At 48.4% G+C, this 72089-nt stretch overlaps 1 long non-coding RNA gene across 1 annotated transcript; it reads right to left on the bottom strand.

The window, feature by feature from the left end:
- Positions 1–24811: 24811 nt before the first annotated feature.
- Positions 24812–37895, bottom strand: LOC116970144. The gene is made up of 3 exons (XR_004411030.1): positions 37762–37895; positions 30936–30946; positions 24812–24822 (listed from the first exon to the last, which is right to left on the bottom strand). It is a non-coding gene; the product is annotated as an uncharacterized LOC116970144 (long non-coding RNA).
- Between the last annotated feature and the right edge of the window lie 34194 nt (positions 37896–72089).

The raw sequence follows: 72089 nt of genomic DNA, 5'->3' as shown, positions 1-72089 counted from the left end.
CTCCTGCACCTATTTTCTATGTTTCTATTTTTCTATGCAGTAAAATTTGGAATACATTTCGCGGAATAATTGACCAGTCCTAGAAAAAAACTAATCTCGGTTGCATTCTGAGGTTCACGTGCATCTTCAACAGCTTTCACTTTAGTTTGGGCTGTGTTCGGCCCTTCATCTGTGAGTCTGTGTCACATGAAATCCATCTCAGAGACGCCGAACATGCACTTGTCTTCGTTCACAGTGAGACCTGCTTCTTGGAGTTTAGTCAACACGAGCTTCAACCTCCTGTCATGCTCTTCACGAATTGATGCATGGACGATGATGTCATCTGATATGTTTGCTGCTCCTGGTAAACCTTGAATCACTCTGTGGATTTCATACTGATAGATCTCGGGAGCAGCATTGATTCCAAACATCAGTGAGTGAATGTCACCTCTCGTGATTCTGGATGTAATTCCAACTGATGATATGTCCACTTGAGATCAATTTTGGAAAACACTTTACTGGATGATACTTCTTGTAGCACCTCGGCAACCGTAGGCATTGGGTGTATTTCTCTGATTATTGCCAGCATTCTCTGTACCGATGTGTGGACACCCCAACGGATGAATTGGTTATTTACTCCCAGACCGACCTTGCCGTCTGACCTGTGGGTTGGAATTCACATATACCTGCTGACTCGTCTGAAGTAGTTCACTACAAAACAAAGTGCAGATTGACCAGAGCCACGGCCAGTGTTCACCGGCTGGAACTAATATTCCCCACTGGACAAAGGGCACAGCACAGTTACTCAAATCCCCTTTCTGTGATCTTAGGCTGCATTTTAATTCTCAGCATCATGTGTTATTTTTTCAATTGTATGCCGAGAGAGGCAATTAGTATTTCTAACCTCTGTTAATTAAGATGAAAATAACACATGAGCGATTCTTCAGCTGCCTTATTTACCAGCATGGACAGAGCAGCAAGATGCAGTTAGTGCTCATTACAGACGAGATTCGTTCTAGATCCTGAACCTGCGCTAACACTTTATAGTTGAACAGTTGAAATAAAGAGAATGGAATATTTATGTTACATCATGTCAAATGCAAAACATAGAGGGCAGATTTAATGAGATCATGTCACTGCATATCCACACGCATCACTGACCACACTGATAATGCCACTGCTTATCCAGACCCATCAACAACTGGCGTCTCACACAGGCAATTTCTTTGAATCGTCCATTCCCAGGACATGTCACATAACAACCAGTTACCCAGTTCCGTCGCACAATGCTCAGATATATTTACACCAGTGACAACATTGACAACATTTGCCTTGTGCTGAGCCACAGTAGAGGATTGGTCACGTTTTCATGTTGCCTGTCCAAGGGTGAAGATTGGACAGAACTGCTGTAATAATAATTTTCAAAAGTGGGATTAAGCGGTTTTGTCTCAAAATGAATCTGTTCTACGATCCCAGGATAGAGAGCCATGGCCAAGTGAGGAATATCTTTCTGCATTCTGTATGTAAACACCCTCCACCTATAGAGCCACAGAGCCAAAGTCTCACAGCGCCTTCGGCCCAGCCTGCCCTCACCGGCCAACATGTCTCATCCCCATATTCCTATAAATGGCCTGTCCATGCACCTATCTAAATGTTCCTTACAGTTTGCGATAGTACTTTTATGTTCGTATCGTTATATAGTTACAAGGAGAGACTGTGTGCGGACGAGGCGTCGAAGGAAGAGAAGCCGAAGCAAAGAAGTGGAAGCCAAAAACCGAACGGAAACGAAGCCGGAAAGCGAAATAAACGTAAGCGTACGAGACCGAAAATCTAACTAACCGGAAGGGCGGGACGCCTAAAAGCCAACTAACCGAAACGCCGCTCTGCCGAAAAGTCAAATAACGGACATGAAGTCGCCGGGGGGGAAGGGACGTCAGCGATTGGTCCAGACCCCCGCGTCCATCACATCACTGGCAAGTGGAGACGGGAGGATGGGGGTCATTTTCTCACATAAGCCATTGCTGACTGGGCACTCTGAATCCGAGCACCAAGTTATAAGCGGCCGAAGGAGCGCATCCCTCGGGACAGTGCACATTCAGCCAGAGCCACGGCCGCTCTCTGCCTCGTTTACCCCGTGCGGCCGCACTATGGCGGGCTGTGTCGGCAACGCACACACACACACACGGGGCCTGGTGAGGGGGTTGGGGTCCGATGGCGGTGCATCGCGGTTAGTGACTGGGTGGGCGGAGGGACCAGCCTGTCCCACACCTCTTCTCCACCCGGCCCGGTGTGTGTGTGCGCTGCCGACTCAAGGCCCGTCACAGTGGGGCCGCACGGGGGAGACGAGGCGGAGGGCGGCCATGGCCGTGGGAGAGTGGGGGCTCTCCTGATGGATGAGCTCCTTCAGTCGCTTTCAACTTGGTGCTTGGGTTAAGAGTGCCCAATCAACTATACTTGTGGGATGAATGACCCCCACCCTCTCGTCTCCATCGGCTAGTGATGTGATGGACACGGGGATGTGGACCATTCGCTGACAAGTTCCGCCTCCCCCCCCCCCCCCCCCCCACCCGGCGACGCCATGTCGGGTATTTGACTTTTCGGCAGATCGGCCTTTCGGTGAGTTGCCCTATAGGCGACACAGCCTTTCGGTGAGTTGGCGTTTTGGCATGGCGGTCATTCGGTGAGTTTGCTTTTAGCCGTCTCACGCTTTCGGTTAGTTGGATTTAGGCGTCCCGCCCTTTCGGTTAGCTGGCTGTTCGGCTTCGTACGCTTTCGGTTATTTGGCTATTCGGTTACGTTTCCGTTCGGTTATTTGGCATCCACTTCTTTGCTTCGCCTTCTCATCCTTCGACGCCACGTCCGGGTACCCTTGTCCTCAATTCTCCAACGCTGGGCAAGAGACTCTGTGCATCTACCCGATCTATTCTTCTCATGATTTTGTACACCTCTTTATGATCATTCCCCATCCTCTTGCGCTCCATGGAACAGAGATCCAGCCTACTCATCCTCTCCCGATAGCTCACACCCTCTAGTTCTGGCAACATCCTCGTAAATCGTTATGAACCCTTTCAAACTGCCAATATCATTCATACAACATTGTGCCCAGAACGGAACACAATATTCTAAATATGCTCACCAACGCCTTCTACAACTGTAACATGGCCTCCCAACTTCTGTACTATGTACTCTGACTGATGAAAACCAATGTGCCAATAGCCTTTTTGACCACCTTATCTACCTGCGACTCGACCTTCAAGGAACCATGAACATGCACTCCCAAATCTCTCAGGTCTCCCACACTCCCCAGAGGACTACAATTCACTGTGTAGGTTCTGCCCTTGTTCGACATCCCAATATGCAACACCTCACTCTTCTCTGTATTAAATTCCATCACCCATTCCGCCACCCACCTGGCAAATCGGTCCGGATCCTGTTGCAATGTTTCACAACCATCGTCGCTATCTGTAAAACCTCTCCCTGTGGCTCCACACGGAGATGACCGCTTTGCGTCCTGAGAGGTCCCACCCGCTCTGGTTACCCTTACCCCCTTGATGTTTTTATAAACTATTTTGGGATTGTCCTTAATGCTGCCCGCCAGAGATATCTCCTAGACTCCGCTTGGAGTGCATACTGTCGTTGTGTCCTTGGGCAAGACACTTCACCCACCTTTGCCTGTGTGTGAATGTGTGTGAGTGATTGGTGGTGGTCGGAGGGGCCGTAGGCGCAGAATGGCAGCCACGCTTCCGTCAGTCTGCCCCAGGGCAGCTGTGGATACAGAAGTAGCTTACCACCACCGAGTGTGACTGAGGAGTGAATGAATAATGCGATGTAAAGCGCCTTGAGTATTAGAAAGGCGCTATATAAATCCCATCCATTATTATTATTATTAGACAAAGAGAAGGAATGGGCGATATAGAGAGAGGGGGGAGAGGGCAGAGAAAGAGAGAGAGAGAGGGGGGGTGAAGAGCGAGAGAGAGAGAGGTGGGGGGGGGGAGGGGGCAGTGGGGATAGGGGAGAGAGAGAGAGAGGGGAAAGAGGGTGGATAGAGAGGAGGCAACAGAGGGCGGGAGAGAGAGTGGGTAGAGGGGGAGAGAGAGGGCGGTAGAGAGAGAGGGCAGATGGAAACAGCGGGTGAGAGAGAGAACGGGATAGGGAGAGAGGGGGTGAGGAGGGGGAAAGAGGGGGAGAGAAAGAGGGCGGAGAAAGAAGGGGAGAGAGTGTGCTGGAGAGGGGCGTAGGGAAAGAGAGGTGGAGAGAGATGAGAGAGAGAGAGGGGGGGAGAGATAGGGGAGGTGCGCGTGAGGGGGAGAGGGAGAGGGGAGAGAGAGAGAGGGGGGGAGATGGGAGTGGAGAGTGAGGGAGGGAGAGATAGAAGGCAGAGAGAGAGGTAGAAGGCAGAGAGGTAGAAGGTGGGGAGGGGTACAGAGAGAGTGGGAGAGATTGTGAAAGTGTAGAGAGGGAGAGAGAGGGGGTAGAGAGATGGGGCTAGAGACAGAGGAGGATGATAGAGGGGGGGAGGGAGGGAGGAGGAGAGCGAGGGGGAAGAGAGGGGAGAGAGGGGGTGGAGATAGACAGAGGAGGGAGAGAGAGTGGGGGGGAGAGAGTGGGGGAGAGAGGTGTGCGAGAGAGAAAGGTACAGAGAGGGGGGAGAGGGCGGGGAGAGAGATGGAGGTGAGAGCGATGAGGAGAGAGAGGGCAGAGAGAGGGAGGGAAGGAAGGGGAGGATGAGAGGTGGTAAGAAATATTAGCTTAATATATTGTGACTTTAATATAATAAAGTGGAGAGCCCAGCCTGCCCTCACCGGCCAACATGTCGCATCCCCATATTCCTATAAATGGCCTGCCCATGCACCTGTCTAAATGTTCCTTAAAGTTTTCGATAGTACTTTTATGTTCGTGTCTTTATACAGTTACACTGAGAGATCGTATGCCGACGAGGCGTCGAAGGACGAGAAGCCGAAGCAAAGAAGTGGAAGCCAAAAACCGAACAGAAACGAAGCCGCTAAGCCAAATAACCGATAGCGTACGAGACCGAAAAGCCAACTAACCGAAAGGGCGGGACGCCTAAAAGCCAACTAACTGAAGGCTGGGACGCCTAAAACCAAACTCTTCGAAAGGCCGCTATGCCGAAACGCCAACTCACCGATAGACTGCTTCGCCTAAAATCCAAGTCACCGAAAGGCCGCTCGACCGAGAAGTCAAATAACGGACATGACGTCGCCGGGGGGAAGGGACTTATCAGCGATCGGTCCAGACCCCTGCGTCCATCACATCATTGGCAAGTGGGGACGGGAGGTTGGGGGTAATTTTCTCATCTAAACCATTGCTGACTGGGCACTCTGAACCCGAGCACCAAGTTGTAAGCGGCCGAAGGAGCGCATCCCTCGGGACAGTGCACACTCTGCCAGAGCCACGGCCGCACTCCGCCTCGTTTACCCCGCTGCCGCACTATGGCGGGCTGTGAGTCGGCGACGCACACACACACACGGGGCCTGGTGTGAGGGTTGGGGTCCGATGGCGGTGCATCGCGGTAGTGACTCTGGGTGGGCGGAGGGACCAGCCTGTCCCACACCTCTTCTCCACCCGGTCCCGTGTGTGTGTGTGCGCTGCCGACTCAAGGCCCGTCACAGTGAGGGCGCACGCTGGAGACCAGGCGGAGGGCGGCCATGGCCGTGGGAGAGTGGGGGCTGTCCCGAGGGATGAGCTCCTTCGGTCGCTTTCAGCGTGGTGCTTGGGTTCAGAGTGCCCAGTCAACAATGTCTTGTGTGTGAAATGATCCCCACCCTCTCGTCTCCACCGGCCAGTGATGTGATGGACAAGGGGATGTGGACCAATCGCTGACAAGTACCCCCCCCCCCCCTCCCCCGGCGACGCCATGTCGGGTATTTGACTTTTCGGCAGATCGGCCTTTCGGTGAGTTGGCCTATAGGCGACACAGCCTTTCGGTGAGTTGGCGTTTTGGCATAGCGGTCTTTCGGTGAGTTTGCCTTTAGGCGTCTCACCCTTTCGGTTAGTTGGATTTTAGGCGTCCCGCCCTTTCGGTTAGTTTGCTTTTCGGCTTCGAACGCTTTCGTTTATTTGGCTATTCGGCTATGTTTCCGTTCGGTTATTTGACTCCCACTTCTTTGCTTCGGCTTCTCATCCTTCGACGCCACGTCCTGGTAACCTGGTTCTCAATTCTCCAACTAGAATTCTCCAATTCCCCAAGACTGTGCATCTACCCGATCTATTCTTCTCATAATTTTTTTACACATCTTTAAGACCACCCCCATCCTCCTGCGCTCCATGGAACAGAAATCCAGCCTACTCCACATCTCCCGATAGCTCACACCCTCTAGTTCTGGCAACATCCTGATATATCTTTCTCAACCCTTTCAAACTTGCCAATATCTTTCATACAACATTGTACCAATAACGGAACACAATATTCTAAATATGGTCTCACCAACGTCTTCTGCAACTGCAACATGGACTCCCAACTTCTATACTATGTACTCTGACTGATGAAAACTACCTTATCTACCTGCGACTCGACCTTCAAGGAACCATGGACCTGCACTCCCAGATCCCTCAGGTCTACCACACTCCTCCGAGGCCTACCATTCACTGTGTATGTTCTGCCCTTGTTCGTCATCCCAATATGCAACACCTCACTCTTCTCTGTATTAAATTCCATCAACAATTCCACCACCCACTTGGCAAATCGGTCCGGATCCTGTTGCAATGTTTCACAACCATCGTCACTATCTGTAAAACCCCTCACTGTGGCTCCACACGGAGATGACCGCTTTGCGTCCTGAGAAGCCCCTCCCGCTCTAGTTACCCTTTTCCCCTGTTGTATGTATAACCTATTTTGGGATTGTCCTTAATGCTGCCCGCCAGAGATATCTCCTCGAGAAAAGAAGAAATGGGGGATATAGAGAGAGCGGGGAGAGAGGGGGCAGAGAGAGAGATAGAGGGGCGAAGAGAGAGAGGGGGGGGAGGGGGGAAGGGGGGGAGGGGGAGAGGGGAGAGAGAGAGAGAGAGAGAGAGAGAGAGAGAGAGAGAGAGAGAGAGAGAGAGAGAGAGAGAGAGAGAGAGAGAGAGAGAGAGAGAGAGAGAGACGAGAGAGGTGAGAGAGAGAGAGAGGAGAGAGAGAGAGGAGGAGAGGGAGAGAGAGGAGAGAGAGAGAGGAAGAGAGAGAGAGAGGGAGAAAGAGAGAAGGGGAGAGAGAGAGAGAGAGCGAGAGAGAGGGGAAAGAGGGTGGATAGAGAGGGGGCAACAGAGGGCTGGAGAGAGAGAGTGGGTAGAACGGAGAGAGAGGGGGAGAGAGAGGGCGGTAGAGAGAGAGGGCAGATGGAGACAGCGGGTGAGAGAGAGAAAGGGAGAGAGGGGAGAGTGAGGAGGGGGAAAGAGGGGTAGACAAAGAAGGCGGAGAAAGAAGGGGAGAGAGTGTGCTGGAGAGGGGCGGATGGAGAGAGAGGGGGAGAAAGATGGGAGAGAGGGGGGAATATGGGGGGTGCGCGTGAGAGGGGGAGAGGGAGAGGGAGGGGGAGATGGAAGTGGAGAGTGAGGGAGGGAGAGATAGAAGGCAGAGAGAGAGTTAGAAGGCAGAGAGGTGGGTGGAGAGGGGTACAGAGAGAGTGGGGGGGATTGTGAAATGGAAGAGAGGGAGTGAGAAGGGAGAGAGGGGGTAGAGAGATGGGGCTAGAGAGAGAGGAGGAAGAGAGAATGGGAAGGGATGGAGGGGGAGAGAGAGAGGGGAGAGAGGGGAGAGAGGGGGTAGAGATAGAAAGAGGAGGGAGAGAGAGTGGGTGAGAGAGTAGGGGAGAGGGTGGGGGAGAGAGTGTGCGAGTGAGAAAGGGAGAGAGAGGGGGAGAGGGTGGGGAGAGATTGGGTAGAGTGAGGGGGTGGAGGGAGAGGTTGTAGAGAGGGAGAAGCGAGAGAGAGAGGGGGAGAAAGTGAGGCGGATGAGAGATGGGGAGAGAGAGATGGAGGTGAGAGCGATGAGGAGAGAGAGGGCAGAGAGAGAGAGCGGGAAGGAAGGGGAGGATGACAGGTGGAAGATGAGAGGGGGTAAGAAACATTAGTTTAATATATTGTGACTTTATTATTATAATGTGGAGAGGTGGGAGAGAAAGAGAGGAGAGAGTTTCGATTTTGGTTTAACTTCTGTTTTTTGTTAAATGCAAGGAGTGAGAGATATGGTGATGGGAAAGGAGAGAGACAGGAGAGAACGTATCAAATATTTGTTTACTTTCCGTGGTGTATCTCCAAACTAAACTGGTGTGTGAACGGGCGATCGATGGTCGACACTGGCATGGTGGGCCGATGGGTCTGTTTCAGCGCTACATCTCTGAAGCAAAGGGGTAAAAATGTAAGTAGGGAGCGGAGGGAGGGTTTGGGGCCTGTTTCAAGATTGCCAATATTTTGACCTGTTCGCAGCGGAGGATGAGAAAATGTTCGTTTCCCCATCATATCCTCGAAAAATCATCCTTATCCAGAGAGCCCATGATGGTCAATATCTACACTGGATTAGAGGTGGTGTTTCAGGTCAGAGAGGGGGGGGGGGGTGAAGAGAGAGAGTGAGGAGAGGGATGGGCGGTGTGAGAAATAGGAAGAATGAGAGAGGGGGAGAGGGAGCGGGGAAGAGAGGCTGGTTAAAGGGGAAAGAGAGAACGGTTAGAGAGGGAGGGAGATAAAGAAGGCGGAGTGGGGGAGAGAAGAGGATAGAGAGAGAGGGGGGTGAAAGAAGGCAGAAATGGGAAGAGAGGTGGCAGAAACAGAGGGGAGGGGGGAGAGGGGGGAGAGAAAGAGGGGAAGAGAGTGGTCGAGAGAGAGAGCAGAGAGAGAGGGGAGAGGGGGAAAGAGAGAGGCGGTGAAAGAGTGTGGGAGAAAGATGGGGAGAGAGGGTGAAAGAGAGAGTTGGGTGCACAGGGTGGGGAGGGAAAGAGAGAGAAGGGGAGAGAGGGAGGGGAGAGAGAGGGAGATAGGGGGGGAGAGAGAGGGGAAGAGGGGAGAGGGGAAGAGAGTTAGTGGGGGAAGCGTGACTGCGGGTGAGAGAGAGTGGCGAGAGAGAGAGAGCGGGGAGATGGGGAGAGAGATAGGAGGAGAGAGAGGGGGAGAGGGAAGAGGGGGATATGGAGAGTGGGAGGGGGAGAGTGGGAGGAGAGATAGTGAAGAGAGAGAGAGGTGGGAGATAGAGATAGAGGGGGAGAGAGAGTGGTGAGAGGGAAGAGAGTAGGACAGAGAGTGGGAGAGAGAGAGGTGGGAGAGGGGTGTCTCCTCAGAGTGTTTATCGATGTGCATCAACAAAGCATTTACTAAACCGCCTTGTAAGATAGACAAGCCACTGAACTCCCAGCTGTTTTATGTTGAATCTGTGCCTCTCTGAGTAAAGTCAAATATAGGATACAAGTGCAGCACAAATTAGCACAGAACCTCCTCATACACACACGGTGGTGGGTGTATGGAACGAACTGCCAGATGCATGTACTATTGCAACGTGTAATAATCATTTAGACGTGTACATGGATATGACAGGTTGAGAGGGATATGGGGCAAACGCGGACAGATGGAACAGAGATAGAAGGGGCTCGTTGCATTGGAGTGGACGAGTTGGGCCAAAGATGATTCCGTGCGGCATGACTCTCTGACTCCTTGAATTCCAACCTCTTTGAAGAGGTTCCATAGTTGGCTCATATTAGATTTCATTTCGATCGCGTTCTTACCGATTCCATTAATTTCTTCTGTTTCTCAATTAATCTGATAACCTGTTTCCATAATTTGTTTCTCACCTTCTCGGTTTCTTTCAAATAGGTAGCATGTGTATTATCTGTTTCTTCTCGATACATAAGATCTCTGTAACTTTCAATTGACTCGTTAACTTGTTCGCATATCGAGTTTTCCTCATGCATGGCTCTTTCTTCATCTTCCGGCTCCATGATTTTAAGAGGTCTTGTCAGATCACCAAGTCTTTGAATTGAACGAACAAAGTCTTCTCTGAATTCTGCTCCAACTTTGTGTAAACATCGAGGGGCTATTTTGGAAGCAATTTTCTCGAAACAATAACAAACTGAAATTGTAGACAACATCTCTCAAACATCATTAGAGCACATGGTATTGGGGGTGGGGTGTTCACGTAGATAGAAAATTGGTTGTCAGACAGGAAGCAAAGGGTAGGAGTGAACGGGTCCTTTTCAGAATGGCAGGGAGTGGCGAGCGGAATGAGGCAAGACTCGGTGTTGGGGCCGCAACTGTTAACCATATATATTAGTGATTTGGAAGAAGGCATTAGGAGCAACACTAGCAAGTTTGCAGATGACACAAAGCTGGGTGGCAGTGTGAGCTGTGAAGAGGATGTTAGGAGGTTGCAGGGTGACCTGGACAGGTTGAGTGGGTGGGCAGATACGTGGCAGATGCAGTATAATATATATAAATGTGAGGTTATCCACTTTGGTGGTAAAAACAAGGGGGCAGATTATTATCTCAATGTGGTTAGGTTAGGTAAGGGGGAGGTACAACGAGATCTGGGTGTCCTTGTACACCAGTCACTGAAAGTTGGCGTGCAGGTACAACAGGAAGTGAAGAAAGCGAATGGAATGTTGGCCTTCATAACACGAGGATTTCAGTATAGGAATAAAGAGGTTCTTCTGCAGTTGTATAGGGCTCTGGTAAGACCACATCTGGAGTATTGTGTACAGTTTTGGTCTCCTAATTTGAGGAAGGACATCCTTGTGATTGAGTCAGTGTAGCGTAGGTTCACGAGATTGATCCCTGGGATGGCGGAACTGTCATGTGAGGAAAGATTGAAAGGACTAGGCTTGTATTCACTGGAGTTTAGAAGGATGAGGGGGTTTCTTATAGAAACATATAAAATTATAAAAGGACTGGACAAGCTAGATGCAGGAAAAATGTTCCCAATGTTGGGTGAGTGCAGAACCACGGGCCACAGTCTTAGAATAAATGGGAGGCCATTTAAGACTGAGGTGAGAAAAAACGTTTTCACCAAGAGAGATGTGAATTTGTGGAATTCCCTGCCACAGATGGCAATGGAGGCTAAATCACTGGATGGATTGAAGAGAGAGTTAGATAGATCTCTAGGGGCTTGTGGAATCAAGGGTTATGGGGAGAAGGCAGGCACGGGTTATTGATTGGGGACGATCAGCCATGATCACAATTAATGGCGGTGCTGGCTTGAAGGTCCGAATGGCCCCCTCCTACACCTCTTTTCTATGTTTCTATGTTTCTATCAATGGGCTGAAAGTTGACAATAGTTCGAAAGGATTGCGTGTTATCAAGATTTCGAAACAATCCAAGGTCAAACTGGCTGTTATCTCCAGTGTGGAAAAACACTTTCTGGCTCTTCTTACAGAACCCTTTTAAAATTAAGGTTTTTCAGCTTCAAAATTCAAAACAATAATAGTTGTTTACTCACATTTCTGTGTTGATGTCTTTAGATTAGTCTCGTCGCTGTCGATAGACCCCGAGGCCTTCTCTGGCTGAGATCTATTGTCTTCAGTTCCTCGGCAGAAACCGGTATTGTCTTCAGTTCCTCGGCTGGAACCCGTTTTCTGGCCAAAACGTCTTCCGAGACCTTAGCCAATCCTTCTGTCCCACTCTCTGGGGCTGGTATTCATCCCCTGGTCGGAGATATACTTTGACTTAATATAGCGGTAGATAATTATATCATACAAGAGATTACTCCCTGTAGCCGCTACACTAATCTTCATCGAATTCCAGCTTATTGCATTTAACGTAAGAAAACTCCTCGTGTCTCCGTTACACTTCGCGAGATCAAATGAAATGCCTTCCTCATGCTGGTCCCAAACTAAACTAAAAAACTAAGCTTCTGCGCAAGAAACCTAGCTCCAAACGCGCCCTAAAATACGCCATAAATCCCACCCACAATATAACGGGCATTCTAACATTTAAAGTCACATGCCATCATTAATGACACACAAAACAAGCCAAATGGCAACTACAGATTTTTAGTCGAAGTAAATTGAATGGCTCTGCGGTCGAGGAAGAAAGGGAAGGCTCTAAGGCCTTCCTGGTGGGGGGTGGAGGTTTAGAGTGACTGAACATCCATAGGAAAGATGAATGAGTGGGGGCTCGGCGGTGGGTGTCGGGGAATGTCGGTGGAGTGTCCGGTCTGGAGGCGGGCAAGCTTGTGATCCTTGGTAGAGTCAAAGTAGGCGAGGAAGCGTTTGTTGAGGGTATGGATCTGGCGTTGAATGAATTACAGGTGGTGACCATCGCAGGTGTGGGTGAGTGAGGCCCGGCGCTGCAGGTGAGTGAGAGTGAGAGCGAGAGCCTGCTGGTGGCGCAGCATCACACCCAGTGTAGAACGCAGGGCACGGATTGAGAACTTCGACTGTCGGTACCTATAATCCGGGTTGGGTCCGAACATGGATGGCGGGAAACGAAGCTGGAATCCACAAGGTAGAAGATGGAGGCGCAGGCCAGCACCGAGAAGACACAAGTGGCGACCTGCTGTAAGTCCAAGCTACTTCACATGCCCTTCGTCTCTTTAATGAATTCCTAATTCCGAGCACTCACTTCCTCATCTTTACTATGGACGTTCAGTCATGTTGCACCTCCATCTCCCACCAGGAATGCCTTAAAGCCCACCGTTTGTTCCTCGACCGCAGAACCATCCAAATTCCCTCCTCTAACACTCTACTACGCGTAGCGGAGCCTGTCCTCACCCTCAACAAACTTTTTTTTGGCTCCTCCCACTCCCGCCACGTCCAACGCGTAGCCATGTGCACCCGTATGTGTCTGTCAGCTATGTACGTTGACCGTACCCGGTTCCAGGCATGCACTGGACCTATCCCCGTATTCTATCTCCGTTATATTGATGACTGCATCGGTGATACTTCTTGCACCCATGCAGAACGCATGGACTTCATCAACTTTACCAGTTACGCCCAATTTGAGGTGTTCCATACTAGAACATCCGAGGTCCTCATTCTTGAGGGAACGGGGTGTTCCCCTCTCCCATCATAGACGAGGCCCTCACTTGTGTTAACTCGGTACACCGCAAATCCGTCCTTGCTCCCGCACCATCTCGTCGCCACAGAGACAGAGTCCTCCTAGTCCTTACCTTCCACCCCATCAACCGTCGCACAAAACTGATAATCCTCAGAAATTTCCGCCAACTCTAACGGGATCCCACCAGTAGCCACGTTTTCCCATCAACCCTTTCACAGAAACATAGAAAATAGGTGCAGGAGTAGGCCATTCGGCCCTCCGAGCCTGCACCGCCATTCAATATGATCATGGCGGATCATCCAACTCAGCATCCTGTACCTGCATTCTCTCCATACTCCCTGATCCCTTTAGCCATAAGGGCCACATCTAACTCCCTCTTAAATATAGCCAATGAACTGGCCTCAACTACCTTATGTGGCAGAGACTTCCACAGATTCACCAATCTCTGGGTGAAAAATGTTTTTCTCATCTCGGTCCTAAAATATTTCCCCCTTATCCTTAAACTGTGACCCTTGTTCTGGACTTCCACAACATCGGGAACAATCTTCCTGCATCTAGACTGTCCAACCCCTTAAGAATGTTGTAAGTTTCTATAAGATCCCCCCTCACTCTTCTAAATTCTAGCGAGTACAAGCCGAGTCTATCCAGTCTTTCTTCATATGAAAGTCCTGACATCCTAGGAATCAGTCTGGTGAACCTTCTCTGGACTCCCTCTATGGCAAGAATGTCTTTCCTCAGATTAGGAGACTAGATGCTGGGACATTTCACTACGCAACTCCCTGGTTAACTCATCCCTTCACACCCAAACCAACCCCCGCCCGCCCCCCCGCCCCCCCCCTCCCAGGTACCTTCCCCTGTAACCGCAGAAGATGCTACACCTGTCGCTATAACTCCGCCTTCGACTCTGTCCAGGTATCCCGACAGTCCTTTTAGGTTAGACAGAGGTTCACTTGTACCTTCTCCAACCTCATCTAATGTATCCGTTGTTCAACATGTGGACGCTTATACATTGGCGAGACCAAACGCAGACTGGGCGATCGATTGGCGGAACACCTTCGCTCAGCCCGCGTGAACCAACCTGGTCTCCAGCTTGCTGCATGCTTTAATTTTCCATCCCAATCCTACCCAGACCTTTCGGTTTCCTCTATTTTTAGAGTGAGGCTAATAATCACAAATTGGTTCCACGGGTGACCTGGATTCATGTGAACCTGCCGATTAGTGAATTGTCCATTAGCTTTTCCCCCACTGTACAGATAAGCGGGAGAATCTGGGACGGTTGATTTGAAAGCGGGAATAGAAAAGCGAGTTGATGTCGGATGTGTGGACATGACCATTGACAGTCGGAGCGGATCCAGGCTGAGATATTATTCCTGACCTAAATCCCTGGACTGCACTCCTGCAGCCTACCCCTGTCCCACGGTGCGAGTTCATTCCAAGAGCTCTCCCTAGTTTAAAAAAAATCAAACTCGTGGTAAGCACGGAGAATGAACGTAGCGGGTGCGTCGGAGCTAGGGGAAGACTAGCCAACGGAAGGGTAGCACGGGAAGACTCGTGAAGTTTTTCAACATGATGAAAAATGTCCACGAGAGCTCCGAGTAACGACGAGTGGCCATTACCGTAAATCTCCGAGTTCGAATCAGGGCAAACTCGGGAGAATTTTTGGAATGAACTCGTACCGTGGGACAGGGCTTGTTAACTCACATGCGGCATTCAACATTGAAGTAATTGCTTCCAGCTTCACCGTAATGTCTAGTTCCTGGCTATGACCAGCGTGGCTGAACAACGGGCGCTCCTAAGAGGAATGTGAGTGCAAGAAGCTGAACGCCAACTGAAGCTTGATAATTACCCTTCTTTTTGTGCAGAGGTTCTTCTGTGGAGATTTGAAGACGGAACACACCTTATTATGTACAAGTTGAGAGGAAAGATATTTTGCTTTCTAAAACAAATGTCCCGACAAACAAGGTTTTAAATTAAGTTGTGTGCATGCGTGATTACGATTTAACCCGTGACCATCAGCTCGCTCAGTATCCAACCCAGCCTAAATCTGCCGACTTGTTCACTAAAGCAAAATGTAGAAATCTTCAGGATATTTTGTATGTTGCACTGAGATAGGTCAGATATACACGAGAATATTGCTGGCATAGATGAAATGGGAGAGACAATGCTGCTGTGATTTATTTATTATAGTTTCTACATCAGATTCCTCCCTTAACACATTTAGACATAATTCTCCGCAGATATGTTATCCCGCTCTTCAGTTCCTCTCTAAATTTAGACTGAGTTACCGCGTAAATACACGTGTTTGTGCAGCAACCCAAAAGCAGGAGCATGTAGCTGGTTTCGTCCGCGACAAACACCGGGTCACTGAAACCGGTATAATAATACCGCTTTGTTATCTGTGACCAGAGGAAATATATAAAATACGTCATCCACAGCATAATGAAGTTGCCGGAAATTGCAAAGAGCAAGATGATTGACTTCCTTCTGCTTTCCAGCTCGGCATCATTCTGATTCGCACCATTCTTGCTGCCTCTCAGATTCCTGCGGACTTGACTGGCCCTTAAAATGTGCCCGACTGTTAGAGCGTTGAGCAGTAATATCAGGAACATTGGGAGCAGAGGGCTGAAACAACGGTGAATCCAGGTGAATAATATCCATGTGGGTTCAATGTAGCATTCTTGTTTTACATTACAGCCCCAGCCTACATTGTGTACTGATATATAAGGTTCGAATGCAAAGTACCAGGGGATGTTTTTGCAGCAGAACAGCGGACACACAGTTGCTATAACCCTGGCTGCAGTTTTCTCGGTGCAAAATCTGGATCTCAGCTTGTGGCAACAAATCATCAAATATCGATCAAATGTGAACGAGAGGGTTAACCACACGGAGATGTCTGTGACTGCGTGGTTAAGGGCCCGGTGGATGGAGCACACTTGAGTAATGAAGAGAAAAGTTGTGGGGAAATATAGATCATTGATACGATAAAGTAAAACGTCAATGACAGCAACCAACAGATCCGCCACAGCCATGGCCACAAGATAGCGTGATACACATTTGGAGAGACCGCACTTTCCCCGGGACAGGATGACAATGGATATCACATTAGCTGTGTTAGGAAAGAATCAAACATCGACAAAGTGCATGATCAGTGTAGGTTACAGTGTGCCCCCATATCACACGCGATTTCACATTAAGATTAGAATTGAGCATAGGCATTCATGACAGGGCGAGCGGCCCACCGCACAAAATGTTTAAAGGTTCAAGCTCAAGTGAGTTTATTGTCATGTGTCCCTGATAGGACAATGAAATTATTGCCTTGCTTCAGCACAACAGAACATAGTAGGCATTTACTACAAAACAGATCAGTGTGTCCATATACCATTATATAAATATATACACACATGGATAAATAAACTGATAAAGTGCAAATTACAGATAATGGGTTATTAATAATCAGAATTTTGTCCGAGCCAGGTTTAATAGCCTGATGGCTGTGGGGAAGTAGCTATTCCTGAACCTGGTCGTTGCAGTCTTCAGGCTCCTGTACCTTCTACCTGAAGATAGCAGGGAGATGAGTGCGTGGCCAGGACGGTGTGGGTCTTTGATAAACTGCCAGCCTTTTTGAGGCAGCGACTTGAGGTTGGGCGACGAGAAAGAAAAGCATTTCCACTGTTAGGACTGTCGCCAATGTTGACGGGCGAATGGAATCGCAATAGATGCGTGAATGAAAATAATGATAATTTTACAATGAATTCACACGGAATAATAGTTTATCAGGTCGGATACACATGATGTTCGCGGCAGGGGCTGTATTAGAGAACAAATGTGTGATCTGAAAATGAAGCGAGACGCCACGGGGTTTTATTTGTGGAGATAGTGAAATCAAATACCATCGGACAACATATAATGGATGTCTGAAAATTTAGCCGTGATTTTCTACGTCTTTAACTCATTTACGCTTTGTTTCATTAACATGACATGCTTACAGTAAACGATACAGTCATTTGCATCGAATTACATCGATACAGTTAATTGCAGTTATGTTAAGCATTTTCTATTTGACTGAAACGTCCCGCAGTCAATCAATAAAATCAATTATTTTCACTTCATCATTTCAATTCATCAGTCAGTCACCGCTCTTGTCCGATCACTCTCGGTAACATCTCGCCAGTTGTAAATTGTAGAAATGTCACATTTTCCCTATTGCTGTTTCCACACACATTGTCAGGATACCGGAACCGCCACACACGTACCTGAGATTCTGACCAGAGTCGCACAGAGACGGGACCTTCCTTCAGCCGTTTACCCGGTGCAATGGATTCCCTGCGGCAGCGATGTTGCTGCTGTCACAGATGCTACAGAAGGCAACTGCTTCTCACGCGCAATGACAGAACAATGCGTAGAGAATGAAACATTGAACTTCCCCGTTGAGTAGACTATGTTTGTTCCTGCTAAGAGTGGATATCCACCCATGGCAGGCATTGTAATGTTGATGAATAATACCTTAATCTGAGGAAAGACATTCTTGTCATAGAGGGAGTACAGAGAAGGTTCACCAGACTGATTCCTGGGATGTCAGGACTTTCATATGAAGAAAGACTGGATAGACTCGGCTTGTTCTCGCTAGCATTTAGAAGATTGAGGGTGAATCTTATAGAAACTTACAAAATTCTTAAGGGATTGGACAGGCTAGATGCAGGAAGATTGTTCCCGATGTTGGGGAAGTCCAGAACAAGGGGTCACCGTTTAAGGATATGGGGAAAATCTTTTAGGACCGAGACGAGGAAAACATTTTTCACACAGAGAGTGGTGAATCTCTGGAATTCTCTGCCACAGAAGGTAGTTGAGGCCAGTTCATTGGCTATATTTAAGAGGGAGTTGGATGTGGCCCTTTTGGCTAAAGAGATCAGGGGGTATGGAGAGAAGGCAGGTACAGAATATTGAGTTGGATGATCTGCCATGATCATATTGAATGGCGGTGCAGGTTCGAAGGGCCGAATGGCCTACTCCTGCACCTATTTTCTATGTTTCTATGTTTCTATCCTTCACCTGGGTCTGAAGCAGTGGAGATATTCTGGCCAACGGCACCGCAGCCGGGGTCGTGTTTGCTCAAAAACCAGAGTGTATCTATGGAACCGAACGGCTCACGACATATGTGTGCACAGAGGCGATGAGGAAGCGAGGTTTGTTACACCCGTAAATGACGAGACGTTACCTGGTGTCACCGGATAGGAGCGGTGTCTAGCTGATGAATGGAAACTATAATGTAAACACAAAATATTTCATTGGCTGCAGTAAGTTTCAGTCAAACAGACAATTAATGAAAGACATTAAATCATTTCAAACAACTGCAGCAGTTGCTGTTGAAAATGTACATTTCAGGTGACCGAAACGAGGTATTACTGAGTTCAGCCCTTCAGAAACACGGCTGTAGTCGTCTTTCAATGGATTGGGGACATCTAAACGCCACATAACTGCCAAGAATGGAGTAGGAAAAAATGATTTTATTGACGATTCATAACATAGATCCAATTACTTACCAAGAATTCCAAGCACTGCTATAATCGGGTAATAAATCATTTCTGCCTGGACTATGGGAGGCAGCAGAAAAAACGGATAATCGGTGAATATAATTCTCATCCTGGAGAGACGTGAGAGAGAAGCTCAAAGTTCGATGCTGGAATGCAACTGACAGCGCGTTGCAGAGAAAGGCTTCATATCTACTCGAGATCGTCTTCCCCTGGGATGACGAAGACACAAACAAGAACATTAACATCACTTCATGGTATCTGAACTTCGTATCAACAATATTCAGCTATGATTTCACCACACGATCTATAACCACTAATGATGTTTTTATCTAAGTGGAAGTATCTGAACTTAAGATTATATATTTACGTAATTTCCCTTTAACTCTGATTTCAATTGCGAAATTTGAATGCTATACAGTAACACGTTCAACAAGTGCGGCCTCGCTTCTCTTATTCTGTAAAACGGTGCTTCTCTGCCGAAGCTCAAACGAAATTCAACAAGCTGTAACAAATTTTCAAAGTTTCGCTACCCTCGCAGTGATACAACTAGATTCGAATCAATAAGAGTTTCGACTCGCTAGAGGTTACTAGAACAATAACGATACATGTAAAGCCGGGAGAGTATTGCGAGTTCAGTAAATTACAATATTGGGAGTGGATGGCAGCAAATGTAGTCGTATAGTCATAGAATCATACGTTTTGAAAACAGGGCCTTCGGCCCAACTCTCCCACACCTACCAACATGTCTTACATACATGTCTTTTACATGTATTTTGCAAAGACATGCGAGTCCTCAAGTTGCTAGGACACTGCGAGTGTCATGCATGTCCCGGTGCGGATGACGACGCTGGGATAGGTGACGAGGGGACACGGGTTTGCTCTTGAGTACGAGCACTCTATAGGTATGCAAGGTATATATAGCAGACAGTTATGAGTCGATGGACGTGTCCATATGCCAGGACTTTGCGGCTGACCTATATGAATAAGCCTCAGTTGTCACAGACCTCGTCAGCAAGTGTATTGGGGATGGTGCATCACAAACCGCGATAGTTGGTTCCATAACAGAATATACGGATAAAGCGCGAGCTCGACTCCCACGTGATGTTCATGTCTGCAACGTTCAGGCCAAGTGATCCTGAGCGGTACAAGATGTCTACTTACGTTCTTCGCAGAGTTATTAAGAATAACCCGAGGCTATTGCGGACAAGGATGAAGTCCCGAGACAACTGCACGGATGTCGGTGTTTTGCGGTAAGGCTTGCACGGGATGGGATCAATGCATTAAATGCATCTTTACTCTCCACTCGATTATGAGTATAACCTACTTGAAGAAGACGGCCTTCGCCCTAATGCAAGGGAAAGCAAAGGTAGCGTGCCTTCATTGCTATCCTCCTATTACTCTGACATCCAGCACCGGCAAGTACTTCCAGATCTTGGTGATGGCGCCCAGTCTCTCCAGCCTCCCAGACAACTTGACCCGTTGCATTTACCGACAGTCGCAACAGGTCGACAGAGAACGCCGCCACTTCCTTGACCACTAAACCTCTTTCGAACACTTAGATAACAAGGATTCCTGCTTATTGATCGGATATTGCTCCGCCTTCAATGCCATTCTCACATCCAATCTTATCGCCAATATCCTGAACCTAGAAATATAGAAAATAGGTGCAGGAGTAGGCCATTCGGCCCTTCGAGCCTGCACCGCCATTCAATATGATCATGGCTGATCATTCAACTCAGTATCCTGTACCTGCCTTCTCTCCATACCCCTTGATCCCTTTAGCCACAAGGGCCACATCTAACTCCCTCTTAAATATAGCCAATGAACTGGCCTCAACTACATTCTGTGGCAGAGAATTCCACAGATCCACCACTCTGTGGTGTAAAAAAGCTTGAAAACGCACTCAATTAGACCCGAGCACAGCTTCTTCCCCTGCATTGTTAGGCGTCTTTATGGCCTTTTCATGAGTTCAGAATTCATGTTCATAAGTTATAGAACCAGCATTCGGCCCATTGTCTATACCGCCATTCAATTATGGCTGATATATCCGTCTCAACCCCATGTTTCATTTTAACCTTTCTATTATCTCCATTGACGAGATGTGTGTGTGACGGAGACTATCCATGATGGAATATGTGGCCGGTGATGGCGAAGATCGTCAGGATATCTACGAGATGTGGAGAGTCACCTTGAAGAGATTTGTGGGATCCAGTGGGGCATACAATGTATATTTTATTGTTTGATTTCTACGCAGCTGCACACATATTTTTGGAAGGTTTTGAGTATTTTTTGGAAATGCTGTGCAAGATGAGTGATAATGGTGGATCCTCACCCGGACAGGTTTTCTGCAGTTGTAGATTCCAGACGTTCCAGCGGTGTCCCTGACTACATTAATCTTGTTTGTGTAGGAGCCATACTCGGCATGTATTTTGGGTGCCGGCCGACCTGTTCCCGAATTATACTGTTTTATATGCCCCATCTCCAGTGTCAAGTGAGGGCGAGGCGTTTGACACTGACCATAGATGGATATACCTTATGATCATCAGTTATCGTTCCGTATCACAGCGTCTCCGTACCTATATACAAAGGATACAAAGGACATTTATTATCACATACACCAAATGGTGTAGTGAAATTTGACTTGCCATTGCAGCACACAAATAAAGATAAGACACAACATCAAATAATTTAACAGTAAACATAAACCCCCCCCCCCCCCCCCCCCCACACACACAATGTTTCCCACTGTGGGGGAAGGCAGCAAAAGTTCAGTCCCGTCCACTGTTCACCCATAGTCGGGCCTATTGAGGTATCTGCAGTCGCCGATACAAAAGCCCGATGCTTCAGGCCGTCTCGCCGGATGATGGAGGATGGAGTTCTGGCGTCTGGGGACCACTCTCAGCGGCTCGAAGTGCTTCCTCCCCGGAGACCGCGGGTCCCAAAGTCCACGGGCCGCGCTGGTCGGAGCTCCGACCCTGACGACCTCGTCGTGGGATCCCAGGCTCCGCGGGTTTTAAAGCTCAGCGCCGCCCGCAGCTCGAAGCTCCACAGACCGCAGCTCCGCGATGTTGGAGTCGGCGGTCACAGCACTCCGGAGCTTACTGCACGGCGACCCGGGTTAGGCATTGCCCGCTCCACGATTGTGTCTCAGCGCTGAGCCGCCGCCGAGGCTGAAGTCCCGGCCGGTCCCGGAATGAAAACGCCGCTCCAGTCTGCCCGGAGGCCGCGAGGAAGGGGCGGAAACACGGCTCGGAGAAAAGCCGATTCTCCGACCAGGTAGGGTCTGAGAAAATAGTTTTCCCCCCTTTCCCCCCACCCCCCACATAAAAAGACTAAAAGAACTCCAACAGAAACACTTTTAACTAACTAAAAAAAAGGGGGGTGCTGAAAAGACTAACAGCTGCTGGCAGGGCAGCCATACTCGACTCCGCCCCCTACAGTGGAGGGGGCGCCGTTATGCTTCATTATTCCCTCATGTTAGATACATTCATTCCCTACCAGAAGTCAGTGAAGGTTATTCTTAAGAGTCGTGTCAAGAGTCAAATTGACATATGTAACAGATAGAACAATGAAATCCTTACTTGCAGCAGCACAACAGAATATGTAAACATAGTCTCCTGTAAACAATGAAATAAACAAGCAAAAAAAGTGTGTGTGTGTGTGTGTATATATACACATAATCACACATACCCCCCCCCCCCAAACACACACACATACACATACCTCCCCCCAACCACAACCCCCCCCCCCCCACATACACACATGCACACAAACGTAATCATAAAAAACAAACAACAATGATAATGCAACAATAATATTAATAGTCAATACATTTCAGAGGTTAATGGAGGTTGTGGAGTTTAATACACTACTGGCGGGTATTAGATAGGCTGTTCCTGACGTGAGAGTTTTCAAGCTCATATATCTTTTTCCCGGTGGCAGCGGTGAAATGAATGTGTGGCACCGACTCTTCTAAATCCATTCGATGGTGGGGAGGCAAGGAACTAGTGATGCACTGGACAGTGTTCACAACTTTTTGCAGTCTTCTTCGCCTCTGTCTTTAAGAGCTCTGTCTACCTCTATCTTGAAAGCATCCAGAGAAGCAGAAGGCAGAGAATTCCACAGACTCACCACTCTCTGTGTTGAAAAGTTTTGCATCATCTCATTTCTAATGCTTTACTCCTTATTCTTAAAATGTGACCCCTGGTTTGGGACTCGCCCAACATGGGGAACATGTTTCCTGCCTCTAGCAGATCCAAAGCATTTATAATCGTATATGTTTCAATAAGATCACCTCTCATCTTTCTAAATTCTAGCCCAGCCGCTCCATTTTATCAACAAATGGCATTCTCGTCATCCCGGGTATTATCCTGTTGAATCTACGCGGCACTCCCTCAATAGCAAGAATGTCGTTCCTCAAATTGGGAGACCAAAACTGCACACAATATTCCAGGTGTGGTCTCACTAGGGTCATGTACAACTGCAGAAGGACCTCTTTGCTCCTATACTCAACACCCTCTTGTTATGAAGGCCAACATGCCATTTCCTTTCTTCGTCGCCTGCTGTACCTGCATGCTTATGCCCTTGTCCCACTTAGCAAACCTGAACGGAAACCTCTGGATACTTTGCGCCCCACCGAAGGTTTCCGTGCGGTTCCCGGATGTTCCCGGAGGTTTTTGTCAGTCTCCCCACCTGCTTCAACTACCTGCAACCACCGGGAACCGCATGGAAACCATGGGTGGGGCGCAAAGTCTCCAGAGGTTTCCGTTCAGGTTTCCTAAGTGGGACAGAGGCATAACATTCATTTTAAGTGCCGAAAAGATCTTCAAACATATGCACGCCAAGGAATTTGATGCTTTTGACTCTCTCCACCATTGTCCTGTCGATATAGACAGATTTGTGGGACCTCATCCTTCCTCATCCACAATCAGTTCATTGGTCTTACTGACATTGAGAACCAGGTTGTTGTGCTGGCACTGCTTGGCCAGTCGATCGATCTCACCTCAACACTCTGACTGATCATCATCTGTAATTCGTCCAACAAGGGTAGTATCGTCGGCGAACTTGAAGATGGATTTAGCACTGTGTCAACCTTCACAGTCATGAATTTAGAGTGGATAGACATGGGGGCTGCGCACACAGTCTCGAGGTGCCTCCGTACTGATGGTTATTACGGAAGACGTGTTTCGCCAATTCAAACAGATTGTGGTCTGTTGATGAGAATGTCGACTACAAATCATCGGTATTCTGATGAAGTGATTTCCAGTAGGTGCATGCTGAAAATGGAATCTCGTGTAGATAGGGTGGTAAAGAAAGTTTTTTGGTGTGCTGGCCTTTATGCTGGCAGACAGAACCATGCGTGTAAGCCTTGCTGGCTTTGAATCCTCCTCCACTCCCTTGGCATATGGGGTTCCACAGGGCTCAATTTTAGGGCCCCTTCTCTTCTCTCTATACCTACTTCCTCTGGGCTCAATTTTAAGAAGGCATGGCATCTCGTTTCACTTTTACGCAGATGATAGCCAGTTATATATGCCACTCAGGAAAGAAGACGACTATTCTCTAAAATCACTTCTGTCTTGTCTTGAGGACATTAAGTCCTGGATGGCTTTAAACTTTCTGGGACTTAATGAAAAAAAGACAGAGGTGATTTTGTTTGGCCCCAATGGCTGCCGTGAACCTCCCTTTGTTGACTCGGGTCCACTGGCATTGTCCGTAAAGCCAACAGTTTTAAACCTGGGTTTTAGGATGGACGGTGATTTTAAACTAGATAAACAAATAGGCGCGGTGGTTAAGTCCAGCTTCTTTCACCTAAGGAAGCTGGCAAAGGTGAAGCCCATCCTCGAGCGGCAGCATTTTGAAACAGTAATCCATGCCTTTATTACATCTAGGCTGGATTACTGTAACGCACTCTACTCTGGAGTCGCACGAGCTTCATTGGCTCGTCTCCAGCTGGTTCAAAATGCTGCCGCTCGCCTTATGACCGGAACTCGAAAGAGGGAGCACATTACGCAGATTTTGGCCTCCCTTCACTGGCTCCCAGTGCACTTTCGAGTTCATTTTAAAATTCTTTTATTTGTTTTCAAATCATTGAATGGGCTCGCCCCGCCTTACCTCTCTGAGCTGCTCCATCTATATGCTCCTGCCCGGTGCCTCAGGTCAGCTGATCAGCTGCTCCTTGAGGCACCACGGTCTAAGCGGAAGCTCAGAGGGGATAGAGCCTTTTCTGTTGCTGCTCCGGCACTCTGGAACACTTTGCCGTTGCATATCAGACTGGCCCCCTCACTGTCCATCTTCAAATCCTCCCTAAAAACTAATTTTTATTCTCTGGCTTTCGACACTGGCTGAGACATTGCTCCTGTTCTTAGTGCTTTTAATGTCTTTTAATTTTGTACTGTTTTTAGTTCTTCGTTTTACGGTTTTTAATGATTTGTAATAACTTTTTGCCCATGAGTTCTCATGTACAGCACTTTGTGGCAACTGCGGTTATTTAAAGCGCTTTATAAATAAAGTTTATTATTATTATTATTATTATTATTATTATACATCAGAGCATAGAAAGATAGAGCCATAGACAATAGGTGCAGGAGTAGGCCATTCGGCCCTTCGAGCCTGCATCGCCATTCAATATGATCATGGCTGATCATCCAACTCAGTATCCTGTACATGCCTTCTCTCCATATCCCCTGATCCCATTAGCCACAAGGGCCACATCTAACACCCTCTTAAATATAGCCAATGAACTGGCCTCAACTACATTCTGTGGCAGAGAATTCATGAGATTCACCACTCTCTATGTAAAAAATGTTTTTCTCATCTCAGTCCTAAAAGATTTCCCCTTTATCCTTAAACTGTGACCCCTTGTTCTGGACTTCCCCAACATCGGGAACAATCTTCCTGCATCTAGCCTGTACAACCCCTTAAGAATGTTGTAAGTTTCTATAAGATCCCCCTTCAATCTTCTAAATTCTAGCGAGTACAAGCCGAGGGGTAGCATTGAGTATAGAAGTTGGGATGTAATGTTAAAATTGTACAGGGCATTGGTGAGGCCAATTCTGGAACATGGTGTACAATTTTGGTCGCCAAATTTTAGGAAAGATGTCAACAAAATAGTGAGAGTTCTAGTGAGAGTACTAGAGGAGATTTACTAGAATGTTGCCTGGGTTTCAGAACCTAAGTTACAGAGAAAGGTTGAACAAGATAAGTCCTTATTCATTGGAGCGCAGAAGGTTAAGGGGGACTTGATATAGGTCTTTAAAATTATGAGAGGGATAGACAGAGTTGACGTGGCTAAGCTTTTTCCATTGAGAGTAGGGAAGATGCAAACAAGAGTACATGATTTGAGAATTAAGGGACAGAAGTTTAGGGGTAACATGAGGGGGAACTTCTTTACTCAGAGAGTGGTAGCTGTGTGAAATGAGCTCCCAGTGGAAGTGGTGGAGGCAGGTTCGTTTTATAATTTAAAAAAAATTGGATAGGTATATGGACGGGAAAGGAATGGGGGGTATGGTCTGAGTGAAGGTAAATGGGATTAGGTGAGAATAAGTGTTCGGCACGGACTAGAAGGGCCGAAATGGCCTGTTTCCGTGCTGTAATTGTCATATGGTTATATGGTTATAGGATACACGTTGTCCACAGCAAGGGGAACTCTAGAGGTGCAATAACAATATATATATATATATGCGATGCTGCTGTTTGGGGTGAAAAGATGCAAATGATCAGCGGTGATTTATTAATAGAAGTTTGCTCCATCAAATTAGGAAATTGCGATCGTAATTTTTACCAAAGACCATGTTTGATAAAACAACAAGCAGAAATATATATATGTGTAGCAGAGAGATATGAAGTTTCAAAAAAATGAAAGAGATGTTGCATCATCCAACTTTGTTAGTGCCGGCAAAACGCCGCGCCTTTCATGGATCATATGTTTACTCTCTTCACACGCTCATCACCTCGTTGGTGGAAATTCGGTCGGAAGAGGGTGATGTCGGGAAATGCAGAGCAGATTATATTTTCCCGTCTTTACTGAGAGGAACTTCACGTTTTTGATACTGTGTACTTTGGGATCCTTCTCATCCATCTGAGCTGACAGATGGCGTGCCATCTGATCCAGAATACCAGACTGATTCCTGGGATGTCAGGACTTTCATATGAAGAGAGACTGGATAGACTCGGCTTGTACTCGCTAGAATTTAGAAGATTGAGGGGGGATCTTATAGAAACTTACAAAATTCTTAAGGGGTTGGACAGGCTGGATGGAGGAAGATTGTTCCCAATGCTGGGGACGTCCAGAACAAGGGGTCACAGTTTAAGGATAAGGAGGAAGTCTTTTAGGACTGAGATGAGAAAAACATTTTTCACACAGAGAGTGGTGAATCTATGGAATTCTCCGCCACAGAAGGTAGTTGAGGCCACAATTCATTGACCATATTTATGAGGGGGTTAGATGTGGCCCTTGTGGCTAGCGGGATCAGGGGGTACGGAGAGAAGGCAGGTACAGGATACTGAGTTAGATGATCATATTGAATAGTGGTGCAGGCTCGAATGGCCGAATGGCCTACTCGTGCACCTATTTTCTATGTTTCTATCTACCAATCAGCAGGTATTTGAGATGTTTGACGGAACAGGAACATCTGGGAGAAACGCATCTTCTCACAAAGATAAATTGCAAACTCCACAAGGGCAGCAGCCGAAGTCAATACTGAACCGGGTCGGGTGTGAGGCTGTGGTAGACAGCAGAGGTCAGTTTGCAGCCGGCACTGATGGTTGCGGCTTTGAGTGTAAACAAACTCTCTGGCCCATCAGTGGCAGTGGACACCTCTGTACAGTACCGAGAGAGAAATGCGGGCAGATAGAAACACAGAAAATAGGTGCAGGAGTAGGCCATTCGGCCCTTCGAACCTGCACCGCCATTCAATATGATCATGGCTGATCATCCAACTCAGCCACACACACACACACAGGGAGACACATATACAAAGGAAGACACACAACCCACAGGGACACACACACACACACACACACACACACACACACACACACACACACACACACACACACACACACACACACACACACACACACACACACACACACACACACACACACAGGGAGATACATTGGGAGTCTGTGTCCCCTCCCCAAATATCGTTCACAAACACATTCAACCTCGTCCATACTTTGACAGCTAGGCACCTGTCAAAGTAAAGCCACTGTCGGTCGGAATGTCTGTTTTTATTCCATTGTAAATTTTAGGCCTACTTTTTGTTTTTAGACATGTTAATTTTTATTTGTTTTTAAAGCCCTTTGTGTTGATCCTTTTTATATTAACTACACTGAATGGAAACTGATCGAATAACGTTTTTTTCGTTTCACATGTGTATGCAAGTACTCAGTGAAAATGATATTAAATACATACTGAATACTGACATACACAAAGAGACAGACATACACACACACACACACACACACACACACACACACACACACACACACACACACACACACACACACACACACACACACACACACACACACACAGAGACAGACACACACACACACACACACGGGGAAACACACACACACACACAGGGAGACACACACGGGGAAACACACATGCACACAGGCAAACACACACACACAGGGAGACAGACACACACACACAGGGAGGCAAACAGACACACACACACACACAGGGAGAAACACACAATGAAACACACACACACACACACAGGAGACACACACAATGAAACACACACACACACGCACAGGGAGACACACACACAAGGAGACACACACAGGGAGGCGCACACACACACACACACACACAAAGGAGACACACACAGGGAGACAGACACGCACACATACATTTCCTTCCTCCTCCCTCCTTCCCTCTTTCCTCCCCTCCCCTCCCTCTTTCCTCCCCATTCCTCCATCTTTCCTCCCCCTCCCTCTCTCTCCCCGGTCGCCCAATGGGGAGACTAGCGGGCACGGTGTAGCGTGGATTGGCGGCGCTGGCGCTGCCGTGTGAGTTGAAGGGCAGGAGGAAGGGAGGGAGCGATGCTGCAGCGGCGGCCGGCAGCGCAGCTCTCGCAGCCGGTGCACAGAGGCGGTGACTACCGCTGCCTCTGGACCGACGCGCTTCGCCAGACCGCAGAGATTGCTGTCACGTGGCGCAAAGAGACAAACTGTGCTGCAAAGATCCTATAGCTCCGCTAAAAGAGCTTTGCTGTGCAGGGACTGAAGACAGCGTGAGAATTCTGTCATCAGCGTGAGGGCGTGAGAATGTGCTCAAATGCATGATTTTCACGCTCAAAGCGTGAGAGTTGGCAGCACTGATTATTGTGAGATAGTTTTGTGGGTGCTTAGTGACTGATATACAATACAATACTATACCGTTTATCATAACCACAAATGAAGTTCAAACGAAATTTGGTTTCTGCAGACATACAACAAGAAAAAAAACCAAGACACACAATTAACACAATTTGCAAAAACAAAAGGCAAAGTCATTGTACTTCCCCTGTTTCCTATTCTTCTCCCGATGTTAAAGCCCCCGGCAATGTAAGGCCCTGCTCCGGGTCTTGATGTTGGAACCCCCGGCGGGCGATGGCAAGTCCCGCGGCCGTTAAAGCTGCGCCGGGTGATGTAGGGCTCTGGGCCTGTGTTGTAGGCTCCAGGCCTAAGTTCTGGGCTTTGGCCTAAGTTCTGGGTCACATGACGATTATAGTCTCTCAGTGCTGTATTAAAGGCTCTGGGCCTGTGTTATTGTCTCCGGGTCTAACTTCTGGCACCCTAAGCCTGTGTTTTTTAGGCCACAGGGCTGTATTATAGGCTCCAGCTGTGTATTTTATGCTTTGGCCTAACTGAGCTTTGGGCTAACTTCTGGGCCTCAGAATCTTTGTTGTGCATCACAGGGCTGTGTTGTAGGCTCCAGAGCTTGTTATGGGCTTTGGCCTATGTTCTGAGCCTCCAAGCCTGTGTTTAGTAAGCCTTAGTGTTGTGTTGTAGGCTCCGAACCTGTCTTATAGGCTCCAGGCCTAAATTTTGGGCTTCCGAGCGTGTGTTGTGGGCCCCTGTGTTATAGACTCCGGACCTGTATTTTAGGCCCTGGGCCTAACTTCTGGGCCTCAGAGCATGTGTTTTGCAGGCCTTAGGGTTGTGTTGTAGGCTCCGAGCCTGTGTTATTGGTTCCAAGCCAAAGTTCTGGGCTTCCGAGCCTGTATTGTGGGCCCCAGGTCTGTGTTATAGACTCCGGGCCTGTGTTGTGGGCTTTGGCCTAAGTTCTGGGCCTCAGATCCTGTGCTTTGTAGGCCTCATGGCAATGTTACAGGCTCCGAGCTTAACCTCTGGGCTATGGCCTAAGTTATGGGCCTCTGAACCTATCATGTTAAGGCGTACTGGAGTCAGGCTCCTGTTACTAGAGAAGACCTATTCTGTTGTCAATGAAGGCCTATTGCCAGCAGGCTTCAGTTGCGAAGGAATCAGGCTCGGTGCTAAAAAACTCACACAGAAGTGCTTGCTCACTCCTGCACTAATAAATGAATCCTTTCACTTCTCACAATAAATGCTTCTTGTAGTTATGAGGACCAGAATAGCACACCACACTTCCCATGTATTGCCCTACACAAACCAACATCTTTCGTATGGCCGCCCTAACGTGATGTATGTCCCAACTAACAAACTTGACAAACTGCTGCTGCTGCTTCTTCATCACCCCGTCTGTCTGTCTATCTGTGTGTTAGCGCTTTCAGAGAATTATGCACATACTGTTTTCTCTCCCCTCCCCCCCTCTCTCGCTCTCAGTAAGTTTGTAGACAGCAGCATCAGCAGCAAAGTTGGTGATGTACAGGACTTTAAATGCAAGCGACTGACTTACTCCCTGAAATTGCAGCAGTGTCTGGATCAATTGGAAACGTGGGCCAAGGAATAATGGCAGATTGAATTGAACTTGGACAAGTGCAAAGTGGGAAGTTAAATCAGTGCAGCAGCAGCAGGACTTACACTGTAAATGGCAGCAGAGCTCCAGAGAATGTTGTAGGAGGCCGCCGAATAGTACGAGTGCATGATTGTCTGAAAGCGATAAACTTTGTCCCGTAGAGCAATTGGGATGACTGCTTTGTGTACCTTGTTTATGACACGGTCCTGCATCACCAGTTCCTCGCGGACCAGGTAGTTTGGGAGAATAGGAAGTGGAGCGAGTTATTGTTTATCCGGCCTGTCATGCCGGATGACAGAAGACAGCAGCTGTAAACTTGTATCCGCAGCCAGGTCGCTTGGGCATTCTGTAGGTACGTACGGCACCAGCATTAGACATAGACATAGAAAATAAGTGCAGGAGTAGGCCATTCGGCCCTTCGAGCCTGCACCGCCATTCGATATGATCATGGCTGATCATCCAACTCAGTATCCTGTACATGCCTTCTCTCCATACATCCTGATCCCTGTAGCCACAAGTGCCACATCTAACTCCCTCTTAAATATAGCCAATGAACTGGCCTCAACTACCTTCGGTGGCATAGAATTCCACAGGTTCACCACTCTGTGTGAAAAATGTTTTTCTCATCTCGGTCCTAAAAGATTTCCCCCTTATCCTTAAACTGTGACCCCTTGTCCTGGACTTCCCCAATATCGGGAACAAGCTTCCTGCATCTAGCCTGTCCATCCCCTTAAGAATTTTGTATGTTTCAATAAGATCCCCCCTCAATCTTCTAAATTCTAGCGAGTACAAGCCGCGTCTATTCAGTCTTTCTTCATATGAACGTCCTGACATCCCAGGAATCAGTCTGGTGAACCTTCTCTGTACTCCCTCTATGGCAAGAATGTCTTTACTCAGATTAGGAGACCAAAACTGTATGCAATACTCCAGGTGTGGTCTCACCAAGACCCCGTACAACTGCAGTAGAACCTCCCTGCTCCTATACTCAAATCCTTTTGCTATGAATGCTAACATACCATTCGCTTTCTTCACTGCCTGTTGCACCCGCACCCTACTTTCAATGACTGGTGTACCATGACGCCCCTTACTATGAACTGGACATTTTCAGACGGCTTTTGTTCGCAGATTGTTCATGGGGCTCTTGATAGCGTGTCAGTCAGATGCATGTCCTTGCCCCTTTTGTAGAAAAGGGTCAAATCAAAGCTCTGTAGCTGCATCATCAATAGTTTCAGCAGGTACCATGATCTGATTGTTGTGACCCAGAACCGCAGGAGCAAAGTCATCGTGCTCTGCTCGTTAAACAGCTTCTGGGCCAGTGACGTTGAGACGCATAGAGTAAACGGTGTTCTTGTGGAACGTTGCGATGAGCAGCACGGATGTTTGGTCGAAATCATGCTCGAAAATCTGCCAATGTTCTGAGTCGAAAATCAGAGGATCAGGTTTATGGAATGAGTTGGCCTTAGCAACACGTGAAAAGGGACAAAATGGGTGAAATAAACACTGGAAATAAAATTAAAAAGTGCGGAGTGGGTTGACCACTTCTGACACCATGTTGAGTTCATCACACATACTCACAGATCTGGTATAACAATATTTATTCAGTAACAGTTACAACACACCACAGAATGGTTTGTTGAAGAAGGGTTTCGGCCCGAAACGTTCTCTATTTCCTTCGCACCGTAGATGCTGCTGCACCCGCGGAGTTTCTCCAGCACTTTTGTCTACCTTAGTTTTTCCAGCATCTGCAGTTCCTTCTTAAACACACAACAGAATGTTACTCCTGCCATGCAGCACTACTGACTGTCAGCACATGGCGAGTTGCCATAATATGAATGGTGTGGCCCACCACCACATGGTCCACCAACACCGCTGCGCTGGTCAAGAAGGCACAGCAACGACTGTTCTCCCTGAGGACATTAAATAATACTGGTCTGCCCCAACAGCTGCTGACAACCTTCTACCGCTGCACCACAGAGAGCATATTAACGTATGGCATCTCTGTGTGGTATCTCAGCTGCACGGAGGCAGAGAGGAGAGCTCCTCAGCGCGTCGTCCACAGAGCGCAGAATATTATTGGGCCACCGCTACCAGCCTTGGAGGGCATCTACCACACACGGTGCCTCAGGAAGGCCGTTAGCATCCATAAAGACTCCTCACACCCTTGTAATGGACTGTTCAAAGTACTTCCCTCCGGCAGACGTTACAAGGCCTTCTTCTCCCGCACCTCCAGATTCAGGAACAGCTTCTTTCCCAGAGCTATAGCGGCTCTAAACCGGCCCTGCTGAGTGGCCCCCACCCCTATGGACTGTCTCCCTCTCATGATCACGTCGCACTGACACATCTGCACTTTAGTCTGTTTGAACTGTTTTAACTATTTTACTGTTGTAATGCTCTTTTTACAAACCATGTTCTCGGGGTATCTAAATCTAAATTGTATTAGTTACTTAAGTCATGACATTGGATGGAAGCTGCATACCAAATCTCGTTGCACTTATGTGCAATGGCAATACAATATTTTTTTATTATTATTATTAGTAGTAGTAGTAGGCGGAGCTTATAATAATACAGCACCACATTGGTTAGTAAGTAAAGTAACCAAGTGACCCTTCTTCAGACTGATTGGAGGAAGCTAGAAACGAGAGATGGGGCTGTGATGCAAAATTAAAGAGAAAGAAAATTGCTTCAAATATCTTCGACATTGGGAAACCACTTAATGGTTTGATATCTCCCATAGGGTTACTGATGGGCACCAACATCTGTACATTCATTTCAAGGGTTGGGCTCTCTACTTGCGAGGTTGGTGGATGGAATGATTGACCTGATGTGAAACAGGCAGTTTCTCCACTGATGGATAAGGCTTCTGGTGGGCAACTTGTGCGGCTGCTGGAGGAAAGTCTTTATCCCCCCCGCCCTTGCTAAAGCTCCAGAGATAGGTGGACACTAAATGCTGGAGTATCCCAGCGGGACAGGCAGCATCTCTAGAGAGAAGGAATGGGTGATGTTTCAAGGTTGAGACCCTTCATCAGAAGTGATAGGTGGATATAGGTGAGGGAGACACAAGAAACTGCAGATGCTGGAATCCTGCATAGAACACAATTTAGTTAGATGCATAGAATCTCTTGCCCAGAGTTGGGGAAATCGAGGACCAGAGGCCAGAGGTTCAAGGTGAAGGGGGAAAAGATTGAATAGGAATCTGTGGGGTAACATTTTCCACAGGGTGTGGTGGATGTATGGAACAAGCTGCCAGAGGTGGTAGTTGAGGCTGCAAATATCCCAACGTTTCAGAAAAGGTCAGACAGGTACATGGATAGGACAAGTTTGGAGGGATATGGACCAAATGCAGGCAGGTGGGACTAGTGTAGTTGGGACATGTTGGTCAGTGTGGGCACGTTGGGCAGAAGGGTCTGTTGCCACACCGTATCACTCTAATACACTGTATGACTTTAACACAAAGTGCTGTAGTAACTTGGCGAGTTTGGTAGCATCTGTGGAGAAAATGGATAGGTGCGTTTCAGAGTACTGGAGTAACTCAGCGGATCAGGCAGCATCTATGGAGAACATGGATAGGTGACATTTCGGGTCAGGACCCTTCTTCAGACTGACACTATGTTAACAGATGAGGGGGTGATCGGCAGAAGAGTGGAGTAAGTGACAGAGGTGAGAGAAAATTAGGATACGAAAAGGGTGTGAGATAAGGAGAGAGGAATGTACAGTATATGTGCAGCTTTATGGGACATTGGTCAGGTAGCATTTGGAGTATTGTATACAGTTCTGGTCACTCCATTACAGGACTGATGTGGAGGCTTTGGGGAAGGTGCAGAGATGGTTAAACAGAATGGAAAGGAACTGCAAATGCTGGTTTATAAAAAAGGACAGAAAATGCTGGAGTAACATAGCAGGACAGGCAGCATCTCTGGAGAGAAGGAATGGGTGACGTTTTAGGTCGAAAAGGAAGAGGGTCTTGACCCGAAATATCATCATTTCCTTCCATTTTACAGTGCATTCAGAAAGTTTTCACACCCCTTCATTTTGTTCACATATTGTTACGTTACAGCCTTATTCTAAATTGGATTAAATTCATGTTTTTATCATCCATCTGCACACAATGCCTCATAATATAAAAGCGAAAACAGGTGTTTAGAAAGTTTTGCAATTGAAAGAAATAACTGAAATATCACATTTACATAAGTATTCAGACCCTTTGCTATGACACTCAAAATTGAGCTTCAGTGCATCCTATTTCCATTGATTATCCTAGAGTGTTTCTACAACTTTATTGGATTCCACAAATTAAATTGATTGTACGTGATTTTTAAAGGCCCACACCTGTCTATATAGGGTCCCAGCAGTTGACAGTGCATGTCCGAGCAAAAACCAAGCCATGAAGACAAAGTAATTGTCCGAAGACCTCCGAGACAGGATTGTGTCGAGACACGGATCTGAGGAAGGGTATAAAACAATTTCTGCAGCATTGCAGGTCCCGAGGAGCACAAGTGGCCTCCTTCATTCTTAAATGGAGGAACTTTGAAACCACAAGGACTTCATAGAGCTGGCCGCCCGGCCAAAACTGAGCAATCGGGGGGAAAGGGCCTTGGTGAGGGAGGTGACCAAGAACCCGATGGTCACTCTGACAGAGCTCCAGAGTTCCTCTGTGGAGATGGGAGAACCTTCCAGAAGGACAACTAGGTCTGCAGCACTCCACCAATCACGTCTTTATGTTAGAGTGGCAAGATGGACGCCATTCCTCAGTAAAAGGCCCATGACAGCCCGCCTGGAGTTTTCCAAAAGACACCTAATCAAGATTCTCTGGTCTGATGAAACCAAGATTGAACTCTTTGGCCTGAATGCCAAGTGTCACGCCTGGAGGAAACCAGGCACCGCTCATCACCTGGCAAATATCATACCTACGGTGAAGCATGGTGGTGGCAGCATCATGCTGTGGGGATGTTTTCAGCGGCAGGAACTGGGGAGACTAGGCAGGATCGAAGGAAAGATGGACGGAGCACAGAGAGGTCCCTGATGAAAACCTGCTCCAGAGCGTTCAGGACCTCAGACTGGGGCGGAGGTTCACCTTCCAACAGGACAACGACCCTAAGCACACAGCCAAGACAATGCAGGAGTGGGGTCGACAAGTCTGTGAATGTCCTTGAGTGGCCCAGCCAGAGCCTGGAGTTGAACCCGATTGAATATCTCTGGAGGGACCTGAAAATAGCTGTGCATCAACACTCCCCATCCAACCAGAGCTTGAGAGGGTCTGCGGAAAGGGAGAAATTACCCAAATACAGGTGTAGCGTCACACCCAAGAAGACTTGAGGCTGTAATTACTGCGAAAGGTGCCTCAACAAAGTACTGAGTAAAGGGTCTGAATACTAATGTACATGTGATATTTCAGTTATTGAAACCCTTGCACACTCAGTGCACACAAAGCGTCTCTCTCCGGTGTGTAACTGCTGGTGTTCCCGCAGCCCCAATGCTCTCTTGAAACGCTTGCCGCAGTGGGAGCAGATGCTAGCCGGCGTGGGCCCGCCGGTGCTGCCGCAGCCCCGCAAGCAGACAAACGCCTCACTGCATTACGGGCAGTCGTAGGGCTGGCCACTGGTGTGCATGCGCTGGTGAGACAGGGCCTCCACATCCTGCGCTAGGGGCGGGACGATCGCCGGTGTGAATACGCTGGTGCTCCAGCAGGCTGATGGAGCGGGTGAAGTCCTTGCCGCACTGGGAACAGGTGAAGGGGCGCTCGCCGGTGTGGGTGCGCTGCTGCGACAGCAGGTTGCTGGAGCGGGTGCCGGAATCGCTGCATGTGTAGGGCCGGAGTCGCTGCAGGTGTAGGACCGCTCCCCGGTGTGCAGGCACCTGTGCCCCTTCAGGTTGATAGATGACTTGAAGCCTTTGCCACAGTCGGAACATGTGAAGGACAGCTCACTGCTGTGCACCCGCCGGTGCCGTTGTAGTGCCGACACCCAGGCAAAGCTCTTGCCACAGGTGGAGCAGCCATAGGGCTTCTCGCCCGTGTGCACCCACCGGTGGCTCTTCAGCTCTTTCGTCCCCTTGAAACCCTTGCCACAGTCGGAGCAGCCAAAGGGCTTCTCGCCGGTGTGTTCCTGTTGGTAGGGACAGCAGCCTGGTGGAGCATATGAAGCCCTTGCCGCACTCGGCGCAGATGAAGGGGTGCTCGCCGGTGTGGGTGCGCTGGTGCACCAGCCAGGTCGTTGGAGCAGCTGAAGCCCTTGCCGCAGTCACTGCATGCTGTAGGGCCGCTCCCCGGTGTGCAGACGCCTGTGCATCTTCAGGTCCGTGGACGACTTGAAGCCTTTGCCGCAGTCTGTGCAGGTGAAGGGCCGCTCACTGCTGTGAGTCCCGCCGGTGCCGATGTAGCCCTGACATCCAGGCAAAGCTCTCTGCCGCAGGTGGAGCAGCCATAGGGCTTCTCGCCCGTGTGCATTCGCTGGTGGGACTTCAGGTCATGCGTCGTCTTGAAGCTCTTGCCGCAATCGGAGCAGGTGAAGGGCCTCTCGCTGGAGTGCACGCGGTTGTGCCGCAGCAGTCTGTCGTAGCGGGTGAAGTTCTTGCCACACTCCGAGCAGTCGAAGGGGCGTTCTCCCGTGTGCACCTGCCGGTGGATCTCCAGCAGGCTAGGGAGCTGACAGGCCTTGCCACACACGTCACACACATAACGCTTCTGCTTGTTGTGCTCCGCCATGTGGTCCTCCACCGAAGCTCAGCCCCTCGAAGCGCAGCCCACACACTGAGCAGATGGGGGAGGGAGGGGTGGGGGGCTCACCTGGACGCCCTCACGGGCCGCTCACGTCCCCGTCTCTCCGTCCACAGCAACAACTGCTATACCCTGCAGGAGGGGAACACAGAGGGTCAACAAGCTGGAAAACAGGACATTACTAACGTGTGAACACTACTAGCGCTTGAAGGGGGGAGGAAGGGGAACGGGAGGAGGGAGTGAGAGTGGGGGGAGGGAGAGGGAGTGGAGGAGACAGTGAAGGGGAGAGAGGGGATGGAGAGGAGGGGGTGTTGGTGAGAAGGGAAGGGGGAAGGAGGGAAGAGATGGTGAGGAGGCAAGGGGGGGAAGGAGGAAGGGGTGAGGACAGCGGAAGTGAGGGGAGGGGAGAATGGATGAGGAAAGTGAGGGGAGAGGGGGTGCGAGGAGGGGTGAGGGGGAGAAGGGAGAGGGTGAGGGGAGGGAGGGGGTGAGGAGGCAATTGAGAGAGGGGGGAAGGTCGCACCGACTTGGGGCGACGAGCACTGCATCGAGCCACTCGCCCGCCAGCGAGTCGCCCTGCGTCATGACGTACGCCCGCTCTGCGCGACGTGTATACAAACTTAAAGCACACGGTATTAGTATACACATTTAAAGCACACGCTATTGGGGGTACAGTATTGATGTGGATAGAGAACTGGCTGGCAGACAGGAAGCAAAGGGTAGGAGTAAACGGGTCCTTTTCAGAATGGCAGGCAGTGAGTAGTGGGGTACTGCAAGGCTCAGTGCTGGGACCCCAGCTATTCACAATATATATTAATGATCAGGATGAGGGAATTGAATGCAACATCTCCAAGTTTGCGCATGACACGTAGCTGGGGGGCAGTGTTAGCTGTGAGGAGGATGCTAGGAGGCTGCAAGGTGACTTGGGTCGGTTGGGTGAGTAGGCAAATGCATGGCACATGCAGTATAATGTGGATAAATGTGAGGTTATCCACTTTGGTGGCAAAAAAAGGAAAGTAGACTAATATCTGAATGGTGGCCGATTAGGAAAAGGGGAGATGCAACGAGACTTTGGTGTCATAGTACACCAGTCATTGAAAGTAGGAATGCAGGTGCAGCAGGCAGTCAAGAAAGCAAATGGTATGTTAGCATTCATAGCAAAAGGATTTGAGTATAAGAGCAGGGAGGTTCTCCTGCAGTTGTACATGGTCTTGGTGAGACCACAACTGGAGTATTGCGTACAGTTTTGGTCTCCTAATCTGAGGAAAGACATTCTTGCCATAGAGGGAGTACAGAGATGGTTCACCAGACCGATACCTGGGATGGCAGGACTTTCATATGAAGAAAGACTGGATAGACTTGGCTTGTACATGCTAGAATTTAGAAGAGTGAAGGGGGATCTTATAGAAACTTACAAAATTCTAAGGGGTTGGACAGGCTAAATGCAGGAAGATTATTCCCGATGTTGGGGAAGTCCAGAACTAGGGGTCACAGTTTAAGGATAAGAGGGAAGTATTTTAGAACCGAGATGAGAAAATCATTTTTTATACAGAGAGCGGTGAATCTGTGGAATTCTCTGCCACAGAAGGTGGTTGAGGCCAGTTAATTGGCTATATTTAAGAGGGAGTTAGATGTGGCCCTTGTGGCTAAAGGGGTCAAGGGGTATGGAGAGAAGACAAGGATGAGATACTGAGTTTGATGATCAACCATGATCATATGGAATGGCGGTGCAGGCTCGAAGGGCCGAATGGCGTACTCCTCCAACTATTTTCTATGTTTCTATGACTAGAGACGATGCACCGCGTCCTCCCGCCGCTAGGAGAGCGCTGCATTCGGAGGACTTGAGGTGCTCCATCGAGCACTTCAATAGTCTGGGGTCGCTGCAGGCAGAGAAACAAAGACGGTGCTCCGGGGGACTAGAGAGGCTGCACTGCGGCCTCCCGCCATCAGGTGGACGCTACAGTCGGGGAACTAGAGACGGTGCACCGTGTCCTCCCGCCGCCAGGAGGGCGCTGCACTCAGAGGACTAGCGGAGCTGCACTGCGGCCTCCCGCGATCAGGTGGGCGCTACAGTCGGGGGACGAGAGAAGCTGCACTGCGGCCTCCCAATACCAGGTGGGCGCTACAGTCGGAGGACCAGAGGGAGCCCAGACCGTGAGCTCCGGTTCCTCGGCTCGCCCGCTGTGACGAGCTCCGGCCCCCTCCCTCCCCCGCATTGACGTCAGAAAGGAACAGGTACCGCCCCCTCCCTGCGTCCGACCAATCAGAACCCCGTCGCCGCCGCAGGTGAACGCGTCCTATAGGTCGGGCCGTAGCCCCGCCTCTCGGACAGACAGCCCCCTCCGCTAATCGGAAGCGCCCACCCCGCACTAGCAACGGTTGCCATGGCGTGGCCGGACCCGCCTCCACGGCTCCTACACGACAGTGGGTGGGGGGGGGAGGGGAAACAATCGCAGCAGCTGCAGAGGCTGCAAACCTGAGATAAAACCTCAAGGGGGGGCAGACTACAAAATGCTGCAGCAACTCAGCGGGACGGGAAACATCTCTGGAGAGAAGGAATGGGCGACGATTCGAGGTTGAGATCCTCCTCAGACTGAGTGTCGCAGGAGAGACGTAGACGGTGATGTGAAGTGAAAAGCTTTTATATGGAAACATAGACAATTCGGCCCTTCGAGCCAGCACCACCATTCAATATGATCACAGCTGATCATCCACAATCAGTACCCCGTTCCTGCTTTCACCCTAAATCCATTGATTCCGTTAGCCTTAAAGGCTAAATCTAACTCTCTCTTGAAAACATCCAGTGAATTGACCTCCACTGCCTTCTGAAGCAGAGAACTCCACAGATTCACAACTCTCTGGGTGAAAACGTTTTTCTTCATCTCAGTCCTAAATGGCCGACCCCTTATTCTTAAACTGTGTGTGACCCCTGGTCTGGGCTCCCCCAACATGGGGAACATGTTTCCTGTATCTACCCTGTCCAATCCCTTAATAATTTTATATGTTTCTATAAGATTCACTCTCATCCTTCTAAATTCCTGTGAATGCAAGCCTAGTCGACCCATTCTTGCATCGTACGTCAGTCCCACCATCCCGGGTATTAACGTGTTATACAACTGCAACATGACCGCCTAACTTCTATATTCAATACTCTGACTGATGAAGGCCAATGGGCCAAAAGCCTTTTTGACTATATACCTGTGATGCCACTTTCAATGAATTATGTTCCTGTACTCCTCCATCCCTCTGCTCGACAACACTACCCAGAGGCTTACCATTCATTGCGTAGGTCCTGCCCATGTTAGACTTCCCAAAATGCAACACCTCATATTTCTCTGTATTAAATTCCATCAATCATTCCTCAGCCCACCTGGCCAATCGATCCCGATCCTGCTGCAATTTTTCACAATCTATCTCAACCTCTCTATCTCAAACTCACTATCTGCAAAACAACCCACTTTTGTATCATCAGCAAAATTGCTAATCTTGCTCTGTATGTTCTCATCCAAATCATTGATGCAGATGACAAACAGTAACGGGCCCAGCACCGAACGGAGGCACACCACTAATAACAGGCCTTCAGTCCGAGAAGCAACCTTCCACCATCACCCTCTGCTTCCTTCCATTCATCCAGTGAATTGGCCTCCATTGCCTTCTGTGGCAGAGAACTCCACAAATTCACAATTCTCTGGATGATTTTTTTCTCATCTGTGTCCCTTGGTTCTGGACTCCCCTGCATCCTGCATCCAGCTTGTCCAGTCCTTTTGTAATTTTCATGTGTTTCTATAAGTGGGCAAAATTAGAGCACATGGCATTGGGGGTAGAGTGCTGACATGGATAGAAGTGGTTGGAAGACAGGAAACAAAGAGTAGGGATTAACGAGTCCCTTTCAGAATGGCAGGCAGTGACTAGTGGGGTACCGCAAGGCTCAACGATGGGACCGCAACTATTTACAATATACATCAATGATTTCGATGAAGGGATTCAAAGTAACATCAGCAAATTTGCAGATGACACAAAGCTGGGTGGCAGTGTGAACTGTTCTGAGGATGCTATGAGAATGCAGGGTGACTTGGGGGAGTGGGCAGATGCATGGCGGTTGAAGTTTAATGCGAATAAATGTGAGGTTATCCACTTTGGTAGCAAAAACAGGAAGGCAGATTACTATCTAAATGGCATCAAGTTGGGAAAAGGGGAAGTACAACGTGATCTGGGGGTCCTTGTACATCAATTTATGAAAGTAAGCAGGCAATGAAGAAAGCGAATGGCATGTTGGCCTTTATAACAAGAGGAATCGAATATTGGAGCAAAGAGGTCCTTCTGCAGTTGTAGAGTCCTAGTGAGACCACACCTGCAGTATTGTGTGCAGTTTTGGTCCTCTAATTTGAGGAAGGACATTCTTGCGATTGAGGAGTGCAGCGTAGGTTTACAAAGTTAATTCCTGGGATGGCGGGACTGTCATATGCTGAGAGAATGGACCAGCTGGGCTTGTACACTCTGGAGTTTAGAAGGATGAGAGGATATCTCATTGAAACATATAAGATTGTTAAGGGCTTGGACACACTAGAGGCAGGAAATATGTTCCCGATGTTGGGGGAGTCCCGAACCAGTGGCCACAGTTTAAGAATAATGAGTAAGCCATTTAGAACGGAGATGAGGAAACACTTTTTCTCACAGAGAGTGATGAGTCTGTGGAATTCTCTGCCTCAGCTGCGGAGACAGGTTCTCTGGATGCTTTCAAGAGAGAGCTAGATAAGGCTCTTAAAATAGCGGAGTCATGGGATATGGGGAGAAGGCAGGAACGGGGTACTGATTGAGGATGATCAGCCATGATCACATTGAATGGCGGTGCTGACTCGAAGGGCCAAATGGCCTACTCTTGCACCTATTGTCTATAAGATCCCCTCTCATCATAAATTCCAGTGAATACAAGCCCGGTCTTTCCAATCTTTCCGCATATGACAGTCCCACCATCCCGGGGATTAACCTCATGAACCTACGCAGGCTGCATTGCCTAAATAGCAAGGATGTCCTTCCTCAAATTAGGAGACCAAAACTGCACACAATACTCCAGATGTGGTCTCACCAGGGCCCTGTACAACTGCAGAAGGACCTCTTTACTCCTATACTCAAATCCTCTCGTTATGAAGGCCAAGATGCCATTAGCTTTCTTCACTGTCTGCTGGACCTACATGTTTACTTTCAGTTTACCTTCCCTTTTTCCTAATCTGACACCATTGAGATAAGAACCTGCCTCCTTATTCATGCCGCCAAAGTGGATCACCTCACATTTCTCTACATTATACTGCATCTACCCACTCATTCAACCTGGAGAGTCACCCTGCAACCTCCAAGCATCCTCTTCACAGTTCACATTGCCACCCAGCATTGTGTCATCTGCAAATTTGCTTGTTACTTTTAATTCCATCATCTAAATCACTAGTATATATTGTAAATAGTTGCGGCCCCAGCACCAAACTTTGCGCCACTCCACTCGCCACTGCCTACGTTTTGTTTCCTGTCTGCCAACCAATTCTCTATCCATGTCAATACCCTACCTCCAATACCATGTGCTCTAATTTTGCTCATTAATCTTCTGTATGGGCCTAATCAGAGGCTTTCTGAAAGTCCAGATACACTACACCCGCTGGATCTCCTTCGTCTATTTTACTTGTCACATCCTCAAAAAATTCCAGAAGATTAGTCAAGCAGGATTTCCCCTTCATAAATCCATGCTGACTTGGATCAATTATTTTACTGCTATCCAAATTTGCCATTATTACTTCTTTAATAATTGACTCCAGCATCTATCGTCTCCACCACCGATATCAGGCAAACAGGTTTATAATTCCCCGTGATACCTACTTATCCAGAAATAGTAACATTTGCAGCTATGACAGTAACAGCCATACCACCCACTCAGGTCCATGTGAAGAGACTGTTCCCCACACTGAAAATAAATGAAACAGATTTAATGGCTTCAATGAAAGAGTATCTGGCAGAAGCAATTATGTTCCCAAGGACAAGTTATTAATACATTTTAGGTATGATCTTTTGTAACTGACCTATGCATTTATTTTTAATTTCTATTGCACAAGATTTTTTTTTGATAATTTAGCCATTTAGCTTTTACCTGTGGCCTTAGTTTAATAAATTTTTGGAATCATGCTTTTATAATTTTTATTTAATTCAATGGAATTTTTATTTTGTCACCTATATTAATTCCGGATGTGGCGACGCTGTGATACTGCTGCTGCTCGCCTGCAGTCTGTCTGTTTTTACTTTTTTGTGTTGTTTTTTTTGTCTAGTTTAGTACTGTTTTTGGTTATTAGGTGGTGTTATGTGTGTGGCGGGGGGGGGAGGTGAAACAGGGCTTTCTGTCTCTCCCTTCGGGGGAATGCGACTTTTTTGTCGTTACCCCCTTCTCTTCCCCCGTCTGCGCTGAGGCCTAATGGCGGAGCTGGCGGCCTCCGACCTGCGACCGACCTCGAGGGTCCGGAGGTAGAGCCAGCCAGGACTCACCAACGCGAGGCTGGCGGTCTTCGAGCTGCGGCGACGTCCGGTCAGCGGCACGACTCGGAGCTCCGGTGAGGGCGGATGGCGCGGTGCTGAGACACTCCCGTGCGGGCGACACGGCTACCGGCTGGAAGGCGCTTCCGTGTGAGCGGCCAGGGTCCCGGCTGGAAGGCGCTCCCGTGGGGGCAGCCCGGTCCGCGGCTGAGACGCTGCCGTGTGGGTGGCCTGGCTACCGGCTGGAAGGCGCTCCGGTGAGGGCGGACCGGCACCCGGCTGGAATGCGCTCCCGTGGGGGCAGCCCGTTGCGGGGCTGAGACGCTGCCGTGTGGGCGGCCCGGTGCGGGGCGGAGACGGTGCTCCGGCGGCTGAGGCGGCGTTCTGGCGGCGGCGACCTGGATCCGGGGCTCGGCCGCGGGCCAGTGGATGACAACGTCGGGAGCTCGCAGGTCACAGGCTGGTGCCTGTTTTCCGGAGCTCCCGTTACAACAGATGCGTCCGCTGGACTGGAGGGCGGCAGCTTCGACCACCCCGGGCCGCGGAGCTTGAACCGCGGGACTGATACCATCGCCCGGTGGGTATCGCCTCGGCGCAGCGGGAGAAGAGGAGGGAAGAGACAGTAACTCTAAGACTTTTGCCTCCATCACAGTGAGGAGGTGTTTGGTGAACTCACTATGGTGGATGTTAATTTGTGTTTATTGTGTGTTGTTATTATTACATGTATGGCTGCAGGCAACAGCATTTCGTTCAGACCGAAAGGTCTGAATGACAAATAAAGGATTCAATTCAATTCAATTACTAAAACTTGTAACGGATATAGCTTGGACCCAATAGCAGCACAGAATCAGGCAGGTATAGTTGGTAATGAACTTTATTACGATACTATAACACAGAGTAGTGACACAGGAATGGGTACACCGTACTCACACAGAGGCTCAGGATTGAGCGAGGGTTCCGAAGAGTGGCAGGCAGGTTCGAATCCATGTAGGCAGTCGGGAAATCGCTGGAGAGTCTTGCATGAATGCTGAGAACAATCTGGCACTGTGTGAACGGTGAGGAGAGTCTATATACCGGGTTAATTGGTGATCAGAGGCAGCTGAGTGCAACAGGTGAGGAGAGTTGGGCTGATGAGAGGGGAGTGGCAGGCAGGCGGGTGAGGAGAAGGAGGGACCGGTGGAAAAATACTGGGAGGTGAAGTGGATGAGAATGAGGAGTGGGCAAACTGTGACAGAACACCCCCCCCCCCCCTCAAAGGACGGCTCCTGACGTCCCAAAACAAAAACAAAAAATAAACCCAATCCCACGCAGAGTTGGGTGGGAGGAGGGGGACCGGAGGAGGGCTAATATTCGACCGAGACATCCATGTCCGCATCTTCCTCCATTGCATCAGAGGACAGCTCCGTCTCGTCGTCACCGGGCGCCTCAGACGGAAGAGGGGACAGAGTCTCAGGGGCGGCGACCCCTCTACGAGTGGCGGACTTGGACGGCTGGTCGGGATGACGCCGGTGAAACTCCCTGATGAGGGAGGCGTCCAGGATGTGTCGAGCAGGAACCCAGGACGTCTCCTCTGGACCGTAACCCTTCCAATCGACCAGGTATTGGAGACCCCTCCCGCGACGGCGGGAGCGCAGGAGGCGGTGCACCGTAAAGACGGGGCCTCCGTCGATGAGACGAGGAGGTGGAGGAGGAGGGACTGCGGGGACCAGGGAGCTCTCCCGGACTGGCTTTACTCTGGACACGTGGAACGTAGGATGGACCCGCATGGAACGAGGCAACTTGAGCCTCACAGCCGCTGGGTTAATGACCTTCTGGATCTCAAAGGGACCGATGAACTGGTGTGCCAACTTCTTGGACTCCACCCTCAAGGGAAGGTCCCGGATCGACAGCCACACCTTCTGGCCCGCGAGGTAGGTGGGGGCCTGGGTGCGGTGACGGTAGGCAGCCGTGGCGTAACGGTCCACGGAGCGGAGAAGAGCCGCCCTGCCTTGGGTCCACGTCCTGCGGCAGCGACGAATGAAGGCATGGACGGACGGGCAGGAAACCTCTTTCTCCAGCGCCGGGAACAGTGGAGGCTGGAACCCGTAGGCACACTGGAAAGGGGAGAGCACAGTGGCCGAGCTTGTCAGGGTGTTGTGGGCGTACTCCACCCACAAAAACTGCTGGGACCAAGAGGAGGGATGCTTGGACACCATACACCGCAGCGCAGTCTCCACCTCCTGATTCTTCTTTTCAGTCTGGCCGTTGGACTGGGGATGAAATCCGGACATCAGACTCACGGTGGCCCCCACAAGCGTGAAGAACTCCCTCCAGAACACAGAGGCAAACTGGGGTCCCCGGTCGGAGACCACATCGACGGGGAGACCATGGAGCCTGAAGTCGTGGAGTAACATGAGCTCGGCAGTTTCCTTGGCTGACGGAAGCTTGGGCAGGGGCACGAAGTGAGCCATCTTGCTAAATCTATCGACCACGGTCAGGATGGTGGTGTGACCACTGGATGGGGGCAGGCCGGTAACGAAGTCCAGGGAGATGTGGGACCATGGTCGATGGGGTACAGGCAGTGGAAGCAGATGACCCGCAGGAGCTTGGTGTGAGACCTTGTGCTGGTTGCAAACGGGACAGGCGTTGATAAACTCCTGAGTGTCTTCCTCCAGCGATGCCCACCAGAACCACCGTAGCACCATCTCCTTGGTCCGCTGAATGCCGGGATGACAGGTGAGTCGAGAGCTGTGGGCGCACTGAAGGACGTCGGACCGCAGGGCAGAAACCACAAACAGGCGATCAGGAGGGCATGCGCTGGGTCCCGGCTGGTTCTCCAAGGCCGCCTTGAACTTCTCCTCCACTTCCCAGGTGAGGGAGGCAACCCTGTGAGAGGACGGGAGGATGGTCTTGGGGCCAGAGGCAGGCTCCTCCTTCGCCAAGAACTGTCGAGAGAGGGCATCGGGCTTCACGTTGCGGGACCCAGGTCGGTAGGAGAGGGAGAAGTTGAAGCGGGTGAGGAAGAGAGACCAGCGGGCCTGACGAGAGTTGAGCCTCTTGGCTGCCTGGAGGTATTCAAGGTTCTTGTGATCAGTCCAAACCAAGAAAGGCTGCTCGGTTCCCTCCAGCCAGTGACGCCATTCCTCCAACGCCAACTTAACCGCCAACAGTTCTCGGTTGCCAATGTCATAATTCCTCTCAGCAGGGGTCAGGCGTCGGGAGAAGAAGGCGCATGGATGGAGCTTCTGGTCCCCGGCAGCCCGCTGGGACAGAGCAGCTCCCACCCCCACGTCGGAGGCGTCCACCTCCACCACGAACTGTCTCTCTGAGTCCGGAACTTGGAGGATGGGGGCCGATGTAAACCGTGTCTTGAGTGTCTGAAAAGTTTCGTCGGCCGCGGCAGCCCACCAGAACGGAACCTTGGAGGAGGTGAGTGCCGTGAGGGGTGCGGCCACAGTACTGTAGCCACGGATGAACCGTCGGTAACAATTGGCGAACCCCAGGAACCGTTGGAGCTGCTTGCGGGAGTCAGGAACAGGCCAGGTGGTGACAGCAGAGACCTTGGCGGGGTTCATCTTGATGTTCCCTTGGCCAACGATGTATCCTAGGAAGGAGACTGACGGGGAGTGAAACTCGCACTTCTCAGCTTTAACGAAGAGCGAGTTCTCCAGGAGCCGATGTAGAACTGCCTGGACGTGGTGTACGTGTTCCTCCTTGGTCTGAGAAAATATGAGGATGTCCTCAAGATAGACGAACACGTACTTGTTCAACATGTCTCTGAGAACGTCATTGACCAAAGCCTGGAAGACGGCCGGGGCGTTGGTGAGGCCAAAGGGCATCACCAGGTTTTCATAATGTCCCGTGGGAGTGTTGAAGGCGGTCTTCCACTCATCTGCCTCTTTGATGCGCAACAAGTGGTAGGCGTTGCGTAGATCCAACTTCGAAAAGATGGTGGCCCCCTCCAGGAGCTCGAAAGCAGAGATGAGTGGGAGAGGTTAACGATGCCGTTGAGCCCCCGGTAATCTATGCAGGGACGCAGAGATTTGTCCTTCTTCGCCACGAAGAAGAACCCAGCCCCAGCAGGAGACAAGGAGGGACGGATGAGACCAGCAGCCATGGAGTCATTTATGTATTTCTCCATGGCGCCTCTCTTAGGGGCGGACAGGGAGTAAAGGCGACCCCTAGGAGGAGCGGAACCAGGCAGGAGGTCTATGGCGCAGTCATAGGGCCGATGAGGAGGAAGGGAGGTGGCCCTAGACTTGCTAAAAACCTCCCCAAAGTCATGGTGCTCGTCTGGGACCCCCGTCAGATCTGGAGCAGGACTGGAGCAGGTGGCCGGTTGAGGAGCTGAGGCTTGCTTCAGGCACACTTGGTGGCAGGAAGGGCTCCAACCCAAGATGACCCCCGTCCTCCAGTCGACGTTGGGGTTGTGTCGCCGAAGCCAGGGGTAACCCAGGATGAGGGGAATACGGGGAGACTGCAGGATGTGGAACTGGATGGTCTCATGGTGATTACCAGACAGGAGTATGCGCACTGGGACCGTCTGGTGAGAAACAGTTCCCAGGAGATGGCCGTCGAGGGCGTTGGCGGGAACAGGTTCAGGCAGGGGAACACAACTGATGCCTAGCTGGCGGTCTAGTTCCTTGTCCATAAGATTAATGTCACAACCAGAGTCTATGAAGGTGGCGAGGGTGTGAGAACCATCAGACAACAGCAGACGGGCATGACAAAGAGGGCGTCGGGCAGAGGAAAGTTCAGAGGTTCGACTCACCAGTAATTCCTCCGCTACTGGTGAGTCTGGCCTTTTACTGGACACTTGGAGATTTAATGACCCACCAGGCCACAGTAAAGACAGAGGTTCCCCCGACGCCGACGTTCCCGTTCCTCGGTGGTGAGACTGGTGCGACCCACCTGCATGGGTTCGGGTTGCCTCGACGGTAGCCCCGACGAGGGTAGTCCAGTCTCCGGAGGTGAACGAGCTTGGGTGGATAGCTGGCGGTCCGCCTGTCCCTGTCGCCTCCCCCGACGTCTCGCCAGGATGCGTCGGTCCAGACGGCTCGTTAGCTCGATAAGCCCATCCAGAGAAGAAGGCAGGTCGTGGGACACCAACTCATCCTTGATATAGTCATTCAAGCCCAGCAAGAAAGCGTCACACTGGGCCGGGGCGTTCCAATCACTCTGACGGGCCCTTGTGCGAAAGTCGATGGCGAAGTCAGCGACGCTCTGGTTCCCCTGGCTCAACCCCAGCAGACTTCCCGCAGCGTCCGGACCCATCGAAACCTCACCGAACACCTTGCGAAGCTCCGCGGCGAAGGCCTGGAAAGAGGAGCAAGCCGGCGTGCGTCGCTCCCATTCAGCCGTTCCCCACAGCCAAGCTCTTCCAGTCAGATGATTAATGGTAAACACCACTCTCGCCTCTTCCTGGGCGAAGGTGTAGGGCTGTAGGGCGAAGAGAATGGAACAGTTCGTGATGAATGGGTTGCAGACCTCCGGGTCTCCAGCGTAGCGCTCCGGGGTTCCCACCCGGGGCTCAGGTGATGGTCCTGGTGGACCGGGAGCTGGTGCTGTCGGAGCCGGAGGCGAAGCATGGGGTGTAGCCTGGGCGAGGGTGGTCGTCAGCTGTTGGACCTGGGTGGCTAGTGCAACCAATACTTGCTCTTGGTTTAACACGGCCTGTCGAACCTCGGAGTTGGAGGCAGTGAGCGTAGCTTCGTGCTGCAGGAGCGTGTGCTCAATCCTCTCGAAGCGGTTTGACAGAAACATTGTGTGCGCTGAGTCAATTGTTGGCCAGATTGTACTGTAACGGGTATAGCTTGGACCCAATAGCAGCACAGAATCAGGCAGGTATAGTTGGTAATGAACTTTATTACGATACACAGAGTAGTAACACAGGAATGGGTACACCGTACTCACACAGAGGCTCAGGATTGTTCGAGGGTTCCGAAGAGGGGCAGGCAGGTTTGAATCCGTGTAGGCAGTCGGGAAATCGCTGGAGAGTCTTGCATGAATGCTGAGAACAATCTGGCATTGTGTGAACGGTGAGGAGAGTCTATATACCGGGTTAATTGGTGACCGGAGGCAACTGAGTGCAACAGGTGAGGAGAGTTGGGCTGATGAGAGGGGAGTGGCAAGCAGGCAGGTGAGGAGAAGGAGGGACCGGTGGAAAAGTACTGGGAGGTGAAGTGGATGAGAATGAGGAGAGGGCAGACTGTGACAAAACTCTGTTCTTGACTGCTTTTCCCGATCTGTGCTGCGATTTTCGAGAGTACGCCGCCACCTACGGCCGTCATTTTTGGCCACCTCCCTCAGAGCCCCACTCTGCCGCATGTGTGCCGAGGATTTTTCCCCTCGAACAAATATGACCGAGATATTAATGTTTTTACATCATTCCCCATTCTCTCTGCTCTCCCCGCTGGCGGCAGGGGAGGGAGGGACAATAAAACCCGGAAGCGTCCCGCTTCAATCACTTTCTTCCGGACCACGAAGTGAAAGGGTCACGGCTCTCTGAGCTGCAGCTCTACTCCAAAGTGAGTCCCCTGCATATGCTTTTTCAGCCAATTGATATGTATGTTGTTCACCATTCACCATGGTCTGAAGTTTCTTGGCATTTTGTTGGAAAGAGTTTGTATATTTGTCTCTCTATATTGTCTTTTGAAATGTGTATCGAACATGAAATGCATTTGTATATTTGTCTATCTATATTGTGTTTGAACTGTGTATTGAAAATAAAAACCATTTGCAAATGTGTCTATCTATATTGTCTTTTGAAATGTGAATTGAAAATAAAAACCATTTGCAAATTTGTCTATCTATATTGTGTTTGAACTGTGAATTGAAAATAAAAACCATTTGTTATTGTTATAAAGCTTTTTCAAACTTGTCTATCTATATTGTGTTTGAACTGTGAATTGAAAATAAAAACCATTTGTAAATTTGTCTATCTATATTGTTTTTGAAATGTGAATTGGAAATAAAAACCATTTTCTATTGTTATAAAGCGTTTGCAAATTTGTTTCTCTTGGGTTTTAAAATGGTTGCACCGGTTTTCAGGTAACTAAAGCATGATGTCTATTGTGTTTGAAATGGTGATGTAAATTGAAATGCATTTGTTGCAACGTTTTCAGGCGAGTAATGCACGAATGAATCTTTTTATTTGGACCAGAATTGTGTTTAAAATTAAAATTGGCGGACATTTTGTGATTTTGGCGGTTGCAAGATGGCGGCGATGACGTCATTTCCGGCGATCGGTAAGCCTGCGGCGATGACGTCGATTCCGGTCGGAGGCAAGGCGGCGGCGATGACGTCATTTCCGGTCGGAGGCAAGATGGCGGCTGCCTGCTGAAGATGGAGTGCACGAGGTGTAGAATAAATCTACAGAACTTGTAAATGTTTGTGTGTTTGTTGCAGCCACAGCGGCAATTGTGTTTCAGCAAAAGCAGCATTGTGTTTCAGCTACAGACTACAACAGGATTTGAAGCTTCGTTCAAATATTCGGCTGCTTTCTCTATGGTAAGTCTGTGTTTGTTGGACATTATTTAAACGCAGCATTTTGTTTCAGCAAAAGACTCTACAGCAGGATTTGAATATTCGTTTTGCACAGTGTATTTTAGTGTTGTGTGTGTGAATATATATATATATATGTGTGTGTGAATATATATGTGTGTGTGAATATATATATATATATATATATATGTGTGTGAATATATATATATATGTGTGTGAATATATATATATGTGTGTGTGTGTGTGTGTGTGTGTGTGTGTGTGTGTGTGTCAATATGTGTGTGTGTGTGTGTGAATAATAAAAGGAGGAACTGTGTCCGGAAAATAACATGAGTGTGTTGGTGAGACGGAGATTTATATTTGTAGCACAAAAAAGTATTGATTTGTGTTTCATTTTCCACAGTTTAGAGGCGATTATGTGAGCCCCCCCGCCACAGACTCTCGCTGAAGCTGCTGGCAATTGCGTCGGCAGCGAGAAAGACGCGCGAAAGAGACAGAGAGAGAGAGAGAGGCCATAATGGACTAGCAGGCAGGCAGGCAGGCAAGAAATGTACAGAGATATATGTGAATATGTGTGTGTGTGTGAATATACATATGTGTGTGTGTGTGTGTGTGTGTGAATATGTGTGTGTGTGTGAATGTATGAATGTGTGTGTGAGTGTGTGTGTATGTGAATGTGTGTGTGTATGTGTGAATGTGTGTGTGTGTGAATATATATGTGTGTGTGTGTGTGTGAATATATGTGTGTGTGAATGTATGTGTGTTTGAATATGTGTGTGTGTGTGAATATATGTGTGTGTGTGAATATATCTGTGTGTGTGTGTGTGTGTGAATATATCTCTGTGTGTGTGTGCGTGGATATATGTGTGAATATACAAGAATGTGTGTGTGAATATATATGTATGTTTGAGTGAATGTGTGTGTATATGTGTGTGTGTGTGTGAATAGGGGTTGCACGTAAGGTCACAATGTCATATGACTTGACGCACGGAGTCGCTCAATCCATCTGGAAGACATCCGTCACTTCCAGTATATGTTATTAATGCAAGAAACGCGCACTTTCCTATCTGTTAAAAACCGCCAAAATGTTGAATTTTGCTCTGAAATAAATTGTGGAAGTTGGGGGTAAGTGTGAGAGACATGTATCCAACATTAGAATTCCAAACGTGAAATGAAATGTAGGTAAAGAGAAGCGGGAATTGAAGAGACAACAGCAGCTAAAGTGCTTGGTAAACATTGGCTGTGCAGATATCGTAATTGAAAATATTGCAATTATCGTGTTTGCTCACTGCATTTCATCAACTAAGGCATTATTCGTGTTTTTTCTTGATTCCTTTGTTATCTTAAAATTCTCAGAAGTGATAAATCTGGCTGTAAATTTCTCTTCAGATGCGTTTTCATTTTGTACGTAAAAACCCACTTGAGAACCATGGGCGATCAAAAAAAAAAAAAAAAAATATAGCCAGATTTATCACTTCTGAAACTTTTTAGATGACAAAGGAATCAAGAAAAAACACAAATAATGCTTTAGTGTTGATGAAATTTAGTGAGCAAACGGCCAATGTTCGCTAAGCACTCTGTCTGTGGTCCCTTCAGCTCTCACTTATATCCACCGTCATTTCTCCTCACTTTTGGAATTGTGAAGTAGGCTAAATGTCTCACATGCTCATCCCGATTTCCATAATTATTTGCAGCGCAAAAATTGACATTTTCGGCGGGTTTTAACTGACCCGCTACGTTCAGATTCAGATTCAGATTCAACTTTAATTGTCGTTGTCAGTGTACAGTACAGAGACAACGAAATGCGGTTAGCATCTACCTGGAAGATGGAGTTGGAAACAATGGTAAGTGCCTACCTGCAGTACATCGCGTGTAATCCATTTGGTGTAGCGTAGCAACAGTACAGGTCATGGGTCGTGACCCGACTGCCGTGAAACCTCCCTGTATGTGTGCGTATGTGTGTGTCAATGTGTGTGTGTGAATATATATGTGCGTGTGTGTGTGTGAATGTGTTTGTGTGTGAATATATATGTGCGTGTGTGTGTGAATATATGTGTGTGTGTGTGCGTGAATATGTACGTGTATATATGTGTGTGTCTGTGTGTGTGTGTGAATATGTGTGTGAGTGAATATGTGTGTGAGTGAATATGTGTGTGTGTGAATATGTGTGTGTGTCTATGTGTATCTGTGTGTGAATATGTGTGTGTGTGTGTACATGTGTATCTGAATATGTGTGTGCGTGAATATGTGTATGTGAGTGTGTGTGTGCGTGATTATATGTGTGTGTGTGTGTGTGTGTGTGTGTGTGAATATGAGTGTGTGTGTGTGTGTGTGCGTGATTATATGTGTGTGTGAATATGAGTGTGTGTGCATATGTGTGTGAGTGCATGTGAATATATATGTGTGTGTGAAATAATATATTATTTCGTAGTTCAGAGCTTATTTGTTAAGTTTAATAGTGTGATGGCTGTCAGGAAAAAGCTGTTCCTCAATGTACATGTTACAATTTTCAGTTTACAAAAGTCGGACGTGACTCCAGAAGTCGGGCATCAGTCAGTCCACAAGCTGTGAGAGTCAGTCCAAAGGCCATGAGTTAATCCCAAGGCAGTGAGTGAGTCCACAGGTGATGAGTAAATCGCTCACTGCTCCCTCTCCTCCACTGACATCCCCCACCTCAAGACGCTGCCCTCCGCCTGGCTATAGGATGTACCCCATACTGAAGCCGACCACATCCCCTGCATGAGGACACCCCACTCCCTTCTTATCAGTTCACGACAACCCCCGCCTGAAGCTGCCCTTGGCTCCACGACATTTACCACCCATAGGGCAGTGTCTTGAGGTGGGGGATGAGTCTGTATGTGTGTGTGATTGAGTCTGTGTGTGCGTGTGTGTGAGTGAGTGAGTCCGTGTGTGTGTGTGTGTGTGTGTATGAGTATGTGTGTATGTCTATGCGTGTGTGGGTCTTTGTGTAAATGTGTGTGTCATTGAGTTTGTGTGCGTGAATGAGTCTGTTTGTGAATGTCTGTGTGTGTGTGAGAATATGTATGTGTGAGAATGTGTGTGTGTGTGAATGTGTGTGTGTGTGTGAATATGTGTGTGTGTGTGTGTATATGAGTGAATATGTGTGTGTGTGTGTGTGTGTGTGCGTATGAATATATGTGTGTGTGCATAGAGTGCGTGTGAATATATATATGTGTGTGTGTGTGAAATGATATAGTATTTCGTAGTTCAGAACTTATTTGTTAAGTTTAATAGCGTGATGGCTGTCAGGAAGAAGCTGTTCCTCAATGTAGATGTTACCGTTTTCGGTTTACAAAAGTCGGACGTGACTCCAGAAGTCAGGCATCAGTCAGTCCACAAGCTGTGAGAGTCAGTCAGTCTAAAGGACATGAGTTAATCCCAAGGCAGTGAGTGAGTCCACAGGTCATGAGTAAATCGCTCACTGCCCCATCTCCTCCACTGACATGCCCCAGGTCCGCCTGGCTGTAGGGTGCACCCCTACTGAAGCCGCCCCCATCCTCTGCATGAGCCATCACCCATTTCTCATCATCTCACGAGAACCCCCACCCGAGGCTGTGCCCCTCCCTTGGCTGCACAATGTTTACCACCCCCCACTCCACCCTGATAGACCCCACCTCAAAAAATGTTTTGCACAAAATCTTCAGTGTTCATTAACAACTGAAATTGTCTTTAGGCTGCTTTTTCAACATCATGTCAGGAAATGTTAGAGGTCAAGGTGATGTGGCTATTGCTGTAGTATCCTCTGGGATAGCACCTACATTTCTGCCTGGTGGAAGAACTACACATTCTCGATTCAAGACCCATCCAAGTGGCCGAGGATACATTGTCCAACATCGAGAAGAACTCTGAGACGGCACATTTCACGAGGCAAGTGGAAGTCATTGTTTGGGATGAATGTCCAATGATTAGGAGAGAATGCTTTGACGTTGTGGACAGAACTCTTCCAGATGTATTAAGCAACACCAAGCATTTTGGTGTCCCCCTGCCAGTACAGGCCTCAGTGACTGAGCTGCCAGCCCTCAGTGACTGATCTGCTAGCCCAAAAATCCATTCCGCCCACAAACTACGTACTAGCCCTCTGGAAACCAGCACCTTTGGCCCAACATATTAGCTCAACAGAAATATGAAGGGAAATGTCAAAGGTTTCTTGAAGGATGGAACATCGCCCAAGAATGTTGTCATTGATAGCGTGATTCGTTGAATGATGACTTCTGAGATATTCTCAGATTTTCCTTCTTAAAATTTGATCGCTGACTTTCTGTATATTAAAATTGTCTCTTTTTATCAACAGGAAATAGTCATCAAGAGGCAGTGAGCAGCAGAACACAACAAGACGCAACAAGACACAACAAGTAAAAACTTAATAAATCTCATCTTTAAAATTTAAATTGTTCTTATATTTTAAGAGTCATTCACATTTTAAACTTTAACAAAATATTTTTGCACTTTTAATGCCGTGTGTTCTTCATCACAATAGAACCTAATAGGCAGGAATGGCTGCTCTGTGGGAGAGCCAATAAGAGTGCATGGGGGGGAGGTTGTTTGGAGATGCACTGAATGTGTGGGTGGGAGGGGAATGGCAAGGAGATCTGGGGGAAGGAGTGTCCGGGAAGGAGGGAGGGGGGGGGGGGGTGACTGGCAATCACCAAGGTGCAGAGTTAAGTTGTGTAACAGCCGCAGGGAAGAAGCTGTTCATGAACCTGCTGGTCCGGCAACGAGTGGGAGGAAGGTAAACAGTCTGTGGCTCGGGTGAGAGCAGTCCTTGACGATGCTGCGCGCCCTTCGCAGACATCGCTTGCTTTGGACAGACTCAATGGAGGGGAGTGAGGAACCGGTGATGTGTTGGGCAGTTTTCACCACCGCCCGAGTTTGCACGGGCGTAGCTCTATGACTTCCGACTGATGAGTCTTCACCTCCCGAGTTTGCATGGGCGTAAATTATCTTTGTTCATCTTGTCAGTTGTATCTGTTCTTGACTCTCGATGAGTATGGTTGATGTTACCTAAGAGGTTTCAGAATTAAATAAACTAGCAGCCTACACTCCCTCTGATACTCTTGCAGTAGTGAAGATGCACCCATGCATTTCTCCCTTCTACCTTCACTGCTGTTTTTTTAATCAAAAATATGTATTCAAATATTAAAAAAAGAATTTACAACACAATAAAACAAAACAGAACCCGCCACCATAGAACAAGACAAAACAAATATACCAAGTAAGCTAGTAAACTAGCAAGTATATTACAATCCTTGTCCAGAATACATTCAACCCCACTTGATGCCCAACGCTCCCGGAAACCCCCCAGGGTGCCAGTACTTCACTGCTGTTGGAGTTGTTAAAAGAACATGGCAAGGTCCTTCCCAACGAACCTACAACCCTGTCCTTACTCCATTCTTTATAGGGACCCAGTCCCCAGGCGTCATCTTAGTTAGTGAGATCAACAAAGGCAACTCTCGCACACTATAATGCAAATCTCTTAGTGCTCGAGTCAAAGCCAGAATGGAGTCAGTCATCTCCCCAGTCATATGATGGAAATGTATAACTTTCATCGCATTTTGGTTCCAAGGTGTCTTGAAGGGTCTGCCATACATCATTTCAGCTGGGCTCAGTCTAGATTTCCCTGCAAGCGTGACGCACATCTATATTACTAAAAGTTTGATCTTGACCACTTCCTGTTATTCTGTATATTGATTTTAGAAAAAACGCTGCCACTTACGGCTGTGAGTTTTGGCCATCTTACTCAGTCCCCCTCCTCTGCGCAGGACAAGAGGATTTTTCCCATCAATGAAAAATAAAAGAGTTCACGTGCATCTCCTTCAACCTTCACGATGGCTATCACCCATTCCGCTTACTCCCCTAAGTTGGCAACCTCCTAGTCCCTTTACATCCCCAAGGTGGCTCCCTCCCATTCGCTTACTCACCCCAAGCTAGCTACCTCACATTCCTCTTACTCCCAGAAGCTGGCTACTTCCCATCCCTTACTCCACCAAGCTGGTCCCCCGATCCCTTACTCCCCCAAGGTGGCTACATCCACTCTCTTACTCCACAAAGCTGGCTTCCCCCCATGCTTTACGCCCCAAAGCTGGTTTCCACCCAATCGGGTTACACCCCAAGCTGGCTACCTTCAATTCACCTACCCCCCCCCCCCCCCAATAGAGCACCTCCCATCTCATACGTCCACAAGCTGGCTACCTACCAACCCTTACTCCGTCAAGCTGGTTTCCTCCCGTATCTTACTCCCCAAAGCTGGCTATCCCCCATTACGCTTACTCCCACAAGCTGGCTACCTCCCTTTCCTTACTCCCCCAAGCTGGCTATCTCCGATCCCTTACTCTACCAAGCCGGTTTCCTCCCATCCCATACTCACCATAAGCTGGCTAACTCACATTCGCCTTACTCCCCATAGTTTACTGCCCCTTACTATCTCGTGCTGGCTACCTCCAATCAATTATTTCCTCAAGCCGGCTTTCTCCCATTCCCCTTCCCCCCCCCCCCCCCCCCCAAGCTAGCTACCTCCCATCGCTTACTTGCCCTAGCCGTCTCCCTCCCATTCCGCTTACTCTCTCAAGCTGGATACCTCCCTTATCTTTACACCCCCATGCAGGCTCCCACCCAGTATCATTACACCCACAAGTTGGCTACCTCCCTTCTCTTTATCGCCAAGCTGACAACCTCCCATCCCTTTCTCTCCGAAGCTGGCTTCCTCCCATTCCATACTCCACAAAGCTTGTTACCACCCATTCCCATTTGCTCACCAAAGCTGGCAAGCTCCCATCCATTATTTCCCTCAGGCTGGCCTCCTCCCATTTAAATTACTCCACCAAGCTGGCTACCTCCCATTTCTTACTGCCCCAAGCATGATACTTCTCATCCCGTAATTCCACATGCTGACTTCCTTCCAACCCTTAATTCCCCAACCCTGACTTCCTACCAACCCTTACTCCCCAAGCTGGCTATCTCCGATCCCTTACTTACCCAAGCTGGCTACCTTCCATCCCTAATAATCCTCAGAGCTGGTTTACTCCCAATCCATTGACTCCAACAATCTGGCTTCCTCTCATCCCCTACTCCCTAAAGCTGGCTCCCTCCCATTCCCCTTACTCCCACAAGCTGTCTACCTCCTATCACCCTTACTTCCCCAAACTGGCTACCTCCCATTCCCTGCTCCCCGAAGCTGGCTTCCTCCCATTGATTACTCCCCCAAGCTTATTACCTCCCATTCCCATTTGCTCTCCCAAGCTGGCTTCCTCCCATCGCATACTCACCCTAAGCTGTCTACCTCCTATTCCATACTCCCCCACGCTGGTCCCACCGATCCCTTACCCCCCCCCCCCCCAATCTAGATACCTCCCATCTCTTACTTCCTCAAGCTGGCTGCTTCCCATCCCTTACTCCAGCAAGCTCGTCCTTTTGATCTCTTACTCCCCCAAGATGGCTACCTCCCTTCTCTTACTCCACCAAGCTGGCTTTCTCCCATGCTTTACACCCAAGCTGCTTTCCTCCCATTCCTCCCATGAGAACCTCAAATCCCCCTACCCCCTAATTTATTCATGTTAATCCTTTGTGTCTTGCTGACATTGAATGAGGGTGCAATATTCTTTAGACCTATCATTTGGCTGTTAAATAACTATTAACTGGGTTCCCGCTTAATTAATGTTTCCAAACTTAGCTGACTTGATTCAATTTCAATTGGTTTGTTTTTATCTGTATTCTGGGACAAGGGATGACCCATGGACTTATGAGCATTCAAATTGTGAGCCTTCTCGAACAGCTTCTCATATTGATCACAAGCAAATTCAAGTTCAACTTCTGCCTTGCGCCTGGTCATATGGTATTTCAAGGTTACTCTTTGCCTGCACTGGAATCCACAAACTCCACACTTCAAAGGTTTTGCTCCAGTACGGCTGATTTGGTAAACTGACAGTTGTTTCTGCTGTTTGAAAGTCTGTCCACATTGATCACAATTGTAGTTTATTTTCACAAACCGAGTCGTTCTTCATCCAAGTTGGCCATCAGCGTGCGAAACCAGCATTCTTCTTCATTCTCCATCAATGCCAACTGGCTCTCTGATCCATCCCAACTCAGCTCCTCACTTTGATCCCGGCTGGGATTTACTTCAATCCAGTTCTGTAACTGAGTTGCATTCCAAAATCAAGGCTTTTCAACTCCACAACCTGATTGTTCTCCTTCAGCTGCTGTGTGATGGAAGCGAGATGGTCATTTTCAGACTGGGCATTGGTGAGCGTATTTCTCAAACGTCTTGGTGCAGGGCTTGATCCCCAAGTCCAGCCCATCTGGGCCAACCTCAGGATAACAAGTAGGGTCAATAGCCCCATTGTCCTTTCTTGGTTCTCCTCCATTTACAGTCTCCAACGTAAGTCATCTTCACGGCTGTTGGTGTCGTAGTAGCACCTGGTACAGCCCCTCCAACACAGTCCCAATTTTGTCCGATCCCAGTAGTATGGACTGTGTCTGTGTTCAACTGGCAGTGGCTTCAGCGTTGTCAACCCACGAGAATGCAAGGCTGACAAGGTTGTGCTTAGTTGCTGTGCGTATGTAATTAATTCATTGCTGTGGGCCTGTAGGTTATAACTAACTTCCACACTCTTTAGTGTCCTATTCATTCCCTCCACTAATCCAGAATTCTACGGTTCGGGGGGGGGGGGGATATTACTGTCTAACTACCTATAAAGCAGCCCCCTTTAACAATAGATCATTATATTAAAAACAAAATTAAAAACTTTCCCAATTGTTCCAATCTATGTCCCCAAATTTACAATTTCAAATTAACAGATTTTGTTCTGAGATAAAGGCATCTCCAATCTCATCTAACACATCTACCAGAATGTCACGTGGCCACCGTGGAACTCAGGTCTCTATTTGAACCTAAATCAAAAGGTAAGAAATAGGGGGAAAAAACTTAAAGTTAAGAGAAAACAAAGAATAAACAATTAATTTTCTTAGATTGCAAGCTCATTGCAAGCCCACAGTGTACGTCTCTCTATCAGTACTACACCACTGTGTCATTACATCAGGACTACCCACAGTGTGTCATTCCACAGGTACTAGCCCAAAGTGTCATTAATTCAATATTACATATTACATGAGTGTAAAGAGCTACAATAACGCACAGTTGTCTTTACTGCTTTTATTGTTATAACTCACATTCATTACTGCACTAGCTGTACGTGGTCCGTCACACGAGCTAGAGAGGGATCAAGGGGTGGGGAGGTTACATTTATACTTGGGATATAGGGAGTGGTTAGTAGTGGTGAGGTCACTATGTTAAAGGAACATCTACATCCTTTCCCTTGGAAACAAACAATACAGTAGTGACATAGGGACCACGTCTCATGCGCTACGAGCAGGCAGGCAAACAGTTAAACAAGCAGAGGAGCATACAGCTAAGCAAAATCACCATAGCGGACAGGCGGCTTAACCAGTCGACCGGACCGGGTCCGCAGCCCGCCATCTCCTCCCTCTACAGGAAGAGCAGCAGCCGAGGCGGGGAAAGGTGCCGGGGAACCGGGCGTAGGAAGAGCAGGCGGAGGCAGAGGCGGGGAAATAGCGGCAGAATCGGGTGCACGGGCAGGCGAGCCAGGGGAAGCAGGCGGCGAGTGAGGATGAGAGAGCTGGGAAGGCAGGGACCGAGGCATGCGAGGGGCGGCAGGCAGTGTTTCGGGCAGGGGAGGGCAGAAGGGGACAGCGGGAGGCGGAGGAGGCTCGTTGACGGGACGGAGATGTTGGCGGGTCCGCCTGTAAATTGTGCCGTCGTGGTCGACAAGGTAGGAGCGCGGCGATCCAGCATCACCGACAACGGTGGCAAGCTTAGAGGGACCGGAGGGGGACTGCATCCGGACGACTTGGCCGGGGAACAGACGCGGAAGGGGGCGGCATGACTGGTCGTGGGAGCGCTTCTGCACTTCGTGCTTGTGAGCAATGCGCTCCTGGACAGCAGCAGGCTTTAGGGGAGAAGGCACGAGTGACCGCTGGGTGACAGGGAGCGGAGGTCGCGTAGTGCGAGACATCAGCCGTTTGGCTGGCGAGCCCAGGACAGGGTCGCGGGAGATGTTGCGGATATTAAGAAGAGCTAAGTAAAAATCGGATTCGGACAATCTACAATGTTCCAGCAAGTCCTTGGCACTGCGGACAGCGCGCTCCGCCAGGCCGTTACTCTGCGGGTATTCAGGACTGCTGGTGAAATGGCGAAAGTTCCAGCTGGCAGCGAACCCCGGAACTCGGCACTGGTGAACTGGCTGCCGTTGTCAGATTGGAGGGTAGCCGGGGAGCCGAAGGTGGCGAAGTGGCGGCGCAGCTTCCCGATGACGGCCGAAGAGGAGAGGGAGTGCAGCTGATCAACTTCGAACCAGCTGGAATAGGAATCAACAAGGACTAGAAAGTGCTTTCCATGCCACTCGAAAATGTCAGTGGCGAGGGCCATCCATGGAAGTTCAGGGGCAGGCTGTTGCAGAAGTGGCTGGCGTTGCGGACGGGGAGCGAGGCTATTGCAGGTAGCGCAGGCGGAGGCCCTGTCCCGGATGTAATCGGCCATGCCGGGCCAGTAGAACTGACTCTGGGCGTGTGACAGAGTGGCTTCGGCCCCAGGATGACCGCGGTGGGCGGATTCGAAGTAGTGAGCATGCAGCGCAGCGGGCACGACCACTTTGTGACCCTTCACCACCACGCCGTCGTGCAGGACAAGCTCATCGCGGACCAGGAAGTACGGATCAGCACCGGCAGGTAGAGATGAGCGACGGTCTGGCCAGCCCTGCCTGATGACGTCGGCAAGCTGCTGCAGGGCAGGATCCAGGGCAGTGTGCTTGACCAGGGATTGCATCTGCTGAGAAGGCACAATGTTAAGGTTAAGCACCATCAGGTCGGAGGACTCGTACGGGTGACGGGCAGTGGATACCAGGGGTGCACGAGACAGAGTATCGGCCACAAACATGTCCTTGCCTTTGCGGTACACAATCCGAAAGGTGAAGCGTTGAAGCTGCAGCATCATACGCTGCAGGCGGGATGAGGCGGCGTGAATCGGCTTGTTTAGGATGGTGACCAGCGGCTGGTGGTCAGTCTCGATAAGGAAGTCGTTTCCCAAGATGTAATCCTTGAACTTCGAGCAGGCAAACACCACGGCCAGGAGCTCCTTCTCGATCTGAGCATAGCGCTGCTCAGCAGGGGTCATGGTGCGGGAAGCGTAGGAGACGGGTAGCTGCAGCTTGTCGTAGAGCTGCAGGCAGGCGGCACCGAGGCCGAACTTCGAGGCATCGCAAGTCAGAACGATGGGGCGCTTCAGGTCGAAAAATTTAAGAGTAGGTGCTCGGACCAACTGGGACTTCAGGGCTTCGAAAGCCGACTGATGGTGCGGGAACCAAACCCAGGCAACGTCCTTTTTTGTCAGTTCCCTCAAAGGAGCGCTCATTTCGCTGAGGTCGGGGATTAACTTCCCCAGGTAATTGACCATGCCGAGGAAGCGCTGCAGGCTTGGCACGTCGGCGGGCGAAGACATACTGGAGACAGCAGCAGTTTTCTGCGGGTCGGGCTTGAGACCGGAGGCGGTGAAAACGTGCCCCACATACGTGACCTCCGGGACGCGGAAACGGCACTTCTTGGGGTTGAGCTTGAGGTTTATATCGCGAGCCCGGTCGACGACCAGGCGAAGGTGGAGATCATGCTCGGCTACGTCCTTCCCGTAGACCAGGATGTCGTCCACGATTATGGCACACGGCAGACCGGCAAACAGCTGCTCCATGGTCCGCTGGAACACCTCGCTGGCGGAGTTGATCCCGAATGGCATGCGGAGGAAACGGAAACGTCCAAAAGGCGTGCTGAAGGTGGTCAAGTAGGAGGATCGCTCGTCAAGCGGTATCTGCCAGAACGAGCTCTTGGCGTCAAGGACAGAAAAAACAGTGGCCGGACCGACCTGTGCAGCGACGTCCTCTACAGTTCGCATAGGGTAGTGCGGTCGTTTGATCGCCAGGTTCAGGTCCTTGGGGTTGATACAAATGCGGATTTCACTTTTGTCCTTTTTGGCGGCAACGACCATGGTGGAGACCCACCGGGTGGGATCGCTCACCTCTTTGAGAATGCCCCAGGTGACCATGTCGCGCAGCGTTGATTCCACCTTGTCCTTCATGGCGAAGGAGACGCGGTGTGGCGGGCGGATCACAGGTTCAACATCGGGGTCGACGACGATCTTGTAGCAGCTGGGCAGCTTGCCCAGCTTGTCGTCGAAGCGGTCGGGGTATTCCAGCAGGGGGTCCATGAGGGTCCGCACCAGGTGTATGTCACGGTGAAAGGAGACCAGGCCGAGGTCCTGACACGCCCGGGCACCCAGCAAGGTGACACTGTCAGAGTCTAGCAGATAAAAAGTGAGGGGCCGAGAGGCCTTCAGGATCTTGCAGTGCAGGGTTGCCTTTCCCACGGGAACGAGAAGCCCTCCCCCGTAAGCATGTAGGCGGGAGTTGTCAACAGTGACTTTCTCATCGGTCCTAATCTTTTTGAATAGGCTTGTTGACATTACATTCGTAACTGCCCCCGTGTCTAGTTTCGCAGTGAAGGTCGAACCATTAACAGTAACCCTAACCGAAGGGTCTGCTATCAGGGCATGTGCATCTAAGATCGAAAAGATTCCCGCCTCCCCTTGGGAGGGGGAACTAGTATCAGACAAAGGTAAATCTTCGGGCTCGTGTTGGGAATCGAACTCGCTATCAGCCTGAGCAACGTTGTTTAACATTCTCCGTGGTGCGGGTACTGGCCTGCCCTTGGAGCGGCAGGCTGCAGAGAAATGGTTTAATTTTCTGCAAAGGTTGCATGTCTTTCCCAACGCTGGGCACACATTGAACTGATGGGAGGAAAAGTTACAGTTAGGGCAACGCCGTGGGTTGGCGACGCCGGGTGCGGGAGAGACCTGTTGCTGTGGCGGGCCAGTGTTCCGCCGGCGGGCGGTAGCACTGGCAAAGTTGATGTCATGACCGGCCGGCGGCGAAGCCGAGTCCACCGCCTCCCCACCCCTTGATCCCACTTCTGACACCATGTAAAGAGTTACAATAACGCACAGTTGTCTTTACTGCTTTTATTGTTATAACTCACATTCATTACTGCACTAGCTGTACGTGGTCCGTCACACGAGCTAGAGAGGGATCAAGGGGTGGGGAGGTTACATTTATACTTGGGATATAGGGAGTGGTTAGTAGTGGTGAGGTCACTATGTTAAAGGAACATCTACAATGAGTACTACCCGCACGGTGTCATTCCCTCACGACAACCCCACATTGTATCATTCCAGTAGAACTACCCTGCGATATGGCAATCCAGTCATTCCTTCAGTACTACCCCACCGTATGTCAGTCCATCTATACTACATTGAAACATAGAACATAGGTGCAGGAGTTGCCATTCGGCCCTTCGAGCCAGCACTGCCATTCAATATGATCGTGGCCGATCATCCCAAATCAGTGCCCCGTTCCTGCTTTCTCCGCAGATCCCTTGGTTCTCTAAGCCTAAAGAGCTAAACCTCACTCTCTTTTGAATACTGTACATCCAGTGACATAGCCTCCACTGCCTTCTGTGGCAGTGAATTCCAGAGATAACAACAGACTACCCCACCGTGTGTCAGACCATCAGTACAACCCCACATTATGTCATTCCATCAGATCTACCCCACAGTGTGTCCCTCCATCAGATCTACCCCACAGTGTGTCATTCCGTCAGTACTACCGCACAGTGTGTCCCTCCATCAATACCACCCCACAGTGTGTCACTCCATCAGTACTGCCCCACAGTGTGGCATTCCATCAGTACTGCCCCACAGTGTGTCATTCCATCAGTACTGCCCCACAGTGTGTCACTCCATCAGTTCTACCCCACAGAGTGTCACTCCATCAGTTCTACACCACATTGTGTCCCTCCATCAGTACCACCCCACAGTGTGTAATTCCATCAGTACTATCCCACAGTGTGTCATTCCATCAGTTCCACCCCACAGTGTGTCACTTCATCAGTATATCCCACAGTGCGTGGACCAGCGCATGCAGCAGATGATGTTAGAGAAGGTGCAGGTGAACATGTGCCTCACCTGGAAGGACTGCTGGAATGTGAGGGAAGGGGTACAGGGACAGCTATTACACCCCATGGCGACTATGCGTTTTAACCGCACTTCGCAAGAAAGACGTTGGAGAGAGACGTGAGGGCGAGCAGGAGGGAAGCTGGAGAAAAGGGAGAAAGACAGAAAGGGAATATAAAGATGAAAGGGAGAGATAGCGGAGACAAACGGGGGAGTGAAGTATTAAAGGGAGAATGGGAAGTGAAGTGAGCGGGAGTTGTCAGAGCGAATGGGATGGCAAAAGGGAGAGAGTGAAGGCTCAGAGAGATACAGATAAACGGAGGGAGAGATGCATTGAGAGTGAGAGGGGGGGGGGGTAGGTCTAAGGAGAGAGAGTAACAGTTCAGAAAGAGGACAGCAGCAAGGATGGAGGGAGAGAGAAAGGGAGGAGGGAGATGTACGGCATCATTTATTTATTTAATTCTTTACTTCGAACAGAATAAAAGAATAAAAAGCAGTGTGAAACAGCATAAAAAAACAAAACAAGAATATTTATAAAGTGTCATAAACAATATCTGTAAATAAATGAAATCGTATGTGTCCGAAAAGGAGCAGGAAGAAGCCAAAGCTTATTAATTCCCACCCCTTATTCAACATCTTATAATTATCTTATACAAATTTAGCAGCTATATGTACACCATATATACACCAGCAGCTATATGTACATCAAATTATTTACATTGATATACTAATCAAATATTTACAAAGCCATAAAAAAGAGAGAAAAAAAGAAAAAAAGAAACAGCAATACATAGAGGTACCTACTAGAGGAGGGGCAGTGTTGGACCTCCTGTTAGGAAATGATACGGGGCAGGTGGCGGAGGTATGCGTTGGGGAGCACTTCGGGTCCAGTGATCACAATACCATTAGTTTCAATATAATTATGGAGAGGGTCAGAACTGGACCTAGGGTTGAGATTTTTGATTGGAGAAAGGCTAACTTTGATGAGATGCGAAATGATTTAAAAGGAGTGAACTGGGACATTTTGCTTTATGGGAAGGATGTAGAAGAGAAATGGAGGACATTTAAAGGGGAAATTTTAAGAGTACAGAATCTTTATGTTCCTGTTCGGTTGAAAGGAAACAGTAAAAATTGGAAAGATCCCTGGTTTTCAAGGGAAATTGGACATCTTGTTCGGAAGAAGAGGGAGATCTACAATAATTATAGGCAGCATGGAGTAAATGAGGTGCTTGAGGAGTATAAGGAATGTAAAAAGAATCTTAAGAAAGAAATTAGAAAAGCTAAAAGAAGACATGAGATTGCTTTGGCAAGTAAGGTGAAAGTAAATCCAAAGGGTTTCTACAGCTATATTAATAGTAAAAGGATAACGAGGGATAAAATTGGTCCATTGGAGAGACAGAGTGGACAGCTATCTGCAGAGCCAAAAGAGATGGGGGAGATATTGAACCATTTCTTTTCTTCGGTATTCACCAAGGATAAGGATATTGAATTATGTGAGGTAAGGGAAACTAGTAGAGTAGCTATGGATACTATGAGTTTCAAAGTAAAAGAAGTACTGACACTTTTGAAAAATATAAAGTGGATAAGTCTCCAGGTCCCGACAGGATATTCCCTAGGGCATTGAGGGAAGTTAGTGTAGAAATAGCCGGGGCTATGACAGAAATATTTCAAATGTCATTAGAAACGGGAATAGTCCCCGAGGATTGGCGTACTGCGCATGTTGTTCCATTGTTTAAAAAGGGTTCTAAGAGTAAACCTAGCAATTATAGACCTGTTAGTTTGACTTCAGTGGTGGGCAAATTAATGGAAAAGATACTTAGAGATTATATATATAAGCATCTGGATAAACAGGGTCTGATTAGGAACAGTCAACATGGATTTGTGCCTGGAAGGTCATGTTTGACTAATCTTCTTGAATTTTTTGAAGAGGTTACTAGGGAAATTGACGAGGGTAAAGCAGTGGATGTTGTCTATATGGACTTTAGTAAGGCCTTTGACAAGGTTCCTCATGGAAGGTTGGTTAAGAAGGTTCAACTGTTGGGTATAAATGCAGGAGTAGCAAGATGGATTCAACAGTGGCTGAATGGGAGAAGCCAGAGGGTAATGGTGGATGGTTGTTTGTCGGGTTGGAGGCAGGTGACTAGTGGGGTGCCTCAGGGGTCTGTGTTGGGTCCACTGTTGTTTGTCATGTACATCAATGATCTGGATGTAGGTGTGGTGAATAGGATTAGTAAGTATGCAGATGATACCAAGATAGGGGGTGTTGTGGTTAATGAAGAGGATTTTCAAAGTCTACAGAGTGATTTAGGCCATTTAGAAGAATGGGCTGAAAGATGGCAGATGGAGTTTAATGCTGATAAATGTGAGGTGCTACACCTTGGCAGGACAAATCAAAATAGGACGTACATGGTAAATGGTAGGGAATTGAAGAATACAGTTGAACAGAGGGATCTGGGAATAACCGTGCATAGTTCCTTGAAGGTGGAATCTCATATAGATAGGGTGGTAAAGAAAGCTTTTGGTATGCTAGCCTTTAAAAATCAGAGCATTGAGTATAGAAGCTGGGATGTAATGTTAAAATTGTACAAGGCATTTGTGAGACCAAATCTGGAGTATGGTGTACAATTTTGGTCGCCCAATTATAGGAAGGATGTCAACAAAATAGAGAGAGTACAGAGGAGATTTACTAGAATGTTGCCTGGGTTTCAACAACTAAGTTACAGAGAAAGGTTGAATAAGTTAGGTCTTTATTCTCTGGAGCGCAGAAGGTTAAGGGGGGACTTGATAGAGGTCTTTAAAATGATGAGAGGGATAGACAGAGTTGATGTGGACCAGCTTTTCCCTTTGAGAATAGGGAATATTCAAACAAGAGGACATGACTTCAGAATTAAAGGACAGAAGTTTAGGGGTAACATGAGGGGGAACTTCTTTACTCAGAGAGTGGTAGCGGTGTGGAATGAGCTTCCAGTGGAAGTGGTGGAGGCAGGTTCGTTGGTATCATTTAAAAATAAATTGGATAGGCATATGGATGAGAAGGGAATGGAGGGTTATGGTATGAGTGCAGGCAGGTGGGACTAAGGGTAAAAAGTTGTTCGGCACGGACTTGTAGGGCCGAGATGGCCTGTTTCCGTGCTGTAATTGTTATATGGTTATATGGTTATATGGTTAAACGTAAAAACCCTCATATACTTTACAGTATCTTAGTCATATATACAACAAATCACCCTATAATCACCCTTCCCAATACAATCAGTATAACAAATATCCCACTCACAATCACCTATCCTCATCCCAGTATCCTTTCAAAAAAAGTGTTTTTGTACATCTTTTTTAACTGAATTATGTTTGTGCTAAGTTTTACCCCCTGTTTCAGACAATTCCACAAATTCACCCCACAGATTGCTATGCACATACATTTAAGAGGTGTTCTGACATTGAGTTTTTTGAAATTATGTTCCCCTCTCAAATTATACCCACACTGTCTTTCCATAAACAGTTTTTGTATATTTCTTGGAAGTAAATTATTTCTTGCTTTGTTCATGATTTGCGCAATTTAACCAGATCGGTGAACTTCAGTGTATGTGACTTTAAGAATAATAGATTGGTATGTTCAAGATATTCAACGTTATTGATCATTCTTATTGTTCTTTTTTGTAATGTGCATAAAGGCTGTCGCTTGGTTTTGTAGGTGTTACCCTATATCTCCACACAGTAACTCAGATATGGCAATATGAGTGTATTATATAAACATAGAAACATAGAAAATAGGTGCAGGAATAGGCCATTCGGCCCTTCGAGCCTGCACCGCCATTCGATATGATCATGGCTGATCATCCAACTCAGTATCCCATCCCTGCCTTCTCTCCATACCTCCTGATCCCTTTAGCCACAAGGGCCACATCTAACTCCCTCTTAAATATAGCCAATGAACTGGCCTCAACTACCTTCTGTGGCAGAGAATTCCACAGATTCACCACTCTCTGTGTAAAAAATGATTTTCTCATCTCGGTCCTAAAATACTTCCCTCTTATCCTTAAACTGTGACCCCCTAGTTCTGGACTTCCGCAACATCGGGAATAATCTTCCTGCATCTAGCCTGTCCAACCCCTTAAGAATGTTATAAGTTTCTATAAGATCCCCCCTCAATCTTGTGAATTCCAGCGTGTACAAACCGAGTCTATCCAGTCTGTTGGCACGTGGCCTCCAGGGTCATGAACCACATGCGTCGTGGTGCGTTATACCCACCTGGAGCTCCTTTCTTCACCTCCCCTGGTCCTCAGCAGCCACTTCCCAGTTCTCATTGCCATTGTTAACATGTTTCATGTCTTTTAATTGTATCCCAGTAGTGAAACGTTGATCTTCCTTTTGGCCGCGCATTGGCGACCTCCCAGTATAGGACATCTTTGGGGGAATGCATTCATTTTCCATCCTGTGTAATTGACCAAGCCAGGGTAGACCCTTCTGCTTGAGTGTCACAGGGATGCTGGGCGTGTTGGTCAGAGATAGGACAGATGCATCGGTGATTTTGTCCTGTTAAGAGACTCCCATGATGCCGGGAAGACAGTGGGAATGAAAATAATTCCATTTCCATTCTTGGTGTTGATAAATCGTCCAAGCTTCACTGCTGCACAGTAACATGCTCAACACACATGCATTGCAGAAAGGTATCTTGGTCTTGATTGTGAGCTGCCTGTTCATCCATGATTAGCTTTCCAAAGGAAGTTGTGGCCGTTCCTATACATAACTTGATTTTTCCATCCAGACAGAGTTGATCCTGGTGTAAATACGCACCTAAGGCTTACCCCCTTATTCTAGTTCAGTAAAAACACTGACTCAACCACTGGACCAACTCATCTTTATTTTAGGAACAAACATAAATTCTCCTCTACGATACCTAATCACCGTGAGTTCGGTCCTTGTCTCTGCCTGGCCAAGCCCTTCAGCCTTGTGCAAGCAGACACTGCCCAAAAGGTCACGCGGTACCAAGCGCCCTTCCAGAAGATCGACACCGATCTAAATGGGGGCTACCCATTATACAGAGTATGTAATGATTTGTGGTCTAGAATGTGTATACATTTTCCCAATATTTCTATAGACTTTGCCAGTTTTGATTTGACGTGGTTTATATGTTGTTTCCAGCAGAGTTTGTGGTCTAAGATCACAACAATAAATTTATTTTCATATACTCTTTCTATACTTATGTTATCTAATTTGAATTGTACTTGAGCGTTTGTTTTAAGTTTTTCAAATAGCATAATCTTTGTTTTGCTTAAATTTGGAGACAATTTGTTGACATCAAACCACTGTTTTAATTTATTCATTTCTGATGTGATGACCTTCAAAAGCTGCTTCAAATTGTCACCGGAACAAAAAATATTCGTATCATCGGCAAATGTAATCAATTTCAGTATATCTGATGCTTTGCATATGTCGTTAATGTATATTATGAAAAGCTTTGGACCTAACACAGACCCTTGGGGTTCTCCACAAGTTATGTTCATGTAAGTTGATTTATGTTCACCTATTTCTACAAATTGTTGCCTGTTTCTTAAATAGCTTCTCACCCAATCTAATCCAACCCCAGTTTAATGAATAAAATGTCGTGATTTACGGTATCAAATGCTTTTCTTAAGTCGATGAACATTCCCACTGCAAGTCTTTTATTACCTATGCAATTTGTGATTTCCTCGATTAGTTCCATTAGTGCCATAGACGTTGATCTGTCTGTCCGGAATTCATATTGACTGTCGACCAAAAGCTTATATTTTCCAATTAAATTGTCGTCTTTCTGTAAAAGGTTTTTCAAGAATCTTGGAGAATTGGGAGAGTAAAGAAACAGGCCTGTAATTTGTGAAATGGTGTCTATCCCCAGTTTTATATAATGGTACTACTTTAGCTATTTTCATTTTGTTCGGAAATTTACCGGATTGAAAAGACAAATTACAGATATGAGTTAATGGTTCTGCAATTTCTTCAATAACGTTTTTTATTACAATCATATCAATATCATTCCAATCAGTAGAGGATTTGCTTTTACATTTTCTTACAGTGTCTATGATTTATTTTCCTTCGACTAAGGAAGATAGAGCTAGTATTGTTATAGAAACATAGAAACATAGAAATTAGGTGCAGGAGTAGGCCATTCGGCCCTTCGAGCCTGCACCGCCATTCAATATGATCATGGCTGATCATCCAACTCAGTATCCCGTACCTGCCTTCTCTCCATACCCTCTGATCCCCTTAGCCACAAGGGCCACATCTAACTCCCTCTTAAATATAGCCAATGAACTGGCCTCGACTACCCTCTGTGGCAGGGAGTTCCAGAGATTCACCACTCTCTGTGTGAAAAAAGTTCTTCTCATCTCGGTTTTAAAGGATTTCCCCCTTATCCTTAAGCTGTGACCCCTTGTCCTAGACTTCCCCAACATCGGGAGCAATCTTCCTGCATCTAGCCTGTCCAACCCCTTAAGAATTTTGTAAGTTTCTATAAGATCCCCTATCAATCTCCTAAATTCTAGAGAGTATAAACCAAGTCTATCCAGTCTTTTTTCATAAGACAGTCCTGACATCCCAGGAATCAGTCTGGTGAACCTTCTCTGCACTCTCTCTATGGCAATAATGTCCTTCCTCAGATTTGGAGACCAAAACTGTACGCAATACTCCAGGTGTGGTCTCACCAAGACCCTGTACAACTGCAGTAGAACCTCCCTGCTCCTATACTCAAATCCTTTTGCTATGAAAGCTAACATACCATTCGCTTTCTTCACTGCCTGCTGCACCTGCATGCCCACTTTCAATGACTGGTGTACCATGACACCCAGGTCTCGCTGCATCTCCCCTTTTCCTAGTCGGCCACCATTTAGATAATAGTCTGCTTTCCTG

The sequence above is a fragment of the Amblyraja radiata genome, unplaced genomic scaffold, assembly GCF_010909765.2.
Source record: "Amblyraja radiata isolate CabotCenter1 unplaced genomic scaffold, sAmbRad1.1.pri scaffold_564_ctg1, whole genome shotgun sequence".
Lineage (NCBI taxonomy): Eukaryota > Metazoa > Chordata > Chondrichthyes > Rajiformes > Rajidae > Amblyraja > Amblyraja radiata.
This window is presented reverse-complemented; position numbering and strand designations above follow the sequence as displayed.